The sequence below is a fragment of the Diabrotica virgifera genome, chromosome 2, assembly GCF_917563875.1.
Source record: "Diabrotica virgifera virgifera chromosome 2, PGI_DIABVI_V3a".
NCBI lineage: Eukaryota > Metazoa > Arthropoda > Insecta > Coleoptera > Chrysomelidae > Diabrotica > Diabrotica virgifera.
This window is the reverse complement of record NC_065444.1, coordinates 153308503-153380591: the sequence shown is the minus strand read 5'-3', so window position 1 is coordinate 153380591 and position 72089 is coordinate 153308503. Positions and strand designations below refer to the sequence as shown.

Below are 72089 nucleotides of genomic sequence, written 5' to 3'. Positions count from 1 at the left end.
AAACAGATTCCTTCTTTAACCACAACATTGCGTTATTAATTACCACTGATTAGATTGCTACAATTAGTTTGACTTCACCATTGTTTAAATATATCAACAATTCTGCATTTATCGATAAATTTCTGTCAAAATACGTAGCGATAGAAATGCGTTTGATGAGAGAAGTGCTCCGACAACAAACACACATGTAAACAATATATCAGTTATTGTAATGAGCTAATTATCCTTATTAATGCCGTATCGGCTTTGACTGCGTTGCATTTCGTTCGTTAGTCCGACATGATTCGTTACCTTTTGCTGTAGAGATTTCATTGGCGTGCAATTGGTTGCACAACAAAAATGTTGGTTATCGAACTATGTATTCGAAATTGTAATCCTACCTCCTATTTTAATTGTCCTAACTACTTTATTTGCTCAAAAGTACCAAATCACCAGTAGAGGACAAAATATACACTCACCAGCACAAAATTCCGCCACTAAAAATTTTCGATTAAGTTTGACAACGTATACCTTTATTATTTGTACTCCGATTTTCAAGATTCTTGCATCACTTTGTAGGTACATACCTATCGTGTGTTATTATTCAGGTAACACAAAAAATAAAAAAAAATAAAAAGTAAATTATCAATCGAAGTAGCACAGAAAACGACAATAAATATCGTCTCCATACCACCAGATTGACAACAGGTGGAATACTTTCTTTGGTTACACCTCCTGAGATTTTCAAAATTTATAAATCATAGAGAAAACGACAATACCACCACATTGACCAGTGGCGTGCTGGAACTTTTCATGCGGCCCGGTGATTTTATCGAAAAGCGGCCTCCTATGCTCATTTTACCTTCTATTATCAGGATGTTTTATTCGTTATTTACAAAATAAAAAAAAAAACAAAAATATAAAATATTTTTAAAGCAAACCTAAAAATTTGAACTGAAATCAAAATGTATACCAGTTTTATCCAGTTGCAATACGAAGGCAAAACTGTCTTATTTTTCATTTAGAACAGAGAGCGCAAGCCAGCACTCTAAATCGACAATTTTCGACTCTATTTGGAGTCATCATCAGAGAGGCGTAGGCCTGCTGCTCTCTGCCCCAAGTGACCAATATCCAAGAGCTTAAAACTTTGACTTCCCTAAAAATTTGAATTCAATGATTTTTTGTTAATTTGTCATATTTTTTTATTTAAGAATAAGCAATCTTACAAATAATAAATGACATGTATGACAATATTGTATGCATGCAGTAAGGCAGAAACCAAAATATGAATTTGATGTAATTAAGATAAAAGTGAAATAAAATTTTGAGAATTTTTGAATTATGTATGAAATTGAATTTTACTAAATCAATTATAAAAGAGCCTACAAATACAAGTACACTGCAAATACATTATTTTAACAATATTTTAAATTTTAATACAACGCAATAATCTAAACATTCTTTTGCAATTATTTTATAAAATAATTACTTAACTCTCGATCAATAATTTACGAATTAAAATAGATTTTTGAGCAAATTCGTCGATTATTTCATCATTTTTAAGCTCATACAAAGTTTCTTTTTCTATGGCCATTAGCATAAATGTTTCCAAGTGATCTTGTGTTAAAGTACTTCTTAACCAATTTTTTATGTATTTCAACGTTGAAAAGCTTCTTTCGCAAGATACTTGTATCACTGAAAGAGTTAGTAAATGCTTATATACAATTTAAATTTGGATAACCACACTGATATAGTTGTACTTGCAGCTAACAATTGTAACAGCGTAACAACAGGCTATACAATCACTATACATTACACTCTTTAGTACCACACCGAGGTGGAGTTTTCACGATATCAACAACATTGCCATTTGTTACTTCATGTTCATTACCACTTAGCTTAATAATATCATCCTTCATATTTTCTATAGACTGAAGATATTCATCATTAACTCGATTTCTATAATTTCAGTATTTTGCAAAATCCTATTTTTTAATACAGTCCATTTATCAGCAAAATCCACGAGTTCTTCTCTAATAGGGCACTTGCATAAATTTTTAAATATTAAAATGATATTAAAAAACATAAGGTAACATGATCTTAAAACGCTTGCATGCGAAAAAAACAAAAATTTTTAACCCGTACGCTAATTACGACACTTTGAAAATGCTATAAAATTCAAATATCTTAGGAGGCTCTTGAACGTCCTTCTATTGGTTCGACGTCACGGGCCACGGGCCACGGGCCTAGCAGTCGGAAACAACGCGATTAGGGTAGGTATCACGGGTATATTACATTTTAATCGTCTTTAATGGAAAATTCCTAGGTATTATTTATATTCATCTTATATATTGTAATAAGTAGTTCCCCAATCAGCTTAGTTTTAAACTGAAATTGATAAAGTTGAGTGCTACTTTGTAAAGAGTTTAAAACGCATAATATGACGGACGAGGGTTTTTCAAAAGGTCAATCTGACTAACTTACCTACCGTTGATGTCTTCATGGTGGCAACTTTTATAAAAAGTAGTGAAAGCTATTCTATTGGAGAAATGCGAGGTGTCAAGGCAAATAAGTAAGAGTTATTAATAAGCATGTTTAAACCGTTTATAACAATAGTTTGGTACCATTATATTATAGTATGCGGTTTGCCCCCTGGGTTTTATCTACCTACCTCTAATCGAAGGATTTCGTATATCCTGGAAAAGATTACGGTGTAATTTGTATTATAATAAAGATTATATTTTATTGTAATGTTTATTAGTACCTACTGGAACCTTTCATTATTGTGTTCAAAGCCTTCTGAGGAGAAAAGATTATAGTGATTAGCAGACGTACCGATAGAACGTGTACATAGCCAACAAAATCCTTTTTTACAAAGTTAATAATCCGCATAAATAAGAAGAATCATTATTGTAATTTTTCAAGTTAATATCTTTATCATCTCAGCTTATAATTACACCGCATCCTTCGGTAGACCGCAAGCTATAGTAGAAACCCGACTGTAGACCGTATACTATAGTAGCACCAATACTTTTTAGTTACTCTTACTTTTATTACTAAAAGTTTTGTTTATTTTTAAGTTACTTGTTTCTTCTTTGTTTTTCAACACAAGAAACGACAAAAGTAATTTCATAAAAAAGAACTTTTTGATATATGTCAACAGAGATAAAATGTTAATATTTTGCCTGTCACAGAAAAAATCATTTTTGCCACAGAGTAAAACAAGATATTTCAACTATATTATTATTTATCTATGTGCAAACTGCATCAAATTGCATTAAATGCAATATCCCACCGAACGGGCAAACGATACGAGTGGCCTGTGACGTCAGAGCCCAGCTCTCGCTTTTGAAGTTGTTTGAAACGGAAATTTGAGACGCGGAACTTTGACCATATGTTGTACGTACACTATTCATTGTTAAGACGTAATATTTTGAATATAACATTTTAAAACATAAATTAACAATTTTATGCAAAAAAATTTTTTAGTGCAAGTTCCCTATATTGTAGTCTCAGATATTGTAGGATAAAAATTTCTTAATTTTTCAGTAAATGATTTAAATGCTGTTAAAGGTCTACAATTTTTTATTGTATCAAAATGTCTAGGATGTAGAGTGCTTATGGCATCATCATCTTCTTCTTCTTAACGTGCCCTATCAAGTCCCATTGACGTTGGCGATTAACATGGCGAAACTGTCTCTGTCTCGAGCTATTCTAAATAGGTGTTCTGCTTTCTTTATTCCTGTCCACTCCCGGATATTCTTCAACCAAGAGGCCTGCTTTCTACCAATTCCTCTGCGTCCTTCGATTTTACCCATCATAATAAGTTGAAGAATATTATACCGGTCTCCCCTTACTACGTGTCCAGAATAGGCCATCTTTCTATATTTGATGTTATCAAGCAGCTCACGGGTAGCATTTGCTCTCTTAAGGACTGCCACATTTGTCAGCATAGCCGTCCATGGTATTTTTAGAATACGTCTGTGCAGCCACATTTCAAAGGCCTCCAAACGGTTAATGGTGGATATTTTTAATGTCCATGCTTCGACACCATACAAGAGGACTGACCAAATGTAGCATTTAATCATGCGCTTTCGAAGTTGAAGTTGCAAGGTATCATTACAGAAGAATGACCTCATTTTTAAAAATGTCGTGCGGGCTATCTCGATTCTACATTTTATCTCTTTATCTGGATCTAGTTGTTCAGTAATATGGCAACCAAGATATTTAAAACTGGGTACTCTTTGAATCATATGACCATCAACATATAACCGTGAATCTTGATGGGCCAAACGGCTAAATACCATGTACTTTGTTTTTGAACAGTTTATATTTAGGCCAAACTCTCTTCCCACTCTGTCAATGGCATTTAAAAGGTGTTGTAATCCATTCATATCATCACTTAAAATAACTGTATCGTCTGCATCATCATCATACAACGATTTGTTTTTAAAATTCGGTCAAAAATGTGCAAGACTTTTTTCCATTTTTTATTCTGCAGGGTACATACATGTTTGAAGGAAATTGGAAAACCAGAAAACCATATATATTTAATATACTCGTATGTATGAAAATAAATATTATAAATAGCAATCTATTTATGTATTTAGAGTATTATTCATTTACTTAAACTGTATTTTACAATTAAAAAAAAAAGTTTATTTTTTTGAAATGTTTTATTTATATTATTAGCAAAATTAACATTCGCTTGGAAATTAAAAAAAAAAACAGTTTTTGTCACATCCAAAATTTTTTGTGAAAAAAAACCTATTTGACCGGCCTTAAGAGGCCACGGCCTCATACGGCCAGCATGCCACTGAGATTGACAACAGGTGGAATACTTTCTTTGGTTACACCTCCTGAGATTTTCAAAATTTATAAATCATACAGGATGCCGAGGAAATTAAGATGAGAGAATTTTAAATAATTCACAACTGATCTGCTCAGCGTGGTAAAAAAGTTGTGAATTATTTAAAATTCTCTCATATTAATTTCCTCGGCATCCTGTATGATTTATAAATTTTGAAAATCTCAGGAGATGTAACCAAAGAAAGCATTCCACCTGTTGTCAGTCTGGTGGTGTGGAGATGATATTTATTGTTGTTTTCTGTGCTATTTCGATTGATAACTTACTTTGTTTTTCGTTAGATGGCCCTAGTTCATCCGTGACATTTTTTCTTTGCAATTCGGAAAGGCCCAAAGTGTGGTACGTGGAAGAATCTGAGAGAAGAGGATATGGGACTACTGATGAGGGGGAAACAACCCCCGAAACCGGTATAGACTCTTCCTGCACTCTCAGATTTGACCATTATTATGCAGCTGCTGAATTTTTGTGTTGCAAAGACATTGAGAATTGTTATACATTACAAAAAAATTACTTACACCGAGAGAACAATTTCTTTTCTCCTAAAACACTAGTTCCTTTGAGCTATCTTTCTTAAAAGTTAACATATCATATTAACGTAAACATACCGGTTCATATATAAAGTAACGAGTTTTTTAAACATAACTCAATAATTTCTTACAGATAATTCCTTAACCCTTAACTGGTCCGGTACTGTAGCAGTAGCGTAACTGGTCCGGCGTCGTCTGCGAAACTACTTTTTTCAAGAAAGCAAAACAACACTCGAAAAAAATTTTTTTAATAAGAATAAATGTTAAAAACATACCTTGACATGTTTATATAAAAGTGAACGTATTAGATTTGGGCGTTATTTGCGCTAAGAAAAAAATATTAAAATAAAACTGAAATCCGCACAAATATTTGTGAAAAAGTACATAGTTTAGTACTAGGATAGATGTTCAAACTGTAGGCTAAAGAAAAAACTAGGTAAAATAAAAATCGATCAAAAATGTTTGTTTCCAGCATCAGTCAAACTTTACCTATTTTATATGCAATTTTTACATAGGTAGTGGTTTTATACATCCCAAACAAACAGGCTTTTTGCAACTCAAGCACAGGTATTTTGTCATCATGCGCTTTCTACAAGGACATAAACTGCAAATCTTGCGCTTTTTCTAAAATAAGAACATCCTCTTGCTCTTCTTGAACTCCAAGTATGAAGACAAAAAAGTGACACAAACGGTCCGGCGTCGTCTGAGGCTACTCTCAACCTAACTGTTGCGATAACTTTTTAGGAACTGAGAGAAACTTGTCTCAAATACACCCACTTGTCAAGCTCCAATAGTTTAAGGATTAGATAAAACGACTTGCCTGTGGGCGGTGCCAATTTCCAATAAAAATAATCAAAATTATTAAATCGTCTGTCAGACGACGCCGGACCAGTTAAGGGGTAAGTACTAAGAAATGCATTAATGGTTACAATTAATTTTCTTATCATAAGGTTTTTGTTTCTTAAATTGAAAACAGCAAATATTTAGCAGTATAAGTTAAGTTAATCCATATTTATATTTGGAACAAGAAATTTTCTTGCATTCAAATAAATATTTTAAACCACAAGAAATAGTTCTTCAGAAACACCCTCTGTAGTAACTTTGGTTATTAAATAAAAACTTTATCATTAATGCCGAAATGTTACTTGCAAAGAGATTTTTTTCCGCAAAAGAATTGCGCAATAACCATTGTTCACTATTTGTAATTTAATCGTCACTGTTTGGCATGATGGCATGGCATTAGTTCATTTTCATAGATGAATTTTGGATTTGTTGGTTTTCTTTAAAATCTAAGGGATAGCTTGAAGGTACGCACATATTAAATAAAAGTAAATTGAGTAATTTAAGATGTAATAATAATATTGTTGCATATCCGAATATGTAGTTCTAAAAGAAACATAATAGTATCTTTATATGCATTTTACGTATCTATAATGATGGACAACTCTGAAAGAAAGGGTCTTATTCTAACTGGAAAATAAGCCACAATTAAACTTAAAAAATTATTTTATTGACGTTTCGACTTCCATCTCGGAGAGAATAATATAATATTAGCTTCAGAACAATATTGAAAGGGGCTATTAAGAGGAAAGGGTAGCGATCAACAGGTAGCAAAAACGCGTTCCAAGATTGCGGCTGTAATTTTGAATATTTTTGCGAGATATTTGGCACACGTGTTCGTAATATAATAAAGAATGGCGGTAGAGAACCCAATTTGAAAAATATAATAATATGTGAAAATGACTCTGTAATTAAATACAATATTTAAAAAACGAGCCTGTACGGCTATTAAGAAGAACAAAAAAATACACTTTCTTCAAATAAACTTTTTTATCCGATGCCTAGATTTTGTGTCATTTTGGAACTACTAAATTTTTTTTATTTCATTAGTAGTTCCAAAATGACACAAAATCTAGGCATCGGATAAAAAAATTTATTTAAAGAATAGTACATTGTTTACCGGGTAGGAAAAGCTTAACATTCCTGGACGACTGTGAAGATTGCTAAGTCGAGGCGCAAGCCGAGACTTAGCAACACAGAGTCCAGGAATGTGGCTTTTCCTACGAGGTAAACATACTATTTTTCCGCAAATCGTTTAAAATTCGACAGATATTGATTGATTTAAAAAAAACGCGATAATTTTATTCCCAAATAAATGGTGCTTTGAAATTCCTAATAAAATTACTTGGGTTACTATGGAAACGTATTGAGGTTGAATTGTCAAACTTGACGCTTATAAATTTAATTGCTGGTGTTCTCGAAAGTAAAATGATAAGTGATGATGAACTTTCCATTCCTGGGACTCCTCCAGAGCTGGTTGAGGCAGTGAATACTGCTTCATTAGAATTATTGCCAAAGAAATCAAGAGAAAAGTACGAAAATGCATACAGACGTTTTATGGATTATCGCATGAGTAAAAATACGAGTTCTTTCTCAGAAAATGTTGTAATGGCATACTTCCTAGACCTTTGTTTAAAGATGAAATCTTCAACATTATGGGCCAATTATTCAATGCTGAAGTCAACCCTTGCACTTAAACACAATGTAGATATATCTACATACTCAAAACTTCGTTCTTTATTGAAACGGCAAGCTCAAGGTTATAGGGCAAAGAAATCTAAGATTTTAAGGAAGGAAGAAATTGAAAAATTTATCCAGGAAGTTCCAGATAAAGAAAATTTAATGATTAAGGTAATTTACAAGGTTTTAATAGCAATGTGTTTTCTATCATTTATGTAGAACACTAACAACTGTACGGAAATATAATTTCCTTACAGTAAAGAAATGACATTTCCTTACAGTAAGGAAGTCCTGACTTTTTCTTCAAGAAATTTTGACAGGAATGTCAAAATTTCCTGGCGATTTGCGGAAAAGTGTATTTTTTTGTTCTTCTTAATGGCGGTACAGGCTCGTTTTTTTAATATTGTATTTAATTACAGAGTAATTTCCACATATTAATATATTTTTCAAATTGGGCTCTGTACCGCAATTCTTTATTATATTACGAATACGTGTGCCAAATATCTCGAAAAAATATTCAAAATTACAGCCGCAATCTTGGAACGCGTTTTCGCTACCTGTTGATCGCTACTGTTTCCCCTTAACCAACTGGGGGCTTCCATAAATTGTAGAACTTTATACAGGTAAGAACCTTTATAAAAATGTGTATACTTATGTATAAACTATAATATGTTTCTTGAATGTATCGTCTTCTATATGCAATCCTACAATTCAACGTTATAATTTCAAACATGGCGTGTGCTATGTTGAGGATGTTTTCTGTGCATTTAATTATCATAAAGAAATTAGTTAGTCTAAAAGGAACACCTTAATATTTAAGAAATTTTATTGCCGAAAACTGTGAGTAAGGTAATAGGTATAAAATAACTTAAGATGTAAACTAATAAGACTTTTCTGTAATAAAATTTCTTAATGATTAGGTTTACTGTCTCTTTTAGATTATATAAATAAATAAAATTACAAATATGTCTGCTTCAATATTTTACATTTGTTGTATTTTCCTCTTGTTTTAGGTAAACAATGTCTATTGTGTGATTTAATATTATACAGATAAATAATTAATATTTCATATACAAAAACAAGTTAACAAAGATGGTAGGATAAACAAAGCCATGTTTGAACTAAATATAATTGATTATTATTTTTGTTGAAATGCCACGAAATGTTTTCGGATTGTAGACTGTTTTACTGATACCTACCGTTCTTATACCAAAAAATTAATAGTTTTTATATGGGCCCGTGTATTTGTTTTTTTTTTGTATTTCCTAAATTTGTCAAAATAAGTAGGTATATCTTTATAAAAAAGATTTATAAAAATAAGTTTGTCTCCTCTACATAACGGTTTTGTTTTAGTTAATTGCTGATATATAAAGTGCTATTAAAAAAACGAAGGAAAAATTGAGAAAGTTGAATTTGCCTCTCCATCCGGTTATTGTTGTATAGAAGCCAGTGTTTTAAGAGTGAAGAAAATATTTGTATGTAATAATAACGTTTTATATCCTGTTTTTATTAATAAAGAATAATTTTACCTTAATACAATGATTTATTTCGCCGTATGTAACATCACTTTATTTTCAAGAAATGTAACTTAATTCTAAATATAGTATTATATCTGCGAAATATATTTCTTAACATTAAAGACATTAATTAAAAATAGTAAGATAACAATATTCCTTTTTAAGAAATAGTATTTATTGCTCAGAAAGGATAGTTTTGTAATGCCAAGAAAATATATTCTTATGGCTAATAAAATTTCTTTGTGATAAATAGGTTAGCAGTTTGCAAGAAAATGATAGTTTAATCATGTTTAAGATATATTTCTTTAGGTATATTAAAATTTATTTCAAATATTTTAGAAAATTATATCTTACATACAAAGATATATTTCTTAGGCAATATGCCAAGTCGATCTTTCTTAAATATAAATAAAGTTTCTTTAAGTCAAGAATTTTTTTCTCTCGATGTAGATGGCAATATACGAAGCTGCATGGAAGGGTTTTATTTTCTCCTAATTTTAAAAAACTCTGCGGAAAAATTGAAAAACTGATTTTATTTCACAATCCGTTCGTATTATCCCGGAGGCATCACTAAGATTTTGTTTTTGGAATTATGCAAATATCTCTTTTGTTGTAAGCGCTGCGCAATTTTTTACATAAATATCTTAAATAGAGGTTGGATTGATAAGACTAGAATGGCCCGCATGCAGCCCAGATCTCAATCCTATCGAGAATTTATGGGATCAATTGAAAATAGCTATTCGTCATCGTCCTAGGCCTCCAGAAAATTTGTTACAGTTATGGCCCTTGTGGGGAATATAGGGCTATACCTCAGAAAAGGATAACGCATCTTATTTATTCGATGCCAAACAAATTTCGAGCAGTCGTTACTGTGAGAGGTGGACGTGCCCGCTATTGAATTATTTTATGTTGTTAATTTTAGTGAGTTTAATATTTTTAATCAAATAAACCTTCAAAGAAATGTTTTTATTTAGGTATAGCTTTTACAAGAAAAGTGATATTCGGATAATTCAAAACCAAAATCTTAGCTATGCCTTCGAGATAATACAAAAGGAGTATGAAACAAAATCAGCCCTTCAAATTTTCGACAAAATTTTTTAAATTGTAACGCTTCAATTCACCCCCGTATAATGCCATATAAGCAAAAAAAAATTGTTACCGAAACAATAGCAAAACTACATCAATACATGTACCTACAAACTGATGCAAGAGATTTAAAAATCTGAATACAGATAATAAAGTTATAAATTGTCAAACTTAATCAAAAAATTTTAATGGCGGAATTTTGTGCCGGTGAGTGTAGAACGAACTCCTAAAGTACGGAGAACAAGACCTGACTAAATAACTATTATAACTAATCCATAAAATAATACACTGAGCGGCACAAAAAATGGCCACCCCACAAAATGGGTAATTTTTGATGTCGTGAATTTTCAAAATCTGTTGTCCGATTTAAGTGATTTTTTTTAACATTTTATAGCCTTTTTCTTTAACAATGTCGCTGTAATAAAATTAATGCTAGACAGGTAAATGATCATTGTATACCGGGTGTACCAATCAAACTGTGTTTTATTCACAAAGTTCACCACACCCTGTGTAATATTCTAGCATTTATAAAATACTGAAATTAAAACCCAACTATAGCCGCAGGTTTTCTTAACATTCTGTTTTTTGATTCATTCGCTTATGTTGGATAATAAAAAAGTTAGGTACTTTAACAACTAGCCTTGTTCTTCATTAATACAGGGTGTTACTAAATAAGTGCGACAAACTTTATGGGGCAAATCTGCATAAAAAAATGATGGCCGTTTGCTTTATAAACACATGTCGGCAAATGCTTCGTTTCCGAGATACTGGATGTTGAATTATTTTCTTACAAACTGACGATTTATTTATTGCTCTAAAACCGGTTGAGATATGTAAATGAAATTTGGTAGGTTTTAAGATACAGTTATTGCACATTTTAAAACATATTAAAACCTACCAAATTTCATTTTCATATCTCAACCGGTTTTAGAGCAATAAATAAATCGTCAGTTTGTAAGAAAATAATTCAACATCCAGTATCTCGGAAACGAAGCATTTGCTGACATGTGTATATAAAGCAAACTGCCATTATTTTTTTATGCAGATTTGCCCCTGAAAGTTTGTCGCACTTATTTAGAAACACCCTGTATTAATGAAGAACATGGCTAGTTGTTAAAGTACCTAACTTTTTTATTATCCAACATAAGCGAATGAATCAAAAAACAGAATGTTAAGAAAACTTGCGGCTATAGTTTGGTTTTAATTTCAATATTTTATAAATGCTAGAATATTACACAGGGTGTGGTGAACTTTGAGAATAAGACACAGTTTGATTGGTACACCCGGTATAAAATGATCATTTACCTGTCTAGCAATAATTTTATTACAGCGATATTATTAAAGAATAAGGCTATAAAATGTTAAAAAAATCACTTAAATCGGACAACAGATTTAGAAAATTCACGACATCAAAAATTACCCATTTTGTGGGGTGCCCATTTTTTGTGCCGCTCAGTGTAGAACAAACCAGAATACCCCAAGAATGGAGATCAAGCATCTTAATATATACCTCTCTTCAAAATGGGAGACAAATCGAACCTGGAGGAATTACAAAGGAATTAATTTATTAAACACAACATTAAAATGAACAATCAAAGTGATAACAAACCAACTGAATGAAATTATAACATTGGCAGAAGAACAACAAGGTTTTAGGTCGGGAAGATCCATGCACCGACGCTAGATTTATAATGAGGCAAGTCCAAGAGAAATCATTAGAATAGGTACTAGTCCAATCGGGTTAGACGAATAATAGGCCTAACCTTGCATTAAGAGCTTTTCCAAATTTTATTTTTCTAATATTTAGGGGATCAATAGTAGTGTAAATTTAAAATCTCGACTGAATTTCGCCGTTGCGTTAGCCGCCATCTTGGTTTTAAACAAAAACGGTTTTTGCTCAATATCTCCACCATTTTCAACTTTTCGACAAAAAGTACTGGAACCAAAATTGATTAAAATATAATTTTCTACAATTCCTATTGTTGCAATTTTTTCGTAAGGTCGATATTTTCCGAGTTATGGCGGAAAATAATGACAGTTCGAGCATAATTATTAAATTATCTCGTTTATTTTTTGTTTTACGACAAAAATGTACCTTAAAAAAATAGAGAGAATTCAATTCTACACAATTTTGATTTTTTTTATTTTTTTTTCTAAAATTAATATTGAAGGTAGTACGTATGCGGTAATGGCACGACCGTAAGGCCCGTTATATAAATTGTTTTTGTTCGGTATCTACGCCACTTTTAACTAAAATTGTTCCAAGTATGATTTCCTACAATTTATTCGTAACATTTTTTTCATGCTGTTGATATTTTCCAAGTGGGAAAATAATAAAGTGGTGGTGGGAGCATAATCATTGAATTGAATCTTGTTCCCGAGCTGCCCCAAATTTTATAATTCTATCCTTTAGGGGAGATCAATAGTAGTGTAAATTTAAAATCTCGACTGAATTCTCCCGTTGCGGTCGCCGTCATTTTGATTTTAAAGGAGAACCGTTATTGCTTAATATCTCCGCCATTTTCAACTTTTCGACAAAAACGGTAGGAACTAAAATTGTTGGAAATGCAATATCCAACAATTTATTTTGCACAATTTTCTTTATGCGATCAACATTTTTCAAGTTAAGGGGGAAAATAGTGGAAGCGAAGGGGAAGCATAATTATTGAATTGTCTCATTTATTACTGACGTTACGACATAATTGCACATAAACAAAAATAAAGAGAATTATATTTTATACAATAATTTTTGAAACTTCCAATGAAACACCAACCAAACTAACTACATAAAAGACATAAATAATAGCTCACATGCATTACGTTCACTTAATTTTATTAACTAGCGGGTTTTATTGGTTGAATTTGTCTGTCGATACTTTAAGTTTCATTGAACCTAATATATTTTTTATATTCCAACAGTTTTTTTTTTTAATTTTGTACCCTGCTGGGGAGAATTTCCCCATTCCTGCTCGTAGACCCGCCACTGGTTCTCTCGAAAAATTGTAGTAAATCGTAATTGCAACAATTTCAGTCCTCACACTTTTTGTCGAAAAGTAGAAAATGGCGGAGATATTAACAAAAACAATTGCTATAAAATCAATCAGGTCTTACGCTCACATATTTACCGCGTACGTAAATACTACTTTAAATATTGATTTTATCCAAAAATTATACAAAATTTAATTCTCTTTATTTTTGTATATACAGACACATTTTTCTTGTAAAACTAATTATAAATGAGATCAATAATTAGACTCTAACTGTCACTATCCCCCCCCCCCCCCATATAACTCGGAAAATATCGACCGCACGAAAAAAATTATAATATACGAATTTATAGAACATCGCGTTTTCAACAATTTCAGTTTCTACACTTTCTCGGTTCTCGTTTAAAATCAAGATGGCGGCTGACGCAACAGCAGAATTCAGTCGAGATTTAAAATTTACACTTCTATTGACCCCCTAAAGATTAGAAAAATAAAATTTGGACAGCTCGTAAAGCAAGGTAAAATGCTACCCGACTGGGCTATACAACAAACCGGCATATTTAAGTTTCGTTGACCTTAAGAAGGCATTTGATAGGGTCAAATTAGGACGTTATCCATTTGTTGAAATCAAAAGAGGTATATCTTAGTGTAATTAAAACGATCGAACATATTTACCAGAACAACACAATAAAAGTAGGAGAAGAACTAACTGACCCAATTGAAGATGGAAATGCGGTAAGACAGGAGAATTCCTGGAGTGGAAATAATTAAAAGAGCAAGAACTAAGAAAGGGTACACAATGGGAAAGAAACAACTTTCCCGAAGTCATATTATAGAATAAAAAGAAAACTTAAAATAATCTGCTATGCAGACGATGCAATGCTAATCTCTCAAAGTGAAGATGAGTTACAACGTATGATGTACTAATTTAATATACATACTTACCAGAAAACATGTTAATAAACACGAAAATTTTTTGTTCAGTTAGAAATCCAATGAAATCAATTAATTTGTGGTCATCTGGTTGAATACAACCAATAAAACCAACATTATACTGAAAACAGATCCCATGGGCTGTTTTCACTCAATCATGTAGCTATGGATACCTACATTTCGTTTCTGACATTTCAAATATTCAATATTTCAAAATGTCACGATTTGGTTGTAATACTGATGAGAATATTAATGAAATTATCGAATCAAATATACCAAAGAATACTGTTTACAGTAAAAAAATTGTATGGAAAGCGTTTATGGACTTTTGCAATGATAGAAAATATGAATTAGATGGAAATCGGACGGTGGAAGAATTGTTAATTGCACATTTAAATAAATTGTTTCTGCTCTGTATTTTTTTTTCATAACCAGCAAAAAATTTTCTATCCGAATAACCCTCGAACATTGATAAATGCTCAAAAATTTTTTAACAACTTTCTCAAGCTTGTTGCTTACAGGCAGCAGACCTCCGCCTACGGCGTCGGTCTGTTTCCAAGCAACAAGCTTTCGAAATCTGTTATAAAATTTTTTCGAACAATTATCAATGTCCTTGGGTTATTACTACTGATAATTTCCACAAAAATGCCAAGTGTATGGTTATAACAGCAAATCCAATAAGATGTAAATTAGAGCTAGAGAATCAGGTAATAGAACAAAAGATGGAGTTTAAATATCTAGGCATCAAACTATCTAGCTACAAAAAGTTTGAAACGGAAGCGGAAGATCAAGTGAGTAAAGCAAACAGAGGCGCAGATTGCCTGAATGAAACAATATGGAGAAATAAAAATATCGGAAAACAAATGAAAGACAGAATTTACTAAACAGTCATCAGACCAATAATGACATACGCGGCAGAAATAAAATCTGACCATCCAGAAGGATTGTGGTGGATGACGTGATGTCGGGTATTGTTCGTCTCCATAGATCTCTTTTAACTCATTTACAGGTCTGTTCAATATTCCTGTAATCTGATCGATCTATCTTGTTCGGGATCTTCCTCATGATCTTCGGCCTTCCACCTTTCCTTATATAATGTGTCTTTCCATGTTTTCTCGGTTTGCTCTCATAACATGTCCAAATTATTTTACTTGTTAAAGATGGACTTTACTGGAGAGTCGTTAGTTAACTTTTAGCTCTTTTAAAATTGAATTATTTGTCCTACGGTCGGTCCAAAGAATTCGCAACATTCGTCTCTAACAGAACATTTCAGTGGCACTTCTTAACATTTCTTTTCGATTGTCTCGGGGTCCAAGATTCACATCCTTAGGTCAGTATTGGGAATATTAAACCGTTCAGCAACCCCACTTTATGGCTCTTGAAATTTCACAGTTCTTCCATATTTTCGTCATTTTGGCTGTGGCAACTTTTGCTAGAGTATGTACATCTACGTTTAATACCTTTCTGCAATGACCCTCCGTTTGTGATCAATGATCCCAGATATAAGTATGATATGATATAATCTAAATTTATGAGTAGTTGAAAGACTGATATGTTTGTACACACTTGAATGAATGAAAGAAATAAAAACACTGAACCAAAAAAGTGCGTAAATATAATGAAAAAAACATTGATTCAAAAACGGTGAGCAATAATTTTCGTCCAAAGATCAGTACCATTGGTCCAATGTAAGTAGATACATTAACTAATGTTCAAAACATTAACCAATAAAAAGTTCGTTAATATTACGAATTGGATGCACTAACCCAAAGAATGATGTTCGTTAGATTAACGAATTAGTTTATTAATTCTATGAACATTAATTTTTAATTTGATGAATTAGTACTTTCTAGTTCAATGTACTTTCTAGTTAAAAATCAATGTATCGGTACATTGATACAGTGAAATATATGTATTATATTAATGCATGTAGTTATTGAATTAAAAACTATTTTACATTGTTTCGTCGTATGAATACGTAGATATAATAAAATATTTACACTAAAATAATGGACGTTTACATTGATTCAATGTGTTAAGACATCGATATTCTGATCACATGTGGAAAATAGTAAATAGAGTTGATTAAAAAAATTTTCAAAATAAGTTTTAGAAGTTTTCATATAACTAGGTATAAGCAGGTACACTGAGTAATATACAAAAGTAAACAAAGTGACGACTTACTATCTACATGGACGGGGTCGAGTTCGCTCCCAATGGTAAGAATTTTACCTGAACTAAAAAAGGTAGAGTACGAATTGGCTCCCATAGACAAAATTAGGGAATCCAACGAGATGTCAAACTATTCCAATATGTCTAGCGGCTGGCATGAATACATTGAAGGCATATGATAGTATAGTGTTATTTTAGTACTTTAAAGTAATTTTCGTATTTTATGTCAGTGTAAATATTGCTAAATACTTCTGTGACATAGTAAAAAATATTGCTTACCTCAATAAACTTTAATAAGTAGTTAAAAAGTTTTAATTAAGTAATTTGGAAGATTGAAGAAAGCTAGGTTAACAAATTTTATGTTTTATAAGTTTAATAAAAAATAATATTGAGCATCCCTAAAATTAGATTTTAGGTAAAATCATCGGGGTAATATATATTTTATTATTTTAGGTACCTAGTAATACCACATTGTATCTTATATTTGAAATTTTAATTTAAACAAAGTATCCAATAAAATCGCTAGTGTGCAGTGTTGCCAGAGAAATTTTTGTAAATGCACCGGAATGACTGGAATAGTGACACAAAGTACTAAACCAACACATTTTGTACAAAAACTTAAAAAAACGTCGTTTAATATTATTTCAAGCAAATTTCTTATGTCACAAAATTTTAGGTTTTTACTTTAGGAGACTTTAGTATCGAAAGTTTGGTTGTTAATTGTATCAAATTGGTACAATTGTAACAACTCTGGCAACGCTGAATTGCCTGCCAGTCGTCCTGTCAGTAAAAATCACGTGGTTTGGATTGCCTAATTTATTTTACCTAAACATGTCGAAAATATCACCCAGCGTTGTCACTTCTTTCAAATTTTCTCTTTTTGTTAGAAACAGGTACCTTCCTAGAAATATCTATGGGAAAGGAGGAAGACTTAACTTTCGGGTATTAGAGTGTAGAGCGCAAACCGGCCGATTTCAGGTAAGAGCGCAAAACGGTCGAGCGCATACCGGCCGACACCGATAATTTGTGTTAAAATTGCCACATATGCCAATGTTGAACTAAAACAAACTCTAAAAGTATTTGTCTAAAAGTATAATTTTCCTATCAAAAGTCTATATCACTATGTAAATTTCCTAAGCAGTATAAATATTACACGATTTGGCAACAATGTCTAATCTTTCCGCGATTATATGAGAGCCTACCCGCATTCATGCGGGAGCCAATTCGTACCCTTCTAAAATATACCTAAACGAAGCGGAGCGAACTCGACTTCACCCTCTACATAAGTAGGTATTACAAATAATATAGGTTTAAGCAACGCTTTTTTGCAGGTTCTCAAATTATAATTAAGTATCTATAAGTTTAAAGAAAAAAAAACATATATTTTTAATTAATACACAACTTTTTATAATTTAATTTGGAAAAAACTGAATAACTAAATATATGTAGCAGAAATTGATTCTTCCTATTTAATACAAAAATCAAACAGTATGAAAATATTTAAAAAGTTCTGAAATTTCAGCAAATTTTTGTTTATCTATAAGTATATTTTATATAACTTGGGTTATTTTTTAATAATAATGAACAATATAAACAATTATAAATATCTAGAATCAATATTTATTGCAGATAATTTCAGACTTATTTAATATTAGATTATCTAAACTATTTTTCTGGATTTTCTTTCAAATCTTCAGATCTTATATGGACTGGAAAAGAGCAATTAACTTGTATTAATAAAATATATAATATTCAATAAAATTTCAGAACATTTCTGACTCGGGAGGAGAATCCAGATTAAATAAATAAAAAATGTATACCTGATATCGTCAAAATATACACATATCCCTCTGGCAGTAATTAATTGTTGAATGTCATTTTTCTTTGATTTCAAAAATGTAATATGGTCCTACACTTCTTGCTGGGTCTTCCCGACGTATAAGAATGATTCCTAGGAATCTCTGATGATATATTTTATTATATTTGTTTGTCCATTAAGATCTTTTTTTAACCATTTTATTAGTTGGCACAAAATATCCAAGTAGAACCCAAAGAAGAATTGCATGTTTGCCATCTACAATTAATACTAATAATTATTATAAAAAAAATCTAAATAATGTAGGTACATAGTTGTATTTTTGGGTGCCATTTTTATTACACAGATATTCTAATTTATCCTGAAAAAAAAATTATTTTGATACTACCGACTGCGACTGCAGGAGTTAATAATATTTTTCAATTATTTAAGGTTTAATCATATAAATATTTAATTTACTACTCTTTTATAGGATTATACCATTTAGAAATATTTTCAAATGGTTCCTATTTTCTTTTAACTATGTGTCGAATTAGCTTTTCAAAAAATTTACAGAGAACAAAAATGAATTAATACTAGATAAGTAGGATTGAATAATGAAGTATTTACCTTCGGTAATGTCTTCATGGGTAGCCTTTGCAAATAAAATTTATTTTTTTTTCCTTGATATGACTTTCACACTGAAAAAAGGAAATAATTCTTTCGAAATTGCTGTCCCATCCATCAATAAGTCAATTTCCATTTCCACATGCCACTTCAAAGTCCATATCAATCTGCAAAATTAAAAATAGAAATACAACTTTTTTTACAGAAATCCAACTTAATAATTTATTAATAATTGTGAACAATATATGTAAATACATACCTTAAAAAAATAAACCAAATCGCAGAACTTTTCTTCTCTATTAATGTGGTCTGTGCACGTTGAACAGACAAATTACTAGTGCCAAACCAGTTTTAGGAGTCTGCAGGGTTGATTCACTGTTGTAACGTGACTTTCTTGCACCAATAGAAACACTTATAACATTTCAGGAAATGTACAGGTTTTACTTTTACATTAGTTCGGTTTACTTTAACAGAATTTTATTTTATCTTAAACATTAAATCAAGAAATGCGTTCATTGATTCAATAAACGAGGTCATAATTTGAAGAACACTGTACATTAGTGCAACGTTTCATATTCATTAATTTAACCGTATAATCCTCATGTATAGTTTCACATATACAATGAATAAATTATTAGTATTATGAAAAAAGTCATTGGATCGATAAAACGATTCATTGAATTAATGATTCTATTCATTATTTTTTAATGAATAGAATTACATTGTAATAATGAATATGGTCATTACTTAATGACTACGTGTTTATTGTATTAACAAAATTTTTATTGAATCAATGTAAAAAAAGTCAATGATTGGCGTTCATTGGTACTATGTACAATATTTTTTTCAGCGAATATGGTATGTCAAAGTGTGTAACTAATTTATTTCTTTAGCTGAGCGCTTTCGACATAAACGTCATCATCGGAGCTAATGGTCAATTAGTAAAAAAGTACCGCTACATTGAGGTTTAGGCATGAGCATCTTAAGAGTATAAATATGAATTTTCATTAAAACTCCTAAGAACTTTGTCCTCCGTACAACTCCAAACAGAAAAAACAGAAAACACGGCCACGACATACACGTTACACAAACACATAAAAATTCTTTATCATAGGTGTAGGTACAATACAAAAACAATTACAAGAAAATATAAATATATTGTATGAAGAGTTAAAAGTCAGAAACATGATAATAAACAAAGAAAAATCAAAAACAATGATAATTGGAAAACAAAAAGGAAAACATGAAATAGAAGTAGATGGCAAACAACTTTAACAGGTAGACATATATAAGTATTTGGGGGTGATCATAAACCGGGATGGAAAATTAGAAGATGAGATAAATTAAAGAATTGCAAAGACTGGTAAGTTGTACAATATTATTAAGAGTAACTTTTTAAAAAGAGAAAGAAATACCTAAGAATAAAAAATGGAGATAGTAAAAAAGGTTGTGAAACCCACTCTAACCTATGCCTGTAAATCTTGGGCATTGACAAAAAGGTAGAAAAATAGACTAATAAGCACATAAATGAGATTTTTGAGAACAATAGAGGGAAAAACAAGGAAAGATAAAATTAGAAATCAAACCTTTAGAGAAAATCTGAAAATATACCCAGTTACAACAACAATCGAACAAGGACAACTTAGATGGCTCGGACATGTACTGAGAAGAGGAGAAGAAAAAGACAGATATATGAAGCGAGAGATATGGGAAGATCGAAGAGAGGAAGACCAAGAATGACGTGGACAGAAGAAGTGAGGGAGACGGCCGACAAAAGAGGAATAAATGAGAGGAAACAAAAGCATTGGCCATGGACAGAAGGAAGTGAAAGGAAATGTGGAAGAAAACGACGGAAAACCTAACTCCGTTATAACTCACACCGAAAGGTAGACGAGTTCTGGAGTAAGTAAGTAAGTATAGGTGTAGGTATCATCCATCCATTTTGGCCTAGTAGAGACAGGTGACTGACTGGTCAGTCTTTTTGCAGTAGCCTAGAAATATGTTTAAAATGGATTACAAAATTTGCCGGACAGACATAGTGACATAGTGACATAATGACATAGTGACAAAGACCAAGTCAAGTATACAGGGTGTTTCATTGGGAAAGTAGCATACGTTAACTGTAGAAAGATGACACTTAGGTGATCTCAAAAATACCATACTTAATGGATCTTACTCCATTAATAAAAAAGATACTGAGTGTTTTATCTATTTTGTTATTTTTTTAATTGGTTCATAACTTTTTAACCACACTGTATATTTATTTTATATTTGGCACGCAAATATAATTTAAGATGTACAATAAACTAATTTATTTACAATTTTAAAAAATCCAGATCCGGATTAAAAAATATTGGAAAAATATTCCGACCCCAAAACAACACCCTGTACATTAAATTTCTTTAAAATGGATTTTTCAGTTGAAAAGAGGATGAAAATCTAAATTTAGTGATATAATTTGAATTTTCGGCGAAATGATTTTTCGGGTGAAATTTTGAATTTGAATTCGGAATTTAAGTGAATTGCGAGAGCTCTAAGTAGAAAAAATTGAAATACAGCTTACAACTTGTCAACCTCACTGTATATTGATTTTGAATTTAACACGCGAATATTCTTTTAGGTGTCCAATCAATTAATTTATTTACAATTATAAAAAATCCAGGTCGGGTTTAAAAAATATTGTGTAAATATCCCGACCCAAAAAACACCTTGTATATTAATTTGCTTTAAAATGGATTTCGCATTTGGAAAGAGGATGAAAAACAAAATTACTTTGAATTTTCGACAAAATGATTTTTCTGGTAAAATTTTGAATTTGAATTCTGAAATTATGTCAATTGCGAGGCTCTTGTAGAAAAAATTAAAATGCGACTTAATTTTAATTAATACCATTATTTAATCTAAATTGGTAAAATGTTAATATTTTAGTGTTTCTTTATTATGTGTGAAAAATAGTTTTTGGCGAATATTCATCTTTAAATAATGAATAAATAATAAAGGGTCAGCGAAAATTGGCAGCATAATCACTATTCAAAACTAAAGTACTTATTCAAAACTACCACCATCAAAAATTATTTTTTTTATACGTAGGTACGGTAAATTTTTGTAGTTAGGTACCTAGCGTCATGTGTACTGTGTACTGTGTGTTGAGTAAGTGTCTTGTTTCATTGCAAAGTCGACGTCATTGTCTTTGCAAAGAGACGCTAATTGTATCCGAACGTCTGCGGTCCCTCCGGTGAGTACCGATCCCACAAGGACAGAAACTATTTTCATTTATTAATTTATAATAAACGAAAAATTTCTGACCCTGGTGAGATTCGAACTCACGACCATTCGGAACTTTCGATCCAAAGGTAGGCGCTCTTACCACTGAGCCACAGAGGGGGTCATCAAAAATTATTGTATGTGTGCAAATGTTAATATTTTACCAATTTAGATTAAATAATGGTATTAATTAAAATTAAGTCATATTTTAATTTATTTTACTTTGAGCTTCGCAATTCACATATTTTCAGAATTCAAATTCAAATTTTTACCAGAAAAATCATTTTGCCGAAAATTCAAAGTATACCACTAATTTTGTTTTTCATCCTCTCTTCAAATGCAAAATCCATTTTAAAAAAAATTAATAAACAAGGTGTTTTTTGGGTCGGAACATTTATAAAATATTTTTTAATCCGGACCTGGATTTCTTATAATTGTAATTACATTAATTGACTGGACACCTAAAAGAACATTCGCGTGTTAAATATAAAATCAATATACAGTGGGGTTGACAAGTTGTAAGCTGTATTTCAATTTTTTTCTACTTAAAGCTCTTGCAATTCACTTAATTTCAGAATTCAAATTCCAAATTTCACCAGAAAAATCATTTTGCCGAAAATTTAAGGTATACCACTGAATATACTTTTTTATCCTCTTTTCAACTGAAAAATCCATTTTAAAAAATTTAATGTACAGGGTGTTGTTTTGGGGTCGGAAAATTTTTCCAATATTTTTTAAGCCGGACCTGGATTTTTTACAATTGTAAATAAATTAATTTATTGTACGCCTTAAATGATATTTGCGTGCCAAATATAAAACAAATATACAGTGTGGTCAAAAAGTTATAAGCCAATTAAGAAAATGGCAAAATAGATAAAACACCCAGTATCTTTGTTATTAATGGAGTAAGACCCATTAAGTATGGTATTTTTGAGACCGCCTGAGTATCCTCTTTCTACAGTTAACGTATGTTACTTTACCAATGAAACACCCTGTATAAAAATGTTTTAAAAATTACAAAAGTAGTATCACTTCAAGCAATACAGCTGGGTAAAAAATAATCAGAATGACATGGAATTTTAACAGTATACTTTTGAAAATTAGGACTACCGAAAGGTCGTATAGAAATTGCAGCATTAGCATCGGTTTTCACTTCGCCTATACACCCTTTCCTTGGTCTCTCTAATATTATCCGCCGTTCCACTATAGTTGCATTAAGCGTTCTACTAGGTGTTCGGTTATTATCTATTCTTATAAGGAAAGCTGGCTCTTCAATCTTTGCGCTGGTTGCTTGTGGCACGAGGTTGCTCGTGGTTGAACCTCATTCTCCACGTACCATTGTCGAAGATGGGTCCCAATATGGAATACCTTCAATACCTTCCTTTCAAAAGTTAATACCGCTTTTTGTCTTTTCTCTCATGATCCATTTTTCTAGTTCATTTGTTAGTATTGGCCGTATGATGGTTTTATATTTTTTGAACTTAACCCGCGAGTAGTCGCGCCGTTGGATAGAATTTCACATTTTATCCTTTTTCGCGATAACTTGATGAAAATTTTTGCAATTTTGAAAAAAATTCGTAAGTGCCTCAAGGAAAGGTGTAGTAATGCGCAGAATTTTTTTCTTTTTTTTCCTCTTCTTCTTTTTGTGGAATTTATGGCTTTGGGGAGAGCCAATTAGCTTTAACCTTCCGATGACCAGCCCAGGGAAATGACCCCAGGTCAAAAATGTAAAAAATGACACTTAACAAAAATGGAAGTTTTTTTTTTTAATTTTTATGGCATGGATTTTATGTTATTCAGCCAGTCACAACATGAGTATTAGTGTCATGTGTAGTGTGTATGTTGAGTAAGTGTCTTGTTACTTTGCAAAGTCGACGGCATTAGCGTAAAACTGCTTGGAATTACACATAATAGACGGTATTTTACTAAACATCAACTTTAGAATATATTTTTTATTCGTAAAATATAGGGAATTTTTTTATTTCAAAATATGAGGATATCTAGAATGATATTAAAGTCAAACAAAAAAATAATGAGTTAAAAATTGAAAATACTTTTGAATTTATTAAAGAAAAACATACGCTGGGGTCACAATTTCCCCCGCTTGGTCATCCGAAGTTAATAATTGTTAGAAATAATATTCCTAAAATAACAAGTAAATAAAAATACTATAAAATAAAAATTTGTTGTAAATTCGTATTTAAATTCGTATTTTGAGATAGAATGTAACACGCGACCATTCACGTTACAGAAGTGAGCGCGACTACTCGGGGTTAACTTTCTTATGGATGTCTTTGGATCCATCCAAACACCTGTAACAGAGAAAATTATGATTTGTTAGCAACCATTATCTTTTTCCGTATTTGCTCCTCCGAAAATTTACATTTATCTGTACGGCCAGATATTTTTTAGCTAGTAATAGTTAGTTAGTTATATAAAAGACAATAATTATTTCCTCTATAACCTTTAAATACAAACTGGACCTAAATCTATAGTGTCTAAATCTATATAATTAATGCTTCAGTTCCTCCCAAAATTCGTTTGCTATATTTCTAAAGTAATTTAATTATTTTGCAACATAAAATGTAATAAAAAAAATTTATAAAGTTTGTGTGGTGATAATATCAAGAACAATAACCCAATCAATAGTACGAAACTATAAATAAATACTGTTACAGCTGTCGTTATATATTTCTAAATATAAGCGGAAATATGATGTCTTACAAAATAGTAGCGTTTTGCGTCTTGTTATCAATATTCCTAATGACGATGACGTCCGCTGAACAAATGACCTTAAGACGTCTTCGAAGGCAAACAGATTGCATTTGCATGCCCGACCTGAGTTGCCAAACAACGGTTGACCGGAGGTGAGTATCATAAAACGTTAAAAAATTATATTTATAGGATACATACATAGAGGTTAAAGTTGGAACATAGATAGGATCATAATTTGAACACCATGTATATTTTTTATATTTTTGGACTCTCCTCGATGGTTTTTTTCTTGAAAAATAAGGTTTTGTAATGCTTTTTAAAAATAAAGATATGAGGCTGGAAGGGAAAGTACGTATATACAAATCATGTGTACGACCGATCATGACGTACGCGATAGAAATAAAATTATTGAAAGCCAACAGGCAAGATACCAATAGGAAGGTTCTTTAAAAGGTGGCGAGATAGCTGGCAGTCCACATCACAGCTACGAATACAAGCTCAAAGTCGGTTAAGAACAGGTCAAGAGGCCTAATATAAGAAGAAGAAGAAGAATAAAATAATGTTTTTATTAGATAATTTTGTAGCAACATTCACATCTTGTATAATTGTAGTGGTTGGACATCAAAAAATCTATTTAGGTTCAAATGATTTTTAACTTATTAGTTTATTAGATTGATTAGTGTGATAAATCTCCGTAGATCCGTTATAGTAATAGTTGACAATAAAAGTTAATACCAAAAGTTATAGCCAACTTCGAGCTTCACATTTCCAACGATCACTTTACAAAATTAGTTAGAATGTTACAGAGTGTTCGATAACATAGCGGCAGACCAAACTTATGTTTTTTTAAATAGAACATCCTGTATTTTATTTTATATTAGAAATCCTGTTAACTTCTCCATCACAAAAATATAAAGGTATGTTATGTTATACTGGGTATTTACAACGTTATAACCAATTTTATATGAAAATCGTAACAAGTTTCAACTCCCCGTATAAATAAAAATAAGCACAACAGCAATGGTTTATTGATGCCATATTTTTTTTATTTTATTGTCGAAATTTTCAAAAATTTCGACAATAATTTTCTTGCTAATTTTTTTATATCAAATACAGGGTAAGTCGAAACGCAAGTATATTTTCAATAATTTTAAATGGAATACTCTGAACTTTATGTCACTATTAAAAAGTACCATTACCGTACTTTAATTTTTATACAACATTTTCTATGTCTAAATTTATAAGTTTTCGAGATATTTTAATTTTTTTAGAGCGAATAATTATTAAATAAAATTAACATGAAGTAAAACTCCCTAGTGTAGTTGGTATATTTAATAAAAATTATAAAATTTTTTAAAAATCCAAACGGATTACGTTCAAAACGTTTTCGGACTTATCAGTCCATCATCAGTGAACTCTCTGTCCTTGCTAAATAGCCACAATGCCAAACACTGGTCAAGATGTATGTTCTAACTACATGGTGGAATCTGATCTACAATTTGGCTTACATTGGATGCCAACGGATTAGTACTAGGAACATGATGCTCTACTCCATTAATTAAGAGATTTTTTTTATTATTAGGTCTACATTGAACTACGTTTAGTCTGTCAATGATTTAGAAGGAAGTTGAACTTGAACTGTCAATGATTTAGAAGGAAGTTGAACTAGAAGCATCATGTTCCTAGTACTAATCCGTTGGCATCCAATGTAAGCCAAATTGTAGATCAGATTCCACCATGTAGTTAGAACATACATCTTGACCAGTGTTTGGCATTGTGGCTATTTAGCAAGGACAGAGAGTTCACTGATGATGGACTGATAAGTCCGAAAACGTTTCGAACGTAATCCGTTTGGATTTTTAAAAATTTTTATAATTTTTATTAAATATACCAACTACACTAGGGAGTTTTACTTCATGTTAATTTTATTTAACTAGATGGTATACAGCCAACCTTCGGGTATTATCCCGTTTTATTTTTGAATAATTATTAATTAGGTGTCCAAATTTTTCCAAATTTTCTGATAGATGAATTGAAAGAAATGGACCAGTAGCGTGGCCACCCACCCATTTATTAAACTGGACTCATTTTTTGGGGTTACGTTAAGAAAGTTTATAAATACCTCCAACAACAAGGGATGACATGAAAAATAGAATACAAAGTGTATTTCGAAGTGTTAATCTACAAATGCTTCGTACAAACAATCAATAATCGTTTTTAGAGGTGCATAAATGTGCTTGGTAATTTTGAACACCTTATGTAAGTAAATATTTAAAATATTTTACTAAAAGTATCTTTTAATTTTTTTCAAAAACGTTGTATTTTGTTTTCTTTTTTTTTGTAAAATTTATTACTGATAAATTATTTTTGGTTCTTTATTTGTTATATTGTTACATTTGCATACAAAAGTAGTTTTAATTGTTTTAAAAATATTGTATTTTGTGTTTTTGTTTTTTTTTTTCGTATAACTTATTAATTAATAAATAATTTTTTTTCTTAATTTGCTACATTGTTACATTGATTACCGGATTGATAATCAGTAATCGTAAATTGTTAATTAAGTCATGGCTTACTTAAAATTTGCAAAAATTTAAACACTTAATTATTAATTTGCTCTGAAAAATGAAAATATCTCGAAAACAAATAAAATTAGTCATAAGAAATGTTATATAAAAATTAGAGTACGGTAATGGTACTTTTCGATAGTGATATAAAATACAGGGGGCTCTATTTAAAAATTACTGAGAAAATAATGTACTTGCGTTTTGACTCACCCCGTATTCGATATAAAGAAAATTAGCAATATCAATCATTTTTTGAAAATTTTGACAATAAATAAAAAAATATGGCATAAATAATCTATTGCTATTGTGCTTATTTTCATTTATACAGTGAGTTGAACTTGCTACGATTGTTATATAAAATTGGTTATAACTCTGTAAATACCCTGTATAACATACCAAACCTTCATATTTTTTTATGGAGAAATTAAGAAGACCCGTGTTGAGCTGGCTCCCCAACTTGCAAAAATTAAAAACCAAATAGCCCTGATTTATGAGCTATTTATGAGCTCTCATATTCCGCAAATTAAAAATTTTGAGCTCGTTCCACTGAGCAGGAATTTAATATTTTAGTGGGGGGGGGGCTGAGTCAGCCCCCCACTACTTAAAAATAGGAATATTGAATCGATTTTTGCGGCAGAATTACGAGCTATTTATGAGCTCTTGAAATGATATAGTTTCGATTTTGACCTCATCCCCTTCACCCCCAAACAACCCTTTAATTGATTTAATTAAGAGAAAAGGGCTGAAAAAACTTAAAATATATCGTATTGCGGATATAATTCCTATAGATTATATTTTCTAAAAAATAAACTATTAAATTACTTGCATTTCGATTATGGAGCTACAACCCCTTCGCAAGAAAACTACCCCATCTTCCCGGCTTAAGAGAGAGTTGTACTTAAAATGCATTAAATTAATTATTTGGCAACTACATATCATTTATTAATTTATGAGCTCCCAAATTACGCGCATTTAGATCAGTAAATTGCAATTTATTTTGTATAGTGCAGTCACTGAAGATAAAAATCAACGACTACCTTCAATTTCGGTGAACCTTAATCGATTTTCACGAAAATTGGTCAGTGGTTAGAGGATACCTCAAGAAACAAAGGTAACATGGTGCCACATTGCGCCTTCTCGGGGATGAAAATTATTTTATAAAAAATAACTGCACAAATCATTAAAAGGACAAATTGTAAGCAACATTTGTTATATAAAGTTATTAAAATAAGTCAATACTTTTTAAGTTATTAAAGATCAAAGATTTTAATCATTCGTGAAAAAAATGCATGTTTTGAAGCGGTTTTTCGTAAATCACTGAAAAACTGTAAGTTTTTACAAAAAAGTTAATAGTAGTTTAATTCGTATAGCTTATATTCTAAGAATAAACTCTTAAATCAAGCGCATTTCGACTATTGAGCTACAACCCCTTCGCAAGAAAACTATCCCATATTCCCGGCTTAAGAGAGAGTTGTACTTAAAGTAAAGTAAAGTATTGTTGGAGTTGTTATTTTAAATATGATTTAAAAAAGTCAAAATTTTTCAAATTTTCGTAAATTATTTGCTTTTGATAATAACTCCAACAATACTCGATACACGTAAAAAATGATAGATAACGAAATTGGAGTTTTTTTATTAGCAAAGATTTTACTTGTCTTTTGATTTCTGTATGAATCAAAATAACGAAGATAGAAATGTATAAGGATAAATTTTACTACGAGAACAATGTAACAGAAGCCCTTTACTATTATCCTAAAAAATAAAGTATTTGAAAGATTAAATGTAATACAGTTTTATAGCTCTTGAAATTACCTTTGAAATAGTTGGATGTGCCCGATATCATAAAAATTAACAGAGTTATTCAAAAATAAAAAATCATTTTTTTGGAAAAATTTTTGGAGTATAAATTTTGATGCAATCAAGTTTTTCTGGAGCTCGTTTGATAGGTATTTCTAAGAACTTTGACAAGTATTTAGTAAGTGTTACATAAAATGCATCTCTTTCCCGTTATTTAAGCTTGAATCCTTAGATTTAAATAGTCGCAGAAAAATTTAATTACCTATAACTTATAGTCGGAGAGATAGAAGCGGATTTTGTGCGTGATAAGTAATATGGAAAAACTATATGGGGATATGTTGAACTAGTTGTGTACAAACATTACTTTCCCCAACGGCCGGAAACCAGAGTGGGGGCCGAGGGTAGATATAAGGGGTCAAAATCGCGGTTTTTATTATTTTTTTTGTGACGCTCTTGATAGAGATCGTGCACCAAAATTTGGCAATAAGTAGGCCATGACGTAACTAATTAAAATCTCCAGGGGCGGAACGCTGCTTGGCCGACAAAGGGGTGGGGACAGGGTTGAATATAAAAATTAAAAGGGGTTTTTTTGTGACGTTCCTGATAGAGATAGTGCACCAAAATTTGGGAATAAGTAGATCATGACATAACTAAGTAAAATCCCCAAAGCCGCAAACCAGAGTGGGAGACGAGGGTAGTTATAAGGGGCCAAAGTTGCGGTTTTTATTATATCTTTTCTGACGCTCATTATCGAGATAGTGCACCAAAATTTGGGAATAAGTAGACATCACATTACTAAGTAAAATCGTTGTAAACAACAAGGTGCACGAAGTTAGACTTCAAAGGGACCTGTTTGGTCGGTTACTTTGCATATTAGTATGGTATAGTTGGACCCAAACCCAGACATCCAAAGTGAAAGTTATCCTCCAACACCAAATTGTTCTATATGGTCCACATAATGTTCAGAAAAAAGTCACACCATTTTGAGCGTCGGGTTTGGGGAGGAGAGGGGGAGAAATCTGCAAATTCGTAGTTTTGTAGGTTTTTCGTCAATATTTCTAAAACTAAGCGGTTTAGCATGAACCATCCTCTACACAAAATTGTTCTACATTAAATTTGTTAGAGGATAACTTTCACTTTAGATGTCTGGGTTTTTGGTGTAGGTATATCATAAATATTGCCCAAAAAATATAAAAAGTATCGAAAACCGCGATATTTCACTTTCCGTAACTCTGGGACCGTTGATTTTATAACAATTATGTATAGAACATTTTTTGTTTTAAATTTCATGTATAACATTTTTGTATATAACATTGTTTACGCTAAAGCATAGTTTTAGAAATATTGGCAAAAAACTTAAAAAACTACGAATTTACCGATTTTTCCCCCCTCCCCCCCCCCCCAAACCCGACGCTCAAAATGGTGTGACTTTTTTCTGGACATTGTGTGGACCATATAGAACAATTTGGTGTTGAAGGATAACTTTCACTTTGTATGTCTGGGTTATGCCATCTTTTGGATCAACTATACTATACTATATCGTTAACTAATAATTTAGATGTAGAAAAAGCTCTGACCTATCCAGTAACACCGGTTCCAATGTCTATGTGCCAAATGGATGGAACAATTTTTGCAAGACCAAAAAATCTTTGTTAGTTGAGTGTCTACATATCTCAAATATGGGATGGGAAAAACCTACCGGTTATAACTTAAAACCGGTTTTCTTCCTCAGCAACAATCGGTTTTTCCGGTTGTTTTTTTTAGTCTCGGTTATAACCGGTTTTTCTTTCTAAAGTTATAACTGGTGAAAAAGCGGATAATACTGAATTCACAGAAAAAATGGGAAAATTTTTCGTCCCCGCGCGTAAATGAGAAATTTTAAGCTGACTGAAACCGATTTCACAACAGTGATGACTGATTGTTATACTGATATGGACTGATATCCATTCGAATGGAGTATCTCAAACTAAAGCGCAATGTAAATGTAACCTATTGGGTATTGGCCATGACTAAAAAAATTGAAAACCGGTTTTTGGAACAACCGGTTTTTTGACCGGTTATAACCGGCAGGTTAAACCGTAGGTAAAAAAACCGGTATAACCGAAAACCGGTGTTTTGTCCACAACCACCATCCCTATTTCAAATGGTACAATACCTTCCTGTTCTGAGATTGACGTAATAGACGGTTTTTATCTTCTTCATTGCCTTGTCGACATACCCCAAATATTTGGTAACATAGCAAAAAAATTTTAAAGAAAATAACCAATACTAATGCTTCAAAAATTCATTTAATCTTTGATCAATACTTTGAGCCTTCAATCAAAAATTATGAAAGAAGTTTAAGGGGTAACAATGAAGCTGAGCGCAGTTTCAATATTACACGTCCAAATCAAAAACGTCCTGTAGATTTCTTAAAAGAATTGCGTAATAATAAATTCAAAGAAGCGTTGCTGAAATTTTTCTTAACATTTTGGGGAAAAAAAGATGTAGCACCCTTTATTGGACAGACAAAACTTGTCGTTAATTTCTACGAATGTCATACATTTTTAGTTAGTGCTGTTGGGAATGTTGAAAAGTTTTGTGGTACCTCATTTCAGCTGCCCTGCCCACGAAGAGGCTGACACCAAAATTGTTTTCTTACATTTGTCAAATTCAAAAAGATTCCAATATTACAGTAAAATGTTCAGATACTTATATTCTCATAATTTTAAGCAATATGCATAATTTAAAAAGTAACTCAAAAATTTGGATTGAAAGTGGAGTAGCAGGGAAAAAAAGTTCATTGATGTTTGTCAAATTTATAAACATTATGGCGAAATATTATGCAAAGCTTTAGCAGGTTTTCACGCCCTAACAGATTGCGATTATAACCCTACTTTATATAGAAAATGGAAAAAAACCATTAAATGTATTGGTTAAGTCAGAAATATACCAAAAAGCAATTTATTCCCTTGGAAATATTGATCAAGATCCAGATGAAGTTTTAGAGTTATAGAAACTTTTATTTGTCAACTATATAGTTTAGCTCCCACAAAAAATTGTTGCTCGGGATGTGAGTTCTATGCGATATAAATTATTCAACCGTCAATATAAGATGAATGATGTCGATGAACCATTTTGTAAGAAAAAACTTAAAAAGTTTGATGCCTCAAGTTTTCCACCTTGTAAAGTTGTATTATATGAGCACTTTTTAAGAACATAATATATAACAAATATTTGGCTAAATGCTCATAAATCAGTTCCAACAGTACTAATTCCTACTGATTATGGATGGAAACTCGCTGATGATAATTCCTATAAAAATTGGTTTAAAGGGCCACAGTTGCCAGAATCTATTCGAGATATTGTTATAGGGGATGATGAGTCTGAAAATGAGATGCTTGATTTTGAGTGTGAAAGTGATGAAAATGATGATAATAACGAGTCTGATGATAATTATATTAGCGGTGATGATGACTAATGTAATTATATGTATTGCATAAAGTATATCTTTAAGTAAATTTTTGTATATATGTTAAAAGGCTACATCAGCGCGTCATCAAGACGAAAAACGCGTTTCAGAATTTCAGCTTTTGTTTTGAATATTTTGTCGGGTTATTTGACACACATATACGTAATATATTAAAAAGAATTACGGTACACAGCCCAATTTGAAAAATACGTTAGTATGTGGAAATTACTCTAAGTATAATTAAATAAAAGAAGAACAAAAATTACATTTTTTTCGAATAAACTTTTTATCCCATGCCTAGATTTTGTGTCACATTGGAACTACTAAAATCTTTTATCTATAACAAGAAATCGAACTTAACTGACAACATCTGGCAACATAGAGAAATAGTCACCGTTATCACAATGCCTATTATTACAATATTGTGCTTTCGTCTTTGATAGTGTCACCTACTTCCGACGCACTCTTGCCAAAGGTTCGCAAAACTTTAATATTATTGAATTAATATTGAATTAATATTAATGACACATTGATGTAGCCTCTTAATACTTGTAGATGTAAAAAAAATTATATTTTCCAATGAAAAACCATGAATTTTGTCTAATTTCATCATTGTTTCTATCAATTAATAATAAAAATTTCGAGAACAATAATTATAATTATTTGGTTAAATCAATTTTATAAAGAATTTTTAAAATAAAAATTTTGTTAAAATATAAGAAATTTTAATATTTTCTCTACATTTTTTATGAAAATAATGTGACAACGTTTTTAACAAAGCTAGCTGACCCCACCTAGTTATCCGCCCTTTTGGATTTTGATTCTACAATGAATCAATTGTGCAAGTTTCGGACTATTCTCGATGACGAGCATAACCCAAAAATTTTGCGTATTCACCCTTGTCCGCCCCTGAAGATTTTATTTAGTTTTTTCATGATCTACCTATTCCAAAATTTTGGTACACTATCTCGTTAACTAAGGTCACAAAAAACCCCTATATTTTTATATTCAACCCTACCCACCACCCCTTTATACCCAAACAGCGTTCCGGCCCTGGAGATTTTAGTTAGTTATGTCATGATCTACTTATTCCCAAATTTTGGTGCACTACCTCGATCACGAACGTCACAAAAAACCACTTATAATTTATATATTCACTCCTGCCCCCACCCCTTTTTCGGAGACGCAGCGTTCGCCCTTACTTAGTTACGTCATGAACTAGTTATTCCCAAATTTTGGTGCAGTATCTCGATCATGAGAGCGTCAGAAAAAAATAGTAAAAACCGCGATTTTGACCCCTTATAACTACCCTCGTCCCCCACTCTGGTTTCCGGCTCTGGGGATTTGACTTAGTTATGTCATGGTCTACTTATTCCCAAATTTTGGTGCACTATCTCGATCAGTAACGTCACAAAAAACCCAATTATAATTTTTATATTCAACCCTTCCCCCACCACTTTGTCGGCCACGCAGGTTTCCGCAACTGGAGATTTTAATTAGTTACATCATGAACTAGTTATTCCCAAATTTTGGTACACTATCTCGATCATGAGCGTCACAAAGAAAAATAATAAAAACCGCGATTTTTAACCCCTTATAACTACTCTCGTCCCCCAATCTGGTTTCCGGCTCTGGGGATTTTACTTAGTTATGTCATGGTCTACCTATTCCCAAATTTTGGTGCACTACCTCGAACAGGAACGTCACAAAAAATCCAATTATAATTTTTATATTCACCCATTCCCCACCCCTTTGTCGGCCAAGTAGGTTTTCGCCCCTGGAGATTTTAATTAGTTACATCATGACCTACTTATTCCCAAATTTCGGTGCACTATCTCTGTCAAGAGCGTCACAAAAAAATAATAAAAACCTCGACTTTGACCTCTTATATCTACCCTCGGCGCCTACTCTGGTTTTCGGCCGTTGGGGAAAGTAATGTACACAACTGGATCAACATATCCCCATATAGCTTTTCCATATCACTTATCACGCACAAAATCTGCTCCCAGCTCTTAGACTATTACTTTAAATTAACATTATTTTTAAGTAAGCAATTTATTATATTTTGTATTAGCTTCAATTTTAGTGATAAAAGCTTTTTTGTAAAAACTTACAGTTTTTGAGTTATTTATGAAAAATCGCTTTAAAGCATGCATTTTCTTTCACAAAAATTAAAATATTTGATCTTTAGTAACTAAAAAAGTATGGATTTATTTTAATATCATTATATAACAAATTTTGCTTAGAATTTGTCCGTCTCTCGATTTGTGGGGTTATTTTTAATAAAGTAATTTTCTCACACCGAGAAGGTGTGACATATACCTCAGGCTATAACCGCAAGTTGTTATTGTTAATTTTGTTTCTTGAGGTATCCTCTATCTGCTCACCAATTTTCGTGAAAATGAATGGAGATTTACCGAAATCGCAGGTCACAGTTGATTTTAACCTTCAGTGACTGCACTATAGAAAGAAAATTGCAATTCAATAATTGAGATGCGTATATTTTGCGAGCTCATAAATTATTAAACGGTATGTAGTCGCCAAATAATTAATTTAAATTATTTTAAGTACAACTTCCTCTTAAGCCGGGAATATGGGATGGTTTTCTTACGAAGGGGTTGCACCTCAATGTCGAAATGCGCGGGAGTTAAGAGTTTATTCTTAGAATATAAGCTTTACGAATTAAACTACTATTAGCTTTTTTGTAAAAACTTACAATTTTTCAGTGATTTACGAAAAACCGCTTTAAAACATTCATTTTTTTCACGAAGAATTAAAATCTTTCATCTTTAATAACTTAAAAAGTATTGACTTATTTTAATAACTTTATATAACAAATGTTGCTTATAATTTGTCCTTTCATTGATTTGTGCAGTTATTTTTTATAAAATAATTTTCACCCCCGAGAAGGGGCGGCATCCACCCTCAAGGTGAAGGCGCAAGGTGGCACCATGTCACCTTTGTTTCTTGAGGTATCCTCTAACCACTGACCAATTTTCGTGAAAATCGATGAAGGTTCACCGAAATTGAAGGTAATCGTTTATTTTTACATTCAGTGACTGCACTATACAAAGTAAATTGCAATTTACTGATCTAAATGCGCGTAATTTGGGAGCTCATAAATTAATAAATGATATGTAGTTGCCAAATAATTAATTTAATGCATTTTAAGTACAACTCTTTTTTAAGCCGCGAAGATGGGGTAGTTTTCTTGCGAAGGGGTTGTAGCTCAATAATCGAAATGCACGTGATTTAATAGTTTATTCTTAGAATATATAAGCTATAGGAGTTATATTCGCAATACGATGTATTTTAAGTTTTCTCAGCATTTTCTCTTAAGTTAAATCAATTAAAGGGTTGTTTGGGGGTGAAGGGGATGAGCTCAAAAATCGAAACTATATAATTTTAAGAGCTCATAAATAGCTCGTAATTCTGCCGCAAAAATCCATTCAATATTCCTATTTTTAAGTCTTAAGCTGACTGCTGACTCACCCGCCCCCCCCCCCCCACTAAAACATTAAATTCCTGCTCAGTGAAACGAGCTCAAAATTTTTAATTTGCGGAACATGAGAGCTTTTTAATAGCTCATAAATCAGCGCTATTTGTTTTTTCATTTTTGCAAGTGGGGGGGGGGGGCAGCTCAACACGGGTCATAGGAAAACCCAAAAAAACGATGGTACGAGAGCTAGAGCTTCGGATCGCAGCAGAGACTAACAGAAGAAATAGGGCATGGTGCTATTAAAAGAAGAAGAAGAAGACAACAGTCTTTTCCTATTATAGCGCCATCTATCCACAATTCGAAAGAATGTTTTGAATACAAGTTGCTTCTTTTTACGTAACGGATTCTAATCTGTAATAAAAAATGGGGGTTCCTCTTTCAGATTCAGCTTACATCGTTGGGCGAAGGGGGAATGTTTGGTGCCATTCGATAGATATTGGACAAGTAATGAACACCTATTTTTCAGTTTTTCGGTCTGGTGTTTATTTCCCGAAGTATCGCGGTCAGGATTACTATTTAAAATTTTAAAGTTACCCCAACCCCTCCGTGAGGGTCATTTTTGGTATCATTCGATAGATTTTTGAAAAATATTGAACACGTATTTTCCAGTATTTTGATCTGATGTTCATTTTGCGAAATATTCGCTTTTTGTGAAATTTTTGACTTACCCATTTTCTTGCGCTCCGCCCAAATCGTCAGATTTATGAAATATACACTGCTCTTCATGTACTTAACGTTTCTTGTCTTATTCGGACGTTTTCGAGTTTTTGTAAGCATAGATTTTTTTAACGAACTATTCCCAACACACGCTCCTGTATTAAGAGTCCGTATATGGTAGGGATACAGTTACAGCATACAAGGTTTCTCCTCATACGATTTTCTGACTTGCTCGAGTAACGCGCAGGATCCCTGCTGGGGCTCCCCTACCATTACCCTTTTCAGTTAATTGTAAAACAGAAATTCATTTACGTTTCAAGTTTGGAACATTTAAACCATTAGTACCCACCTTCAAGTTCTCACTACACCTTCAAGTTCTCTTATAATTCTGTCAAAATTCATTAAATAATAGTCTTCTAGTTTTTGACCACTTTTTCATTTTAATGTCAAGTTTAATGTGAATAAAAGCCTATTTCTGTAAAAGGCATTTTACTACAGTGCTCTTTTGCAATTTATAGAAAACTTATTTTGTCCAAATTTGATGTTATTAATCATTACCAGAGAACGGCAGTTCTCGCCAGTAGCGCACATCCACACTACCCTACATGCGACACTATATAAACACGAAATTTTCGATTTTCTAAATCGGACTGAATTGAAAATTGGGCCAACCCCCATCTTAATGTTCAGGAGAAGACTCACCCATTCATATGTCAGCCATCCATTTTGGTCCACGGGTGTGGAGCCCTTCCCATTTAGAATCTGTTTTTCGTTCCCGTCCCAAAAACTCCCAAAAACTTCGAAAATTTAACTCCGACTTTTGCGGCTTCTGATAGTACTGATCATTACCTTTCTAACGCATGCAAAATTTTGAAAATCGGTAATTCCATTCAAAAGTTACCCAGCTCAGAAATTTGACTCAATTTTTATTTAAAAAAGGAAAAAAGTTCGATATGTACAGCTGGTTCCAAAAAAACTGATACGACTCTTATAGCGTATTTTGTAGAAAATTGAGCAGTGTATTTTGAAGGATAAATACTTATCATTTATATACTGTCACTGTCACTGCCAAATCTTAAAATTTGTAGATAACTTATTTTGTTCAACCTCAAAAAATGGCTGTTTGTTTGTTAATTTTATTATTTGTCTGTCATAACAAGAATAAAAAACCGCTAAACGCCGTAAAAATGAGTGGCGCATAAAATATTCCAGCTACAAAAGATCTGATATGAATGTTACGTGGCGCGAAAATGGATTTTCATTTGATGCAAAACAAAATTTTAGTTTTATTTTAAAATATTTTTCCATAATATTTGCTAAATTTGAAGTAAACGCGCCACAAAAGAGTAACTTTGATACAGTTTGAATTTTGAAACTCTTTTGTGGCGCGTTTACTTCAAATTTAGCAAATATTATGGAAAAAATATTTTAAAATAAAACTAAAATTTTGTTTTGCATCAAATGAAAATCCATTTTTGCGCCACGTAACATTCATATCAGATCTTTTGTAGCTGGAATATTTTATGCGCCACTCATTTTTACGGCGTTTAGCGGTTTTTTTATTCTTGTATAAGGAGTTTTTCAAAGTTATTTATAAATTAAATGTATGAAGTTGAATGCAATGTTCCTCTATTACACGTCAAGCTTTATAAATTGTCACCTTTGTTGCATTATCTCCCAAATGATCTAGTGTCCATCGAATGTACACTAGATTTTTTTCTATTCGAAATATATTGAAAAAAAACTATATTGAGATGGCCGGTAAATGAAGTCGGATTGCCCGTTGCCAGATCAAATTTAGCGTCGTAACCACTACAACTACATAAACATAAACCATTTGGGGAATAATCGTTAATTGGATTATACTTTTGTATCTTAATAACTTCTAAACGGCTTAACCGATTTTGATCAGTAAACATGAGTTTGAAACGTATTGACCAGTAGTATCTGATGGATCTAAGGTCAAGTATGATAACTGAAGCTATTACAGGAATTATTAAGCTTTCGAAACCGTTTTTCCCAGAGGAAATAGATTTTATCATATTTATGAAGCCTATAACCTAAAAATTCGAATTTTCCCGGATATGAGGTATACATCGTTAGATTCGTCTTGAGTCCTTCTAAAAACGCTAAGTTATTGGCGCAGTTCGTACGTTGAAATGTTGAGTAATTGTCGAAAAACCAAAATTTTCAAAGTTTAGTTTTTCAGTTTTTCGGCTATATTGAGCCGTATGTATGTCTAATCCTGACGGCTTAGACACCATTTGAAAGTCAAGACTATTGATTTGATGCATTTGCGGTTCTCCTGCCTCTTCTTGATCCGAATATATATACCCCCAAAAAATATGCTGTTTTGTACCTACCAAGTCCTATAGCTGGCTTATGGATGGTCAAAAGTCACAAACTACACCGGTTCTAAATCGGCCCTGACCCCCTCTTTAAATACAGAGAAAAAATATCAAATCGGTTTAACTTTCAAACACATATACATACATATCCACAAACATTTTCCCTTTTTTAAATAAAAATTGAGTCACATTTCTAAGCTCTATAACACATTTCTAAGCTTGAATGGTATAACCGATTTTCAAAATTAGACATGCGTTGGAAAGGTAATGATCAGTTCTATTAGAAGCCGCAAAGGTTGGACAAATTTTTAAACTTTTTGAGAGTTTTGGTGACGAGAACGAAAAACAGATCCTAAATAGGAAGGGCCGTAAAATCTACACCCTTGGACCAAAATCGATGGTTGACATATAAATGGGTGAGTCTTTTCTGAACTTTAAGATGGGAGTTGGCCCAATTTTCAATTCAGTCAGATTTAGAAAATCGAAAATTTTGTGTATATATAGTGTCGCGTGTAGGGTGGTGTGGGTGTGCGCCACTGGCGAGAACTGCCGTTCTCTGGTAATGTTCAAAATTAGACATGCGTTGGAAAGGTAACGATCAGTACTGTTAGAAGCCGCAAAGGTTGGACTTAAATTTTCTAAGTTTTTGGGAGTTTTGGGGACCAGAACGAAAAACAGACCCTAAATAGGAAGGGCCTTAAAATCGACACCCTTGGACCAAAATGGATGGTTGACATATGAATGGGTGAATCTTTTTCTGAACTTGAAGATGGGAGTTGGCAAAATTTTCAATTCAGTCAGATTTAGAAAATTGAAAATTTCGTGTATATAATAGTGTCGCGTGTAGGGGGGTTTATTTCTGCGCCACTGGCGAGAACTGCCGTTATCTGGTAATCTTTCCGATATAAAACTAACAGCTTCGATAACTAATAAATCGAAAACTATTAATTTTATCAAAAAAATGTATAATGAACATTTTTTGCTTATAATTAATATTTTTTCCAGCATTTGCGGTCATAATATAAAAAAAAATTCCACCCTCGAGATGAGGTGGCAACCACCCCATGGTAAAAGCGTCGTTCGGCATCATATAGATTTTGATCCTTGGACTATCTACTACTTATTGTCAAATTTTTAAGCAAATCTATCCATTCTGTAAAAATTGCGAAGTGAAAAATTTCAGTTCCTGGACTAATTAAACTTTTGGAGCTCTATAACTTCTGAACGGCTTACCTGATGTTGATCACTAAACACGAATTTGAAACGTATGGACAAGTAGTATCTGATGCAACCAAGATCGAGTATGATAACTGAACGTATTACAGGAATTATTGAGCTTGAAAAACCGTTTTTTCCCATAAGAAATAGATTTGATCATACTTATGAAGCCTAGAACTTAATAATTCGAATTTTCCCAGATATAAGGTATACACCGTGAGACGCGTCCTGAGTCCTTCTACAAACGCTCAATTATTGGCGCAATTCGTAGGTTGAAATTTTGAGTAATTGTCGAAAAACCAAAATTTTCAAAGTTTAATTTTTCAGTTTTTCGGCTATGGTGAGCAGTGTGTATGTCTCAGGTTGATCGCTTAAGCACCATTTGAAAGCTTAACTCAACCCTATTGATTTGGTGTATTTGCGGTTTTCCTGTCTCTCCTTGAACCTAAGATATATACGCCCAAAAATATGCTATTTTGTATTTACCTAGTCCTCTAGCTAACTTACGGGTAGTCAGAAGTCAAAAATTAGACCGGTTCTGAATCGGCCTTCACACCCTCTTGAAACACAGAAAAAAAAATTCAGATCGGTTTAACTTTTCCACACACATACATACATACATACATACATACATACATATCCACAAACATTTTCCATTTTTTAAATAAAAATTAAGTCATATTTCTGAGCTCGATAACTTTTTAATGGTATAACCGATTTTCAAAATTAAACATGCGTTGGAAAGGTAATGATCTATTCTATCAGAAGCCGCACGAGAACGAAAAACAGGCTTTAAATGGGAAGGGCCGTAAAATCCACACCCTTGGACCAAAATGGAGAAGTAACATATGGATGGACGAGTCTTTTCCTAAACTTTAAGATGGGATTTGGCCCAATTTTCAATTCAGTCAGGTTTAGAAAATCGAAAATTTCGTGTATATATAGTGTCGCATGTAGGGGTGTTGTGCGCCACTGGTGAGAACTGCCGTTCTCTGTGGATAAATATAATATAATGTCAGATCAATCATACACTGCTCAAAATGATCAAAACTTACTAAGAGACTTATCAGTTTTTTTAGGAACCAGCTGTATGTATGTGGAAAAGTTAAACTGATCTGAATTCTTTTCTGTGTTTGAAGAGGGGGTCAGGGCCGATTCAGAACCGATGTAGTTTGTGACTTTTAACCACCCATAAGGCAGCTATAGGACTTGGTAGGTACAAAATGGCATATTTTTTGGGGTTAATATCTTCAGTTCAAGAAGAGACAGGAAAAACCGCAAATACACCAAATCAATAGTATTAAGTTAAGCTTTAAAATGATGTCTAAGCCGCCAGGATCAGACATACACACGGCTCGAAAGTATAGCACACGGAGTATAGCCGAAAAACTGAAAAACTAAACTTTGAAAATTTTGGTTTTTCGACAATTACTCAAAATTTCAAACTACGAATTGCGCCAAGCCTGAGCGTTTGTAGAAGGACTCTAGGCGAATCTAACGGCGTATACCTCATATCCGGGAAAATTCGAATTTTTAAGCTATAGGCTTCCTAAGTATGATCAAATCTATTTCTTATGGGAAAAACGGTTTTCCAAGCTCAATAATTCCTGTAATAGCTTCAGTTATCATACTTGACCTCAGATTCATCAGATATTACTTGTCAATACGTTTCACACTCATGTTTAGTGATAAAAATCAGTTAAGCCGTTTAGAAGTTATTAAGCTACAAAAGTATAATCCAATTAACGATTATTTCCTAAATGGTTTGTGTAGTTGCAGTGGTTACGACGCTAAATTTGATCTGGCAACGGGCAATTCGAGTTCATTTACCGGCCAATTCAATATTTTTTTTCAATCTATTTCGAATAGAAAAAAAATCTAGTGTACATTCGATGGACACTAGATCATTTGGGAGATAATGCGACAAAGGCGACTATTTATAAAGCTTAACATGTAATCGAGAAACATTGCATTTAACTTTATACATTTAATTTATAAATAACTTTGAAAAACTCCTGATACAAGAATAAAAAACCGCTAAACGCCGTAAAAATGAGTGGCGCATACAATATTCCAGCTACAAAATATCTGATATGAATATTACGTGGCGCGAAAATGTATTTTCATTTTAATGCAAAACAAAATTCTAGTTTTATTTTAAAAGATTTTTCCATAATATTTGCTAAATTTGAAGTAAAACGCGCCACAAAAGAGTAACTTCGATACAATTTGAATTTTGAAACTCTATTGTGGCGCGTTTACTTATATTTGTATAATTTGTTTTCACTTACTATACAAAAATTTATTAAACCATTTTGTTTATCTGTTTTAGCATAACTTGCCCCCAGCTGTTCTATGTTTGTTGTATTCTGTAGAAAATGACAATAAGACCTGCATCTGAATGAACCGCTTGCCTGCAAGTGAATATTAAATTGTCAACACAATTTTTTGAATCTGCAATCTGTTACTATTATATGTATAGAGTAAACACGTAAAAGTTCGCATAAATTCATTTTTTCGTGTATGGGCGATTTTGGAAATATATCTCGAAATAGGTCAATTTGTATTATTAAATTATGCCATTCATTTTGGCATATATATCATACTAGTGACGTCATCCATCTGGGCGTGATGACGTAATCGATGATTTTTTATAATCAGAATAGTGGTCGTGTGCTAGCTCATTTGACAGATTATTCAATTGTCTATGCAGTAGTATAAGCATTAACATAATAGGGAACTTACACATTTTTTTATTACGTAATAATGTTCAGTTTTGTTTAAAAATGAGATTTCCAAAATTTCACGCTTCAAAAACTCATAATAACTTAGAAATATAAATTTAGAATCTTCTGCGATAGCCAAATAGTTCAAAAGACCCGTGACGTCACATAGTTTAACTATATGGTTATATTTATGGTTATATTTTGGTATATTCTTCTTCTCCTTCTTTAGTTTATTGGTCTTCACCTACTTGGGTATTTGGCCAGACCATCGTCGCGCAATAAGGGGAAAATATTTATATTCTAATGACATTATTATCGTATGTCATTGTAATAATATATATCAGTTTGTTGGAACGAAGGAAAGAAGGTATATGAAAAATAAAACCATTTTGTGAAAGTACAAGTTTTCTATGAATAGCTCAAAAGATCAAAAACACTTGTGACGTCACATAACTGTATTTTCGACTGACGTTTATAATGTATAATTTAAAATTATATACAATTTTGTTTACTTTGTTGGTGCAGAATGTAAACATTAACCTTATTACGTCACGACTCGTTTTGGGCTAGTTGCTTTAATTTGAATTGATAATCGTTTTAGGTGCCAAACGGAACACAAAAACAACTTTTTTATCGTTGATACATGTTTTAAATTATGTTCTGTGGCGATTTATAACATTTTTTTCGAATTTAAAATTTTATGCAAGTTCCCTATTATTTATAAGCAGTCTTAAAATTTTTTTTAATTAAATTAATTGACGAAAAAAGAAGAATACCTATATGTAATTTATTTAATGCAAAATACATTTTACTTATTTACAAATACATTTAAGCGCAAAATACATTTTACGCTTAAATTAAATTCGCTGAGATGAGTCGTAGCTTGAAATTTAAAAGTCAATTAATTTAACTCAAAACGTTTTTCTGACACCCTGTATAAATAATTAGGTTAATGTTGATATTACTAAATATCCTTTCAAATAAGCTAGTCCATGACCCCATATTCTCATATAAATAAATCATCGATTACGTCATCACGCCCAGATTAATGACGTCACTAGTATGATATATATGCCAAAAAATTATAATTAAAAAATAAAAAATTTACTCGTTTCGGGATCTATTTGTAAAATCTCCCAGTCACGAAAAAATGAATCTATGCGAACCTTTAAGTGTTCACTGTATATCTTTTCAAATGTCTGGAAAAATAAAATATAATTAAATCATAAGTATACATTTTTTAAGTGAAAGAGTAAACAGACTAACCTCAGAGCGATGTTGAAACTTTCTACGAAGAATAATTAGACATTATTTTAAAATACATTAAAACGCAGGATGTTACAATTATAACGGGAGATTTTAACGCAAAGGTGGGGGAAGTAAAAGTAGAAGAATGTATATAGGAGGATACGGTCTGGGAAATAGTAACGAAAGGGGTGATAGTCTTATCGAAATTGTGCCAAAAAATTATTTTGTTATAGTGAATTTGTTTAAACTACCGAATGGGAAGACTGTATACGTGAAAGATACCAGTAGATCAAGATGAGAGAATCGTAAGAAACCAAATAGACTATGTCTGTACTAGTTAGACAAAGATGCAAGAACGCAATTATAGCAGCAAAACATATCCGAGTTCCGACATAGCATCAGATTACAACTTAGCAAAGACCAAAATTAGTCTCAAAATAAAAATAATAAACCAAGAAAAACATATATACCTACAAATTGATACAAGTAAATTAAGGAGCCCACTTATAAAACAACGTCTCACAGATGAATTAATAATAGATTAATTATTAATGTTAAAGAACATTATTAATAGACGGAAATACATTAAAGTAAAAAAGAAATTCAGATACCAACCACATACAAAAAGAAACAATGGAATGGTGGAAATTTTAGATTTAATGAAAGAAAGACATCAACATAAAAGTAAAGATGTACAAAAATCTAGATAAACAAATAAAATACAAAATTTAACAAGCTAAAGAAGAATGGTTCAAAGAAGAGTGCGTGGGAATAAAAGAATACGAAAAAAGATAAATAATATGGTTGTTTTCAAACCCAAATAAATAAAATAATTAACACCTAAAAATAGAAAAAGAGAACAGTAAATACTGGAACTTATAATTGGAAATGTGAAACAAAGACAATGGAACAGAACAGATGAAATTAAAAGTAGGAGATGGTGTGGTCTTAAGATATTAAAAGTGAAAATTAAAATGGCATTAGAAAACAACAACAATGGTAAAGCAGTAAAATCAGAGCAAATCCCAGTAGATAGCTTAAAATCCATAAATGATGAAACCTTAGACATAAGGTCCATAATTCATAAATGATGAAACCTTTAACGCAATATACAAAAGAGCACATATACTGAAACAATGGTTACACTCTACCTTTTGCGCTGATCCTAAAAATATAAACGCTAAAGAAAGACTGAAGTAAATACAGATAGACAAGGCGAAAACGGCGGGTTTGTTGGGAAAAATATTTTCATGAGATTTTTTTGCATAATTACACTCGTGAGGCATCCCAGAATAAGTTTCAAGAAGTCGCCCACGTAAAAAGTCGGCAAATATATTTTTTAATCAAATTGCAAAAATCAATATTTTTGGACCAAACAATTTTTTTGTAGGTTTTTTGGATCATTCTGGATAAAAAGGTATGTTATAATTTTTCTCTAAAGTTGATCGTTTTCGAGTTATAAGCAATTTAAAATTGAAAAAAGCGAAAAATGGCGATTTTCAAGGCTTAATAACTCGGTTAAAAGTTACTATTATGAAAGTCAGAAAGTGACTAAATCAAAGTTTAATGCCTCCCCTACAAGATCCCGAAGAAATTTTTGTCATTATTTTATTACTAAGCTGTTATTGATAAGTAATAATATTCATAGGCGTAACCAGGATAATCCTAAAGGGGGGTTACAACTACTGGAAGGTCTCCGAGGGGCCGAGGGGTATGGTGTTAAGCGTATAGAGCTCAAAGTACATCCGAATGGGGGGTTATAACCCCCAACCCCCCTGGTTACGCCTATGATAATATTGAGCGCCATGCACGTGGTAGGCGGCCGTAAATGTAAGTGCAAATAAGATGCAGAATTGGACTGCTGGAGTGGCATCTCTCTCGCACTCAGCATTTACGGCCGGCTACCACGTGCATGGCGCTCAATATTATTACTTAAGAGCACACAGTAGCGATCAACAGGTAGCAACAAATGCGGTCCAAGATGCGAAAGTTCTGCGAACTTTCAAAAGTGAGGCAACAGTGCGTCGGTAATTCGATACTGACAGTGACGTTTATACTATCAAAAACAATAATTTTTATCACATAGGCGCGAAATGTTGCCAAGTCAGTGACGTTCGATTTCTTGTTATAAAAAAATCTTATTTGAAGAAAGTGTATTTTTTTGTCTTTCTTAATGGCGGTACAGGCTCCTTTTTTCAATATTTTATTTAGTTATAGAGTAATTTCTACATAATAACATATTCCTGAAATTGGGCTCTGTACCGCTATTCTTTATTATATTACGAATATGTGTGCCAAATATCTCGACAAAATATTCAAAATTAGAGCCGCAATCTTGGAACGCGTTTGTTGCTACCTGTTGATCGCTACTGTTTGCTCTTAAAAATAACAGCTTAGTAATAAAATAATGACAAAAATTTCTTCGGTATCTTGTAGGGGGCATTAAACTTTGATGTAGTCATTTTCTGACTTTCATAATAATAACTTTTAACCGAGTTATCAAGCCTTTAAAATCGCCATTTTTCGTTTTTTTCAATTTTAAATTGCTTATAACTCGAAAACGATCAACTTTAGAGAAAAATTATAAGAGACATTTTTTATCCAGAATGGTCCAAATAAACCTACAAAAATTGTCCGTGCCAAAAATATTGATTTCTGCAATTTGATTAAAAAAAATTTTTTTTAAAAATTTGGCCCACTTTTCACGTGGGCGACTTCTTGAACCTTATTCTGGGATGTCTCACGAATGTTATTATGCAAAAAAATCTCATTAGAACATTTTTCCCAACGAACCCGCCGTTTTCACCTTTTATGAGAACAATAACATTATAACGTCGTGTTGTTAAATTATTCTTGAAAATAAGACATGGTCGTATAAATAAAAAAAGTGGAAGAAGGAATAGGTGATAGTCAGTTTTAGTTCAAAAACGGACTAGGAACCATAGAGGTTTTATTTTCTTTTAATGTGATGGAGCAAAGATGCATGGGTATGTGATAGCTTAAAAGTATTTGATAAAGTAAGACATAAAAGTTAGTACAAATTCTAAAGACAAAAACACACAAATGGGACTTAAGAATAACAACAAAGAGCTCGCGGGCCGGTGCAACTTGGTTAGCATCTACACATAAAAAAAATATGCTAAAAACATTTTGCACCTTTATCCAAAGATGATTCAGCTACCGTTTTCCCCTAAAAAAATTTATATCTGCTCCTGATTTCGCCGTTTGATTTATTCATTGGCGAAAAGACCATGTCCAACAAGGAAATACCTTCAAACAGTATTTATTGAATGAGTGAAAAAAGACAATCATACAGACAAAATAAAAGTAACGTAAAAACAAAATGGATAATAATCGAGTAACAAAACAAATACTAATATCCAAAGCGAATAGAAAGATTGTAAGATGCCTGCTGAAAATATGAAGCGAAGTTTGCTGCCATTTGAGACAACAAATAGATAGACCCTGGAATGACGAAGGAGGCAAAGATGATGCAAGCTCCAAACATGGAAATAATAGAAAAATCAAAAATAACCTAAAATTAAAAGAGACGAGGAAAGGAACAAGAGGACATAGGCAATTTCATGCTAAAATTTATTTATTTCCATGAATAATTTTAAAAATTTATACTTTATTTCCCTGATTGCATGTAGCTAGTGTTGCCCAAAATCAGTCATGGTCTTGTTCTTGCGTTTTCGCAAGACCAAGACCAAGACCAAGACCGCCTAATTCGAGCAAAACCAAGACCAAGACTTACCGTGCAAGATTTGAGCAAGAACAAAACTAAGCCTGCAAGACTCTTGCGTCTTGCAATTAGAACCGAGGGTAGTTTTATATAGTATATTAGTTCGGGTATATTCTTAGGTAGGTACTCTATGAGAAGCAAAAAAATTTGTAAAATTGGACTTATGCGCCTTACGAACAATACCATAAACAAACATACATTTTTCGTTCTGAAATTAATTGTCCAGGTTTTGAGAATAGCCGCCCTCCATTCATAAATTAATAGGTCTGGATCCCGCGTATGAAAAAAAGTTGATTAATAGCAATCTGAAAATTTGTTAATAGCTTAAGGGTATCTAGTCGGACAAACTTTGATATATGGGAACACTGGAACAGGGGAAGTTTTAATTGTGGAACAGGTTAAAAATTTTTAACGGTCAGAACACGAAAACGGCACATGTATTTTGTCCGACAGAACAGACTTAAACTCTCCGAACAGAGATTAAACTCTCATGCAAAAATCAGACTGCTATTTATCACCAAATGGGGGTTTTAATGAGTGGAACATGTAGAATATGTCAAATGACAGGAATTATGACAGGTGAAAAAGAGCAGTCTGATTTTTGCATCAGAGTTTAATCTCTGTTCGGAGAGTTTAAGTCTATTCTGTCGGACAAAAAAAATGTGCCGTTTTCGTAGTCTGACCGTTCCAAATTTTTAACCTGTTCCACAATTAAAACTGCCCCTGTTCTAGTGTTCCCATATATCAAAGTATATCCGACTAGACACCGTTAAGCTATTAAAAATTTTCAGCTTGCTATTAATCAATTTTTTTTCCATACTCGGGATCCAGACCTACATAATATAATGTATTGAAACTTTTTAAAAATATGTCATATTATGCTGATAAAAAATATACCTACAATAAGTAGTTCATTTTTTTCCTTAATTAGTTTTCTAGGAATTTAAACACACAAAAATCATATCGATATATAGAATAATAAGACTAATATGTATATTTTTTTTACCGAGTGTGATTACGATAAGGAGACAGACTATAACATATATAATGCCGTGGTGGCTATACCGTGTAACCAAATACCCAAATATTTAGTCTACGAGGCATTCAACAAAGAAATATTTACAGTAAAATACATGAAAAACAAAAGGACATTTATAGCAGTTTTTTCTGTAGGTAGTTAAATTAAATTGGTCATTTGTTTTATCAATCGACTGTTCTTTTGTTATGCTCTTTGGTTGATTTATACTATTCCAAGAAACGGGTCATTTTTGGTCTCTCGGATTTCCTAAACTTGTTCGATTTAAGTGGTTGATAATTTGACTTTTTATTTATTTGATTTTAATGTTTGATAATAGTATAGCCTTATTCTGTATAGATATCGCTGTAATAATATTGTTTCTAGACAGGTAAATTTGTCATTGTACACCGGGTGTACCAATCAAACTGTGTTTTTTTTTCTCCAAGTTCGCATCACCCTGTGGAATATTCTAGCATTTATAAAATATTGAAATTAAAACCCAACTCTAACCTCATATTTTCTTAACATTTTGTTTTTTTGATTCATTCGCTAATGTTGGATAATAAAAAGTTAGGTACTTTTTTAACTAGCCATGTTTTTCATCAATACAGGGTGTTTTTAAATAAGTATGGCCAACTTTAAGGGGTAATTCTGCACGAAAAATAATTTGACAGTTTGCTTTATAAGTGTATGATCGCAAATGCTTCGTTTCCGAAACAGGGGGTGTTAAAATTTTTCTTACAAACTGACGATTTATTGCTCTAAAACCGGTTGAAATATGCAAATGAAATTTGGTGGGTTTTAAGAGGTAGTTATTACGCATTTTTGACATACAATTAAGAATTTAATATTCACCATTGGCGCGCATATGGGTAAAACGACTTGTTTGTTTAGAATTACCCCTTAAGATTTGCCATACTTATTTAAAAACACCCTGTATTGATGAAAAACATGGGCTAGTTGTTAAAATACCCAACTTTTCTGTTATCCAACATTAGCGAATGAAAAAACAAAATGTTAAAAAAATATCAGACTGTAGTTGGGTTTTAATTTCAGTATTTTATAAATGCTAGAATATTCCACAGGATGATGCTAACTTTGAGAAAAAAACACGGTTTGATTGGTACACTCATTAGTACCGATAAGTTATCGGGTACCTATGCAACGACAATTTAACTTGTAGCAACAATATTATTACAGCGATATTGTTAACGAATAAGGCTATATAATATTAAAAAATCACTTAAATCAGACAACAGGTTTGGGAAATTCGAGACATCAAAAATGACCTATTTTTAAAGAGGTGCCTTAATTTCTTGGAGAAGTTTATTATTCTCGGTTTGGTATTCGGTACCAAAATGAGAACTGGCGTTAACATATGAAGGGCCAGGGGAAAGAACGATTAATGTCTATCTGCAAGCATTTTCGGTAAAATGAGAAATAAAGTTACATATTCATTGTTTTTACCCCTTGCGTCCAATCTTGTGACGTGATTTTAAGACGATTATCATATTTATTTCCCCTTGTCCATTCATAGGTTGATAGTACCATTTCTAAGCTAACAGATTGTACAACAATCTCAAAATGACCAAAAATTGACATTTATCCTTTTTCCCTTTGACCCTTCATATTGTGCACATCTGTCACAGAATTGAATTCTTTTCAAATCACACATTGTCAATGGCAAATACTCGAAAAAATACGTAAGATCCTAATAAACTTTGGTTAGTTGGAATATAGACAAGGATCGCTTAGATCGTAGGTTCAAACCCCACCCGGTGTCAGTTGTTTAGATATTTATTAATTTGGTTGGTCTTTACTATGGCTGTGATATTAAAGCTTAAAATTGACCTACTCTGTTACGTTTTTCTAGTTCTAAGATATGTAATAGGCTAATGGGCAACTGCGAGACTTGCAAGACTCTTGCTGCAAGACCAAGACCAAGACCAAGACCTGGAGCGCAATACCAAGACCAAAACCAAGACCAGGTGTACTGTCGCAAGACCAAGACCAAGACTTTCTAAGTCTCATCTTGGTCTTGCACTTGGGCAACACTACATGTAGCTTAATAAAATTATTTTTATTACATTAAAACTAAGATTTTAATATAAGGTTTTCGCAACTACGTTAATCAAGCATAAACTTTAATTTCATTGTACTTTATTTTTTATTATTGACCGAAAAATTACCTTGTAGAAGTAATAAATCGATGTAGATAAAACCGAAAAGAAATCAACCAAATAGGGGCGATAATGTTAATTTTTACATAAATGTTCATGTAGAGAAATTATTAGCATGCCGCATGCGCAACTTAGAAATGCTTAACACTTTTTGATTGTGAAACAGTCAAAAAGTGTTTTTGGACGATAATGAAGCGGTCGTAACACATGAACAATACGACGCGACCCCTTGTTGATCATTATCGGGAGCGTTATTATGGGATGAATATGAACAACAGAAAAAGATCTGTTTAACCAAAAAAAACAAGAAATACTGCATACTACGAGACTACAAAGACAAATAGGGCACCAATTAATCTTAACCTTCTTTTTATTATTGTTCTCGTCGCGTTTCGAAGGTTGGCAATTATTGTACCTTTGGAAACAGCTGCACGAAAAATTTCTGCGGATGAGCGGTCAAACTATCTTCTCAGGTCTTGCTACTGATATTTTACCCTCCTTACTGGCGTCTTGCTACTGATATTTTACCCTCTATTTTACCTTCCAATAGGATTTGAAGTAGTTGATATCTTTCCCCTCTCAACACATGGCCCAAATATTGTATTTTTCTTTCTTTGATTATTCTAAGGAATTCCTTTTGTTTGTTCATGAGTCGAAATACCTCAATACATATTAGAAACTTTTTGTACCCATGGAATTCTTAGCATCCGTCTGTATATTATATACATCTCAAAGGCATATATTCTCCACAAGGAAGAATTTCCTGTAGCTGGCGGTATACCAATTGCCTCAAATGTAAAAGTTGCCTCATTTGCCTGTCACCTCTTATAACACAATTACCTAATTAATTAACCCACTTACCAGGTGTGAGAGTCATATAAATATTGACCTAAAGCCACATCCATAGGAATTTTATTCATCCTTTGGATTTTATGATGTTTATATTTATATGAGACTTTTAGTCTATTTTTAAAACGTTTCAACCTTTGTATTTTTGGGTAGCTCACCATGTTCTTGTAACACTGATGATGCTCTTGAGAGCGAAAACATTTTGTTTCTATGTTTGTAGCCCTATAGGTGCTTTTTAAACTAATATACCTTATACAAGAACAAAAATTTTTTATTAAATTTTACTTGCATATATTCTCTTTTCTCCCAGTCCATTGTCCAATTTTCACAGGTATAGAGCAAGGCAGAAAACACATAACATCTGATCATTCGATTGTGAACTCGAGACTAAGGTCCGATCTTATAAAAAATGTTTTCATGTTCATGAGTATTTTCCTCTCTGGTTCGATTCTTGATAGGATTGCTTTTTTGGGTTACACTGGCTATTAATATTTGTTCCCAAATATTTTATGGACGTAAACTGCTTTATCGTTTATCCCTTCGTATGCAAATATACGTTTATTGGTGTCTTTAAAGATACTAAAACTTTAGTTTTGGAAACGTTTAAGTGTAAACCAAACGTTTGTAGTCCTTGTGCGTTGCTTGCTATTAGGACGGTATCATCGGTCTACTTAGTGATGTCTATGCTGGTTCCGCTAATCTTTAATTTCACATTGGACCTCGTCCAACGCTTCTCTGAACATAGACTCCGAATACAGATTAAATAATAGCGGTGATAAGATGCAACCCTGTCGCACTCCTCGTTGGATTTGTATATCTTGTGTCGGATTTTGTATACTCTATGCCAATTGTTGCTGTTTATGGCTAATATTATTCAGATATTTATAAGGGACACAAATTCGTTACAACATTATATCAAATCACTACATCAGTCAAACTATTAAGATTAATATGCGTACTTAATGTATATAATGCAAAACAATTATAAGAAATAAAATAAAATCAAAGAAAAAAATAATAAATTTAAGAAAAACTGAATTATTTATTGGTAGGTTTATTTTTTAGAATTTGTAAGAAATGGTGTCACGAAATTGTTCAGAAACTGTTGGCGACAGAGGTTTTCAAAGACTATAAATACGCAATAATTGATTAAAATGAAGCAATAAGCAACTATACTGACTCTGCGTGTAATTTAAAATTCTGTCTTAGATGTGCTTTCAGAAGAACTGAAGAATATACTAATTTTGTCAAATATGCTACTTTGCATTATCTGTTTCATTTGTTTTCATACATAAATTGATTAAAGTTACTCTACATGTTACTTAAATATTCATTAAGTTCAGATTAAATCTGACAAACTAAAATTGCTATCAAAAGATAGGAAATATACGAAACGATGGCATCACCGGAAATCCATTTGTGACCCACTAAATCTAGACCTTGGAAATAAAAGGACGGGGATAAAAACTCTTTAGTCTCGGTGTGAACTCAACTAGTACTTAAATGTACATTAAGCAATTTAGATTTCCTGGCAGCTTGAACATAAGAGAGCACCTTTTTCAAACTAGCAATCAATGCGATTACAGAAATGAACAGTGCAAAAGTATTTTGGATCAAAATGTTTGATATCACAGGGTCTTACTTAAGTAATTCAAGCTCTTTTATACAGCTCGAAACTCAGCTTATTATAAAAATAATAAAAATAAAAATAATATTATTATTACCATTATTATAAAAAAAAAATAGTAGAGGAACCAGCTCCTATTATTCATAAAAACAAATAAAAATGATAAAGTTACAATAATTATTAAGATACAAAATTATGAAACAATGGATAATGCGGTTCTAAAGTGATCCAGTCATATAAATAAAATAAAAAACGATCAAGTTATTATAGCTGTTTGCCGATATGGTGTTTTGATCCAAATTATTCCAGATACTGAATATTCCGTTGTCAAGAAGTTTACCCTGGGCCTTGGTGTTGTGCACCCTCTTTAATTTGTAACGATTTGTTACACAACCGATTGTTACATCTGGGTTACCTTGCTTAAAAAAATTGTGTCATTTGTTGAGTACCTAAAACTCTGGTGTGAATTAGTAGTGTTTAATCTAGTGAGGCAAACATCCTCAAGTATAGTTCCCTCACATACCCCGTGAATGTGTTTTTGTATTTATAAGTTTTTTTTATTTAACTACTAACTGGTATGCGGCAAAATAAACAGTACTGAAATGATTATAGCCAGGGAGGTAGTGTCAAATTTACCCGGAGCATTTTAGCATGGCTGTTTTCTTTTTATTTAGTTAGGTGTTCCAAAGCTTTTTAACAAATGATGTGTCAGCTTGCCCAAAACCGGGGATTTTAGCCAAGAAAAGGTAAAATGTGAAACTTGATGGAAAATCGCTACAACTTATATGTCAAATATTAATCCCACTGACTTACGTGTATAATAGCCAAGAATACCTAGCTACTGGCTTTCACCCAGACGACTCGGGTTCAAATCCTAGCCCTGAAAATCTTTTTTGTTTTTAAAATTGACATTTTGATTTGAAAAATAATTATTTTTTGATAACACCACGTTTTTATTACTTATACGACACAATATAAAAAAGTCTGTATGCCTTTTATAGAATCGTAAACTCTGCATTTATTCATATACAGGGTGTTTCATTAATAATTGTCCATATAGTAACTGGAGAAACCTTAGCACAAAATACGAAGATTTAACCTAAAACACTTAAATAAAATGTGGTTCCTTACTGAGTTACAGGGTTTTTTATTTAAAAATTTTAAAATTATTTTGCACAGCATTTTAAAACTATTCGACGTATACTTTTCATACTTGGCAGGAAGTATAGGTACTATACAAACTACTAAATTATGTTAAAAACAAACGTTTCTGGCTATTACCAGAGGCTTACGACGGGGGAAAGTGAATGGTTGACCCTTTTCAAATTCTACGCCACTGGCGAAATTGTTATTTTAGTTCAATTTTTGGATTCTCCAATACTTTCTATGAAAATAATATACTCTTTATTCGTAGCGATAAAGTCATTAGTTTTCGAGATCTTTGAAGTTAAAAATGGAACGACACGGTTATTTTGATTAATGTATTGTGTCGCTTCATTTTTAATTTCAAATATCTCGAAAACTAATCATTTTATCGTTTCGAATGAAGAGTATATTATTTACATAAAAAGTATTGCAAAATCAAAAATTACACTAAAATAGCAATTTCGTCAGTGGCGTAGAATTTGGGAAGGGTCAACCAGCCACTATCCCCTGTCGTACGCCTCTGGTAGTAGCTAGAAACGTTTGTTTATCTTAATTTAGTAGGGTGTATAGTACCTACACTCTCTGCCAAGTATGGCAAGGATACGCCAAATAGTTTTAAAGTACTGGGTACAAATAATTTTTAAATTTTAATCATATGAATCATATCATAAATTAATCAAAATAACTGTGCCGTTTCATATTTAACTTCAAATATCTCGAAAACTAATGACTTTATCGTTACAAATAAAGAGTACATTATTTACGTAGAAAGTATTGGAGAATCTAAAAATGGCACTTAAATAGTAATTTCTTCAGTGGCGTAGAATTTGAGAAGGGTCAACCATTCACCATCCCCTGTCGTACGCCTCTGGTAGTAGCTAGAAACATTTGTTTATCATAATTTAGTAGGGTTTCTAGTAGTCGTACTTTATGCTAAGTATGAAAAGGATACGTCAAATAGTTTTAAAACGCTGAGCAAAAATAATTTTTAAATTTTTAGATAAAACACCCTGTAACTCAGTAAGGAACCACATTTTATTTAACTGTTTTAGGTTAAATCTTCGTATTTTGTGCTAAGGTTTCTTCAGTTACTATATGGACAATTATTAATGAAACACCCTGTATATTCAGCTGACGCTATTTTCTTACAATCTAAAATTCATAAATTAATGATTTATACTTTTTAATCTTTGCCAAACTACATAGTTCAAGAATATTTTTTTGTTAGCTGACCCGGCAAACTTCGTACCGCCCTAGCACTAAAAAATAATGTTTAAAAGTTAAATACCTAAAAATTACCAGAGAGCCAAAAAATACTCAAACTCAAAAATATTGCGTATAATTTTTTCTAATAAACAATATTGTTTTTGTGGTGACTGCGTAAATAAGGGGGTGGGGGGCAACCCCCTTTTTCACTTGGGGTCGTATTCTTTTGGTCGTACTAACTAAGGAAGCTTTAGGGGATTATGTACAACAACTTTGTTTATTAAGGAGGTCAATCATAATAATATTATGATATTATCATTTTATTATGATCAATGCATAGTTTACGATTCTATAAAAGACATACACACTTTTTTATATTGTGTCGTATAAATAATAAAAACGTAAAAAAATAATTATTTTTCAAATCAAAATGTCAATTTTAAAAACACAAAAGATTTTCAGGGCCAGGATTTGAACCCGAGTCGTCTGGGTGAAAGTCAGTAGCTAGGTACTCTTGTCTATTATACACATAAGTCAAGGAGATAAATATTTGACATATAAGTTGTAGCGTTTATCCATTAAGTTTCACATTTTACCTTCTTTTGGCTAAAATCCCCGGTTTTGGGCCAGCTGACACATCATTTGTTAATAAGCTTTGGAACACCTAACTAAATAAAAAGAAAACAGCCATGCTAAAATGCTCCGGTTAAATTTGACACTACCTCCCGGGCTATTATTGAAATGTTTATGATTATTAATATATCTAGTATACAATATAGCCTTGCAAACATTATTCATGATGACGCACGTTCCCGATAAAACAGATATTAAAGATGTCCTCTGGCCAGTGGCATCTACGGAGAGGGAAAATGAGGAAATTTCCCTCCCTCTCAAGGTCCAAAATTAAAAAAATAATTGTTCAAACATAAAAATATATTAGATGACATGAAACTAAAACCGCAGAACGACAAATTTAGCCCAATAAACAAGCTAGTTAGGAAAATTAAGGAAACTGAATGCCTATAAATTATTATTTATGTCTTTTATATAATCTGAGTTAATATTTTTTATGTCTTTTTGTTGGTTTTTCATTGGAAGTTCCCCCTAAGGCAAATTTCCCCTCCTAAGGCATATTTCTAGATCCACCAGTGCCTCTTACACGAAAAAAATCTTTAATTCTAGTCCACAATTCCGAAATGTCAGACGGAGGATTTTTCTGACTCCTTCAGCATTCACCATAAAATATGTACTCATCTGATGGCATTAGTTCTGGTAAGTGGCAACTCGCAAAATGATCGAGCAGTGCCTATTCGAAGAGACTCCCTGGCAGTGTGACAGGTTGTCCCGTCTTGCTGAAACCATTGTTGATTTTAAGCTTGGATCGTTTTCGTTTATCGGTATGACCAAAAATAGTACTCTACAATAAAAATTTTTTTTGCAAAACTGAGAACTATTCTGGAGCACCTAACATTAACACGACATTCACATAGATTATAACAACGTTCGAAAACTACTCAGTACGTTTCGGCATCTGACACATAGAAATTTGAGGCATATGAATTTCAGTACTGTTTATTTTGCCGCATACCGTACTTCAATTACCAGGTCCAGTGCAATGCCAACCCATAGAGTCCGGTTTCCTACTATCTGATTACCTTTTCATGTTTCACTCTTCGGTTTGATGACACCACTACCTATGATTTTTCTAGGTTTTCTGAATCTAAAAAGCGAGACAAAGTTGCACAATGTGGCCGTCTACACTCTCGTACTTGTTGAAACTCGATCGACTTCGGCGACAGTGTGGAGCTCACATTATATCTATAGAGAAGATAAAATCGCCCACGATCAACAGATAACCTATGAGATGTAATTTATAGGCAAGCAACCCAAGTGTTGAGCAAGTTATGAATATACAACACTGCTAACAGCGTCGAATAAACCTCAAGGAGAAAGTCAAAGTACAGACTAACAGAGCAACAATGATATTTGAATACCTACGTGACATTATCTGAAGGAACAAGCACATGCATATAAGTATAAGAACATCCGTAATTCGTGATATCATACGATGGGCTAGTCCGAGAGGCAGGGAGTGAAGAAACAACATAAGTAGAACAGACAATGAGAGACACACAGATAAATTGAGAAACCCAATAGATCATAACCACCTGGGAAAACTCCAAAACGATGGTACGACAGCTGGACGGTTTAAGCAAGAATCATATTATCATGCCCGCACCGTTCCGGCACGTAGTGTTTCGTTTCCGAAAAATATTGATTTTAATGGTTTTAAATATGAGAAATTCATACTGTCCGGAGCGTATAGAATCAGACAACTCTTTGTAAAATCAGGTTTTTTGGAGACTACGCTACGTGCCGGAACGGTGCGGGCATGATAATATGATTCTTGCTTTAGTCCCAAGTTGTAAAAAGGAACAGGGCTTTGGCCCAAATTAAGAAGAATCAGGAGATGCCGGAAATAAAGCATAAAAAGAGCAATACGATAATTTGAACTGAAGGTGTTTTTATAATATAAAATAGATTAGGTACCACTATACTTTAATAGTATATTAAGTATGGAGAACGGTAAGGGTTTTATACCGATGGAAGACAATTGTTTGGAGGAGCAGCGGAGCTACGACTCCAATTATTGTCTGAGATCGGTTACCCTTAACGTTCGACATGCTTATAACGTTTTTTGCACGATTGATACCATTATAAATTATAAAATTAAACATTTTCGTCATATTGACTAGTTTCATTCATTTTATCAAGATAGATACTTTGGTTGTTAGATAGTAACTAGGGTGCATAACAACAATGGAGAATTGAGTTTTTATTTAGTTGTCAATAATTTCAAGTTAGTCCAGAAAGCCACTGCGCATCCGCTAGGAAAAATATTCTAATTCGGATTTTTTGCACAATCTTACTCAAAAAGGACTCCTTTTAACAAATTTGCATGTTGCCAGGACCAAAAGGTGGTAAAAAATTTTTTAAACGTTTTTTTTTTGTTTTTTCCTAAAATTATTTTTTTTGCACGGAAAAAAGTTTTTTTAGGTTTTTTGGATCATTACAAACAGAAAAGGTCTTTAGTGACTTTTCTCTAAAAATGATAGTTTTTGGCATATAAGCGATTAAAAATTGAAAAATTGCGAAATCGGCCATTTTTGACCCTCAAAAACTATTTCAAAAACTGAAAATTAGAATGTTGCCAAGGCAGGTAGATATTTTTTAAACATCGATTGATGAGATTACGAAGAGTTTTTTGCAATACAATATTCAAAACTTCTTTGTTTTTTAATTGCTAATCAAGCGTGCGCGACACTATTTTCCACCGACAGTATGGAGAAAATGAAAGGAATAAATTCGTTATTTCGTAAACCGGCGACTTTAAGGCAAAATCCCGAAACAGGTCGATTTTTATTTTTAAGTTATGATATTGTGGCATATATAGTATACTAGTGACGTCATCCATCTGGACGTGATGACATAATCGATAATTTTTTAAATCAGAATAGGGGTCGTGTGCTAGCTCATTTAAAAGGTTCTTCAATTCTCTATTCAGTAATATAAACATTTACATAATTATTTATACAGGGTGTCCAAAATTTTTTATTAAATTAAATTATTTGACAAAAAAGAAGTAGAAGGACACCCTGTATAAATAATTATGTAAATGTTTACATTACTGAATAGAGAATTGAAAAATATTTCAAATGAGCTACCACACGACCCCTATTCTCATTTAAAAAAATCATCGATTACGTCATCACGCCCAGACGGATGACGTCACTAGTATACCATATATGCTACAATATCATTACTTAAAAATAAAAATCGACCTGTTTTGGGATTTTTCCTTAAAGTCGCCGGTTTACGAAATAACGAATTTATTCCTTTCATTTGCACCATACTGTCGGTGAAAAATAGTATCGCGCACGCTTGATTAGCAATTAAAAAACAAAGAAGTTTTGAAAATTGTATTGCAAAAAACTTTTCGGGATTTTATCAATCGATGTTTAAAGAATATTTAGCTACCTTGGCAACATCCAAATTTTTAGTTTTTCACATAGTTTTTGAGGGTTAAAAATGGCCAATTTCGCAATTTTTCAATTTTTAATCGCTTATATGTCAAGAACTATCATTTTTAGAGAAAAGTCACTAAAGACCTTTTCTGTTTGGAATGATCCAAAAAACCTAAAAAAACTTTGTTTCATGCAAAAAAAATTATTCTAGAAAAAAAACAAAAAAAAACGTTTAAAAAATTTTTGACCACCTTTTGGTCCTGGCAACATGCAAATTTGTTAAAAGGAGTACTTTTTGAGTAAGATTGTGCAAAAAATCCGAATTAGAATATTTTTTCTAGCGGATGCGCAGTGGCTTTCTGGACTAAGTACAATTTTGATTATTATAAATTAAAATATGAGCGAAAGTGAATTTGAAGAAATTGAACGGGCTTGGGAAGAAGGGTGTTCCGCAATTATTCCCGAAAATTCCAAAATCCGTTATCAATATACCTACCAAAGTTTTAAAAAATGGTGCGAAGGCAAGAATTTAAGAATCGAAGAAAAGACTCTATTGGCATATTTCGTTCAAAGACATATGCAGTTGAAAGCTCCTGGAAGCCTCTGGGCAGAATATTCAATGATTAAATCCACCGTTTTTCTTTATGATGGCATTGATATTTCCAAGTTTTTCCACAAAAAATGTTGGATACTACTAATGTATGCGATTCTGCAGGAGTTTCTGTTAGAAGTGAAACCACAGCCCAAACAAGTGGGATTTCATTAAATAATTTAACAAATTGTACCATAAGTTTCAATATTAATAAATAATTCGTTAGTTTTCTTTATTCTTTCAAAAGTAAATTAAAATTAAGGGATTTTTTAACTCGACGGTAAGTGAATTACTTACCGTCGAGTTGGAGTACTTACCGTCGAGTTGGAGTACTTACCGTCGAGTTGGATTACTTACCGTCGAGTTGCTAGTAAATGTCACCTACTGACGTAAAATCTGTCACGGTAAATAGTCAAAAATGATCAATCGTGCAAAAAAATTTTTTAAACGCGATTTTCTTATAAAGTGTAAACAAATTATTTATTCATTTATTTCTATTAAAATAATTGTCTAGTCTGACAAATAATAAGTAATATCTATATTTACACGTTCGCATTTATTTAAATTTAGACAATACATCCATTACACTAATGAGCAAGAAATACATACTAAAACATTATCAGTGAACTTTTTGAGCTCCTTTTGTGCTAAGTACTACCCACGAAATGCTCTAATAAAAGTAATACTAAAAACCAGGTTGGGCCAACATAAACTAAAATTACTATCATTTAACGTTTTTTTGCGGTAAAGAACCTTCCAATTCCGATAATAATAGTGTTGTATGTAACGGCTCTGGCCAGACCGGTTGAAATATTTCAAAATTTTACCTTCTATCAAATACTAGAATAGAAATGAAGACTTTATTCCTCCAGGCACGTTATTTGATCTATTTGTGGCTTCGGAAATAACGAGCATGTAAATGTAATTAAATTAACCCAGATATTTCTCGTAGATCTATCATTAGTTTTAATAATAAATAGTAGTAATTGCGTACAGAAGGAGGTACCAGCAATTATTCAGGAGTATAATTTATGCAAGAACTGAATAGTCCATCTCTTTGTATTTAGTGAAACCAGAAAACTAAATAGTATCATTGAAATGTACCCAATGTTGTCCGGAAATCGGCTTACATATTATTATACACAACATAGCCCGGTTTTAATGAGAAGGCATATTAATGGTATTTGGTTTTATTTTGTTCGTTAGTAGTTTTTCATGTAAATGGTCAATTTTTAGTGTCAATTTATTCTTGTCATAAAATTAACTCCCGCCCGTGCCAAATACGACAAAAGTATTATTTAAATCGGAATAGTGATTACATCGAATATTAAAAAATAAATTACAGTTGAACCCCGATAAGTCGGCCCCCGATAACCCGCAAGTCCGGCTAACCCGGACCGATTATCATCAGAAAAACATTTCATCAATAAAAATGTATGTAATATAAGATTTGAGAGATAATGGGTATTTGTGTAATTTGAACTATACGATAGTAAAAATGACTCATGGCACACGGCGTTCATTGTCTCGAATTATCGGACAACAGGCACCTGTTATTCCTTTATTTATTTTAAACCATCTTAGCATTGTTTAAAAAAGACTAAAAGAATATTTAAAAAATTATTTTTTAAACAATGGTCTTAGTCTCCACTGTTCTTAAATAACATAACATCGTTCCGATTGTGACCGTATTGTGTGTAGTACAGTCGTATTTCAATTATAACGGAGCTTATCTGTAAGCATACCGTATTTTATTAATTTTCACCATATTCTCCGGCTAACCCGGATCGGCCGTGGTCCCGATTAATCCGAGTTATCGACATTCCACTGTACCTACATAAAAATTAGCATACATAATTTAATTTTTTAAAAACATGCAATTAGACTTTGTAAGTCCTAGGTTTTCACCCAATATGACCGGAAGTAGAATCGGAAGTCGACATTTGAACCCTTCGTGTAACTTTGCGTCGCTTGATATACGATTTCACTAATCTTGAGTCAGTTTTGCCAAACTTCTGGTCATAATTTTCGGGAACTAAATATCCGGGAACTAAATATTCGGGCTCGAGTTTTTATTAAGCGATGATATTGATATATCACATAAATATGTACTACTTTTGCGACTATAATCTGGCATTATCGGTTACACCTGCTAACTGGAAGTGATATAAAAATTGGAAGTATTTATTTATTCTTGTCTTGCTAGGACGCGTCGAATAATATATCACTTGAACTATGTCGTTGATTTTAAAATAGTACTTCTGGTTGCAACTCTAGAATTGGAAGTCAGAGATTAAATTTCTCACCTTTAGTACTATCGTTGAGCTATAAACCTGTAATATAAATAGAACATCCTGTATAAAATATGTTTAAACCTCATTCAAAGTCATTAATCGAGGTAGTATCTGTTCTTGGATTCAATAACCGCGAGTAACATTGAATTTTCATGTGTGTCATTGAATTGTCATTTAAAGGTGATATAAACATTAACCCGGGCGAGAAAGATATTATTATTGTAGTTAGTAAGTATTCACGTTTAGGGGACCGTTCAAGTCATGTTCATGTATTACGTAACGCAGATTGGGTGGGGGGGTGAAAAATCTTCAAAAATTGTGTTACGTAATAGTTAAACGCGAATTATAGTGCGTTACGTAGGGGAGGGGGGGGGTCAAAAATCTTCAAAAATCGCCTTACGTAATACTCGAACGCTCCCTAGGATAGGTCGCGTTATTATTGTAAACAACTTATGGTTGAATCACTGATTGTTCGATTTAAATATAATGTTATCTGAACAACTGAGTTTTAATTGATGTGGACCAGAAAGGCATTTAACTACACACTTATTTATGACAAACCCTCACTCAACTCCTCATTTATCATTCTTCAATTCTCATAACATAGGAGTCATATTTGCGGAGAGACAGATGGACGGACAGACAAGCAAGAAACCGGAAATATATATTTGTTTTCGTCTTGCTAGGGCGCATCGAATATAGTCCAATCAACAGCCATCTTCTCATGGAATTTTGAGAACCAAGGACGATTTCCCTGAAAATTTGGATTTAAGTAGTAATTATAGCCTTTGTCAAAATCTACCCTACGCCGAAGCTCGTTTTTGTTCTGAGGGTGAAAACAAATCCATCTAGTTGATGAAATTTTTTCAATTAAAATAACTATGGATAGCAATAGATTGACCAATTCTGAGTAAATTTTATTCTATAAAATTCTTTTGCAAAGTTCATATATTCTCCAAGTTATTAGCAATTGAAACTCTTCATTTTTCATTGAAAAAACTCACGTTTTATAACCGTTTTTCATGAATACCAAAATTTTAATGTTATAGAAAAAATCATTAAAAACAAAATTGTAGCTAATAAAAAATCAAAGAGATTCGCATCGGAAAAATCTATGTAAACCCAATAACGGCTGAGTTATTGCTATTTAAATAATGGTTATTTTCGAAGTACATCGAAATGGAGAACCTTCAATCTCAAATAACTCGAATGTTGTGCATTTTTTGGGAGCTATCTTTTAAAACTCATGAAAAAACCTTTCAAATAAGCTCTAACAAAAGTTTTTTTCATACGAACTGACTGACTTGTGACGAAAATAAAGTCGTTCTCTGCTTTATTCTTTTTGAAATGTCACAATTAAACCCTCATCATTGTAATCCTAATAGAAATTAATAGCTTCCCACTTGAAGTTAACTTTATTTAGGTGTAATTGATACGAGCAATGTGATTTGACCGGTTTTGATTACTCAGTTTGGAAAAAAAAGTTGATTAAATCGAACATGACATTTTTATAATTTTTAAAAAAGTGCATTTTTCTTAAATAAATCTAAAAGTATTTATAATATAAAAAAAAAACGTTTCAAATATTAATTATTGTAGGATTCCTTTTACTGAAAATTTTCATTTTTTTTTTGTTTTGGTATCATGAATACTTTTAGGTTTTTTTAAGAAAAATTTACATTTTTTTAATTATAAAAATATCATGTTCGATTTAATCAACTATTTTTTTTCTAAACTAATCGTTCCAAACTGGTCAAATCACATATATAGTATCAATTATTACTAAATCAAGTTACTTTTAAGTGGAAGCTATTCATTTCTATTAAGATTGTATTGACGAAGGTTTAATTGTTTCATTTCAAAAAGAAAGAAGCAGAGAGCTACTTTATTTGCGTCATAAGTCAGTCAGTTCTTATGCAAAAAGCTTTTGTCAGAGCTTATTTGAAAGGTTTGTTAATGAACTTTAAAAGATGTCTGTTAAGTTATCCCAAAAATTGCATCACATTCGGGTTATTTGAGATTGAAAGTTCTCCATTTCGAGGTTCTTCGAAAATAACCGTCTTTTAAGAGCAATAACTCAGTCGTTATTGAGTTTACATAATGCGGCAATGTTTCAAAATTTGGAAAAATTTTGACACCTAATTAATAGAATTTGCTCTGAAAAATAAAAATATCTCGAAAACTAATAATTTAGGCATAGGGAGTGTTACATACAATATTAAAGTACGGTAATGGTACTTTTCGACAGTGAAAATACAGGGTGTTTCATTTAAAATTATTGAGAAAATAATGTACTTTTGACATTTTGGCGTTTTCACTCACCCTTTACTCGATATAAAGAAAATTAGCAATATCAATCATTTCTGAAAATTTTGAGAATACATAGAAAAGTAGGGCATCTATAATCACTTGCTATTATGCTTATTTTTATTTATACAGTGAGTTGAACTTATTACGAGTTTCATATAAAATTGGTTATAACTTTGTAAATACCCCGTATAAAATAACAAACCTTTATACTTTTGTGATATAAAAGTTAAGCAGATTTCGAATATAAAATAAAATATAGGGTGATCCATTAAAAAAAACCTAAGTTTGGTCTGCCACTATTGTTGCCACAATCGAACACCCTGTAACATTCTAACTAATTTTGTAATGTGAAGCTCAAAGCTGGCTATAATTCTTATTATTAAGTTTTATTGCTTACTATAGCGGATCTTCTAAGCTTCATCACACTAATCAATCACTCTGTATTACCTCTGTTAGTTTCTACTAGTTACTCTATTACCTTGGTTGATTTTTGAACCTAGATATATCGCACACCTAGATCTAAAGAGAGTTAAGTCAAAAAAGCACTTTTTTAAACAACACGAAAAACTGTTTTCGGTGTCCATGTGCACTGCGGGAGTGTTTTGTTTTTATGGTTTGCTTTATTTATACACCAGAATATTATGTTGAAGTACTTTAATGTTAAATATACTTTTTGAGGCTAAAAATCGATATTTTTGAATTATTTCCCTTTTGCTTATTAATATATTTATATTTGTTATACTAACTTGAGTTGAGCCTGTGTTGGTGAATTAAGTTTGTAGTTGCATCTCTTTTGAAGAGGCATTGTTTATTTATTTAGAACGAAGTGACTTTTTGGTTGGATGGTGATTATTGTTTTCTTCTTAAATAGGCTTGAATAATACCTAATTCTGTTTTCTTCGAATATGCTGTTTTTACCGCTTTATTGCTCAAATCAAGAGTTTATTTGAAAAATGCCTTGCATATTTGTATTTTGGATCCATTATTCCCAAAGCAAAAAGGATTGTTGAGAGCTCTAAAATTGTGTGTACTTGAGTACCGATATTTAGACTTTATTTGTTGCGAGTGGCGTACTAAGAATTCTTTTTGCTTTCAAAGATCACCGAGTGCCCAATATTCATCAAAGTTCTGTTGTCTCGACATCTTGGCCACTTTATCTTTGCATTTTAGGCGACATTTGTCTCCACAGGGTGGTCCAACCATTCTTGCTAGAATTAGTGTTTTAGATTTTGACAGGGTAGTTTATCTATCTCAATCTCAGTAGCAGTTTCAGGAACCATAACACCTTCTGGGCCAACTTTGTCACTATCATCTTCGGTATCCGATGCACAGGAGCTGCTGCTGCTGGATCAAGTTACCGATGATGATGAAGGTACGACCTTAGGTGGGTGCGCATTTTTGTTTAACAATTGCAAATTAGGATCTTTATCTTAGTTGTCAATATCACTTTCATCGCTCCAAATAAGTGAAATTTAATAGTCCGGGGCTGCTGTTTAGATGTGCTAGGGATAGATGTATTAACCGGTGTCAAAACAGCATGAGTTTCTTTGGATAGAACTATCACTTAATGACATCTTCAAGTTATCTTCCACGGTTGCATGTTGACTAGAAGCTATAGGAGTGATATTTTATTTATACTGTTCTTCTACAATACTTACTAACAATCGCCGGCGATTCATTGTTTTCCTGAAATATACAATGTTTATTTTACTAACTGACAGAGTCATGTGCCACAAATCAATTTAGAAAGCCCACAAAAGACTTATTTAATCTGTTTGGCTGTGTTGTAAAGATAAATTTGTCAGAAACCATCTAAAGGGATCCAAATTGAAAAATTGGCAAGTAAAAGAGGAACCAATAGTGTTAGTGGTAAGATAAACATTAAACTGTTCTACGACCTACAAACTCGAATCGTCAATAACGAAATAAGTTTAATTTTAATAAGATTTTACAGAAAAAAGGGAGTATCAAATACGACTCAGCAAAACAGTCACAACCACAATATCGAAAATGTTTCAAGAGTAGGGTAACAACTAAAAATAAAAATAAAATATTTACTTACCTTGCCAGCGATACAGGTTTAACTCAAATTGTTGTATCCTTGTAATTAGCACTAACCATTTAAAAGGTGACAACTCAAAATAATACTGCTTCAAATTTCAACTAAACAGGTACAACTCAAAATAACTCCATACTTTTTACGGAGGACACTTGCACTCAGCTTGTAATTCTGATTGCATCTAGCATTGTTCCCATTTATGCGCAGTGGGATCTGGCTCGCTCGTTCAACAAAAGAGACTCTAGGTTCCATCTAGGGTTGAATTTTGCACATATTTTTAAATCTCTTTTATTGATCGATAGGTATCCGTACAGGGAATTAAATGGTGAGCTTAACTCAATTTCACATATTTTTGACTTAACTCTCTTTAGATCTAGGTGTGCGATATGAATCCACATACTCCTTCGCAAGTATAATTATGTTCCAGGGTTCCACAATACTCTACTGAATACTAATATTAGTCATGGTAAGGGAGCTCAAGCGAGGATTTTTGCAGTTACTCGAGCGCGTCAGATTATCATATGGGGAGAAACCTGGTGCCCTGAAGATGTACCTCTACCATATATTAGCTCTTAACACAGGGGCGTTTGTTCAGGGGGCCCGAAAAAAATCTACCTTTAAAAATACTCGAAATTGTCAGATTAAGATAAGGTAAGTTAAGTACATGCAAAAGAGTGTATATTTCAAAAATCTGACGATTTGATCGGGGCGTACGGAAATGGGTGAGTCAAAAACTTTCACAAAAAAAAGCGAATATTTCGCGAAATGAACGTCAGATCGAGAAACTAGAAACTACTTGTTCAATATTTTTCAAAAATCTATCGACACATACCAAACATGAACCCCCACGGAGAGCGGTGGGGTTAAATTTAAAATTTTAAATACAAATCTCGCGATATTTCGCAAAATAAACATCAGATCGACAATCTGCGCAAAATACACGTATTCAATATTTTTGAAAAATCTATCGAATGGTACCAAACACGACCCCCCACGGAGGTGAGGTGGGGGGTTACTTTAGAATCTTAAATAGGAGCCCCATTTTTTATTGTAAATTTGGATTATTTGCGTAAAAATAAGCAACTTTTATTGGAAACATTTTTTCGAATTATGGATAGATGGCTCTATAATCGAAAAAAACGATTGTTGGAAATGGAAAATTAAATTAGAAAACGGAAAGTCCCCACTAAAATGAAAAATTTTACTTAACTTTTTTTGATTTTAGGACCTTATAATCACAACCCAATAGGTCACCAAAACGCTCGAGTGACTGCATATTTAGCATACTTTCCTCCCCTACTATTACATAACTTGCAAAAAACCCACGAAATAGGGTATCTGGAAGGCTAGATATAAAACTTAGACATCCACAAAAACCTTAATAAATTTAAGTACAGTAAAGCGTCGATAATCCGAATCAATTGGTACAGGGTTAGTTGGGATTATCGAACATATGTTCAAAATACATACAAAGCTCATAAACATATAGACAAGGCGAAAACGGCGGGTTCGAAGGGAAAAATATTCCCATGAGATTTTTTTGCATAATCACATTCGTGAGATATCCCAGACTAAGGTTCAAGAAGTCGCCCACGTGAAAAGTGGGCCAATTTTTTTTTAACAATTTTTTTTTAATCAAATTGCAAGAATCAATATTTTTGGCCCGAACAATTTTTCTTTAATTTTTTGGACCATTCTGGACAAAAAAGGTCTCTTATAATTTTTCTCTAAAGTTAATCGTTTTCGACTTATAAGCCATTTAAAATTGAAAAAAACGAAAAATGGCGATTTTCAAGGCTTAATAACTGGGTTAAACGTTATTATTATGAAGGTCAATATAGGACTAAATCAAAGTTTAAAGCCCCCCCTACAAGATCCTGAAGAAATTTTTGTCATTATTTTATTACTAAGCTGTTATTTTTAAGTAACAATAATAAGCGCCATGCACGTGTGCGGCCGCTGTAAATTCTGAATGCGAGAGAGAAGCCATTCCAGCAGTCCAATTGTGCATCTTACTCGCACTCACATTTACAGCGGCGTCAATATGATCTAACCGCTCTTTTTTATTAATTAAAAATAACAGCTTAGTCGTAAATTAATGACACAGATTTCTTCAGGATCATGTAGCGGCGACTTTAAACTTTGATTTAGTCACTTTCTGACTTTCATAATAATAATTTTTAATTGAGTTATTAAGTCTTAAAAATGGCCATTTTCGCGTTTTTCAAATTTTAAATTGCTTATAGCTCGAAAAAGATCAACTTTAGAGAAAAATTATAGGAGAGCTTTTTTGTCCAGAATGGCCCAAAAAAACCTAAAAAAAATAGTCCGGGCCAAAAAACATTGATTTTTGCAATTTGATTAAAAAAAAATTGTTAAAAAAAAATTGGCCCACTTTTCACGTGGGCGACTTCTTGATCCATATTCTGGGATGACTCACGAATGTGATTATGCAAAAATATCTCATGGGAATATTTTTCCCAACGAACCCGCCGTTTCCGCCTTGTCTAATAGTACATATGTACTGTTATATGTATAATTTTTATGGGGAAAATTTAGCAAATTCATTTTATATCCCAGACCACAAGATCGTAACTTTTCATCGCCCTGTATATGGCCAAAATTTGTAAATAATATATTTTAGTCGTTAAGCAGTGTTTCGTGGAAAGTGAAAAACATTAGTGGTTAAGATTCTACGAAAGGACTTAACAATTCAAGAACAATAGGACTAAATTACCATCGGTTTTAGGAAGTGGATGTATTTGCGTTTGACGTGAACAATAGAAGAATTCTAAATGCTTCCTAGAAAGTAAAAACGGTAATAAACAAAAGTGTTTATTTTTATAATATAGGATTTTTTCTAGCATGTAAGACAAAAGTTAATTTTGGTATCTCCTGGAATTTTACAAGATGGAAAATTTGTATACAACACTATTTGTTTTTAAGAAAGTAAAGTAGGGATGTAATGTGTAGAGAGAATGCTTGTGATTGGCGAGGAGACTGATGGAGGGGAGTAGAGTGTTGGAGACTCAGATGGATTAAGGAAAAAGATTTACTGTGTAATTAAGATCTGAAGAGAACATACCAGTTCAGAAAGTAGTGATTTTGTGTGAAGTGGTTAATTTGGTGGCCGTACAAGCAGATCAAGTCGAGAAGTAAAATCTCCTCGTGTCCGAATAGATTCCAGTTTCTGTCTGGAACGAGTAGCCGGCTTTTATCAATTTTGCACAAGATATCGAGCTGAGAAAAAAATCTTGGAACTATAAAGATTGATATTGTTTGTATCGAGCCAGAGACCAAATTGAGGAGAGATTTCGAGCGAGTGCTGTTTGCTGGTGAAGCAGTTGGAAGAGAAGAAGAGTCGCAGCGTCCAAAGGAGCACGTGTGGGGGAACCAAGGACAACACAATCCATGATAAGAAGTATGGAAGATAAAAAAGGTTAGTCAGATCATTTGTAAAAAGGAGAGGGTTGTTTTATATTACATACCATATTTGTTTTAATTTGACAATTTTACAGCATAATTAATTCATTCATAAATTCGTAGAAGATATAAGTAATTTATTTAAAAAGGTGTAAATTAAAATTTCTTTTATTTTTATAATAATAACAGTCTACTAATAGACCAGTAAGGATCTGTTTTAGGTGGATGTGAGAGGTGGCATTCAGATTTTTGTGGATAAAGTTAGGTGATAACTTCGTTAATAATAATTGATTTATGCTCCTTCTCAAATATGCCCGGAACATTAATAAAAAAATAAAATATTTAAAAATTTCAAAAAATTTCAAAAAATTTCGTTTTTTTTTTCTAATTTTTTTGCTTATAACCGATTCACTTTGGAACAAAGTCGTATAGGAATAAAACAAAGATAATTAAATTTTCTATGAGATGGGAGTAGTTATAAATGTCTTAATTTATCACCCTTGCTGCAAAATAGCCATAAATATAAAATAAGGGGGCAAAACAAGCCTGTCCTTAATTTTCCATCACTTAGGTTACACTTGGAACCTTCCTAATTCGCTTAGAAAATTTTTGTAATGTGCTAAAGCCGTACACCAAATTTCATTAAAATTGACTTACTAGATTTTGAATAATAATTTGGCAATCTAAACTTTTTTAAAAAATTTAAATTTTTTAAAGTTTTGCACAACAAAAACTAGAAGTACAAAGATTTGACAATTTTTTTACATATAAAGAAGCACTCCACCTATCTAATTCACTTTACAGAATTGAAATCGAATTGTTTAAGCAGCCTCAGCAATGTTTTAAAATTATAAACAATTTTTTGGTTTGTAAACAAATTAGTCCTGTTGCCAGGAGGGGGTGCTACGGGCTCCTTTATTTACCCAAGATTTTTATATATTTTTTGACCCGTAGTACACGATTTTTTTGGGTAACAGTTGATCCGGATGTCGATAAGATTGTTATAAACAAAGAACTTGAGGAATTACATAACATCGATTTTTCGCAAAATAAAACATTTTTTTGTATTTCTTGGGTAATTCTAAGCAAAAAATGTTCTTACAAGTTTTTTCGTAGGA

At 32.3% G+C, this 72089-nt stretch overlaps 1 long non-coding RNA gene across 1 annotated transcript; it reads left to right on the top strand.

The window, feature by feature from the left end:
- The first annotated feature begins 24905 nt into the window (after nucleotides 1-24905).
- On the top strand, nucleotides 24906-44478 carry LOC114330107 (uncharacterized). The gene is made up of 2 exons (XR_003652423.2): nucleotides 24906-25141; nucleotides 42856-44478. It is a non-coding gene; the product is annotated as an uncharacterized LOC114330107 (long non-coding RNA).
- Nucleotides 44479-72089: the final 27611 nt, after the last annotated feature.